The sequence below is a fragment of the Bufo gargarizans genome, chromosome 1 (genome assembly GCF_014858855.1).
Source record: "Bufo gargarizans isolate SCDJY-AF-19 chromosome 1, ASM1485885v1, whole genome shotgun sequence".
Taxonomy (NCBI): domain Eukaryota; kingdom Metazoa; phylum Chordata; class Amphibia; order Anura; family Bufonidae; genus Bufo; species Bufo gargarizans.
Genome location: NC_058080.1, coordinates 592,951,115 through 593,023,203, shown reverse-complemented (window position 1 = coordinate 593,023,203; position 72,089 = coordinate 592,951,115). Strand labels below are relative to the sequence as shown.

General features: G+C 44.5%; 2 protein-coding genes across 2 annotated transcripts; one reads left to right on the top strand and one right to left on the bottom strand.

Annotated features, from left to right (window-relative positions):
- Window positions 1-25,045: 25,045 nt before the first annotated feature.
- HINT1 (histidine triad nucleotide binding protein 1) lies at window positions 25,046-36,170 on the bottom strand. The gene is made up of 3 exons (XM_044275856.1): window positions 36,015-36,170; window positions 26,693-26,797; window positions 25,046-25,349 (listed from the first exon to the last, which is right to left on the bottom strand). The coding sequence occupies exons 1-3, from the start codon at window positions 36,123-36,125 to the stop codon at window positions 25,185-25,187; spliced, it is 381 nt and encodes a 126-aa protein (XP_044131791.1). The 5' UTR covers window positions 36,126-36,170; the 3' UTR covers window positions 25,046-25,184.
- Window positions 36,171-36,328: 158 nt separating this feature from the next.
- LYRM7 (LYR motif containing 7) lies at window positions 36,329-68,554 on the top strand. Its single transcript, XM_044275855.1, has 5 exons — window positions 36,329-36,416; window positions 43,490-43,562; window positions 44,594-44,664; window positions 67,892-67,973; window positions 68,235-68,554. Exons 1-5 carry the CDS (start codon window positions 36,399-36,401, stop codon window positions 68,297-68,299), a joined length of 309 nt encoding a protein of 102 aa, XP_044131790.1. The 5' UTR covers window positions 36,329-36,398; the 3' UTR covers window positions 68,300-68,554.
- The last annotated feature ends 3,535 nt before the right edge of the window (window positions 68,555-72,089 follow it).

Below are 72,089 nucleotides of genomic sequence, written 5' to 3'. Positions count from 1 at the left end.
TTTAGCATTGACCTCCATAGCGGCCTGCCCCCTTAACAGTAACATCCACAGCGCCCTCCCCTCTTAACGGTGACCTCCACAGAGCTCCGTTCCCTTAAAATGTGACCTCCACAACACCCCGCCCCTTAACACTGACCTCCATAGCAGACCGTCCCCTTAACTGTGACTTCTACCGTTTCCTGCCCCCTTAACACAGACCTCCACAGCACCCGCCCCTTTAACAGTGATCTCCACAGCATCCTGTCCCGTTAACAGTAACCTCCACAGCGACCCTCCCCTTTAACATTGACCTTCACAGCGGCTGCCCCATTATTAGTGACCTTCACAGTACCCCATCTCCTTAACAGTGATTTCCACAACACCCTGCCCCCTTAACAGTGGCCTCTACAGCAATCTGTCTCTTAACACTGACCTCCACAGCAGCCTGCCCCTAGGGTGACCAGAGGTCCGGTTTTAGGCAGGACAGTCCAGCTTTCAGACTTCCTGTCCTCCGTCCGGCGCAGGGCCTGGATGGACACAGGGATGTCCTTTTGAACAGCTCACTCTCAGACAGCAGCACTGTGCTGTCTGAGCGTGAGCTGCAGGGAGAAAGTCACCCTCCCTCCCCTGCAGCTGATAGAAGTTGATTTGTACCTTCATTTTTCATTTCAATCCCCGTCAGCTGCAGGGTGGGAGGGGCGTGACCAAACCTGGGGTTAGGCGGATTGTTAGTAATCCAGATACCCTGACAACAAGGTTAGAGGACTAATACATTTCTAGAGAGGGGTTACCCTCAGGAGGCTAAATCGACAAAATCAGTACGGATTCCATTGGTGGTTAAATATCACCCTTGGATCCAAAGGGTTAAAAGTATTTTCAATAATCATTGGCAGATAGTTTCTAGATCGTATCCTCAAATTGACGAATTCCAGAGACCTTCGATGATGTGCTTTAAAAGAGCAGACAATCTGCGTGATAAGATAATCAGAGCAGATATAGGCAGCAACAGAATCAGCCCCAGACAAACTACATTATCCACCCCGAAATAAGGCACATTCCCATGCTTAAATTGTGTGAATTGTTCGAGTGTCATCAAGGGTAGCTATTTTTCACATCCGCATTCTGGTGAACAAATCCCAATCAGGGGATTTTTTACCTGTGATAGTCGATTTGTAATTTACATTCTCAAATGCCCCTGCGGTTTATTGTATGTGGGGGAAACTTCGATGAGAATTAAAGATCAATTAAGCAAGCATAAATCGACAATTAGAAAAGAGAATCTGTTACTCCCACTACCGTATCATTTCCACCAAAAGGGGCATACTATATCACATCGACGCTATCAGGTCATAGAAAGTGTTTCATTACCTCGGCGCGGTGGTGAGGGAAACAAATTGCTCTTAAAAAGAGAGGCATATTGGATCCATTGATTACAAACCATAGGTCCGAAAGGCCTAAGTCGAGATTACAATGTTAGTGGCTTCATATGATGCGATTATCTGTAACCATGTGTCCCTTTAGTTTTTTCTATAGCGAAACTAGATGTTTCGGAAAATACACTTCACCTGTGGGATTGTGTTGATTTACGTATACTCCGTAGAAATTCAGCTGCGGGAGGAGTCTAAATAATGTGATGTCATTTCCTTTGTATTTACTTTTTATATATCAGAGCTAGTGGTAGGATGTATACACACAGTCTGATGAAAGCACTTAGTTGCTGAAACACGTCACTATGATGTAATATGTGACTTAATAAATTCGCAAGATTATTCATCAGTGCGAGTGTTGGTCTTGTTCTTCACAAATTATCCACTGGGATTCCTGCCCGCAGACACGTGCACCGCCAAACTACTCGAGCAGTGCCAACCTTTTTTGGATATACGCTAACCTGGTTGGGGGCGTGGCTTAGTGGGAACTTGGGGCAGGGTTTTTAAGTCTGTCTTTTGAGGGGGGCCTGCCCCCCTGAACTGTGACCTCCACAGCACCATGTAACAGTGTCATCCACAGCGCCATGCCCCTTTAAAGGAAATCTGTCAACAGTATTATTATTATTGAAGTAAAGCCATGGCCTAACAGCACTTAGTACCTTATTTCTAGATGTCCCTTTGTTTTAGCAATAGGGGTTTTCTATCTTCTGAAAATCCAGTTTATTTGGTATGCAAATGAGCCAGAGGGGCATCACTCTTGCAGGAAGGAGCCCAGGCACGCCTCCTGCTAGTGCCCAAGACCACCCTCATGCTGGGAGCAGGGAAAGGGGGGGGCAGAGTTATGGCTTGAATGTGATGTAGGAGGGGTGGGTGGACACATTGTGGCAGGAGGCGTGCCTGGGATCCTTCCTGCAAGAGTGATGCCCCTCTGGCTCATTTGCATACCAAATAAACAGGATTTTCAGAGGATAAAAAACATCTATTACTGGAACAAAGGCACATCTGAAAATAAGGTACTAAGTGCTATTAGGCCATGGCTTTACTTCAATAGCAATTATCCTGGTGAGAGATTTCCTTTAAAGGGACACTGACAGGCCCAATAAGCATAATTAGCTGTATATATGTATGCACAGGTCTTCTATTGTGTAATAAAAACATATGTCTAACCCCTGTCCACCTTATGAAGACTGTAAAATGATGTTTTATAACCTGATAGAATTGCTCGTCTTTCTGCCCAAGGGGCGGCGTTTCAGCTTTACTTCTGTCCAGACAGCCTCCCCCCAACCGCCCAGCTCATCAATATTCACTTCGCTGGGCGGCTTCTGCTGTCCCCGACGTTCCAAGATCCGGCGCATGCTCAATACAGAGCTATGGGCATCGGACTCCATTTGAGCTTCAGCGCATGCGCCCTGCACCCTCACTGGCCGGGATCACATCGCGCCTGCGTCCCCTCTGCTTCTTTAAGGCCACTTCAGCCTCTGCGTTCTGCGCCGGGCACTTTTCTCAGCAGCGCAGAAGCCGCCCAGCGAAGTGAATATTGATGAACTGGGCGGCGCTTCAAAACGGCGGTTGGGGGGGCGGCTGCCTGGGCAGAAGTAAAGCTGAAACGCCGCCCCTTGGGCAGAATTTACAGTCTTCATAAGGTGGACAGGGGTTAGACTTATATGTTTTTAATACACAATAGAAGACCTGTGCATACATATATACAGCTAATTATGCTTATTCGGCCTGTCAGTGTCCCTTTAACCACCTCCGGACCGCCTAACGCAGATGTGCGGTCCGGAGGTGGCAGCGCTGCGCAGAGTCACGCATATACGCGTCATCTCGCGAGACGCGAGATGACGCGAGTATGCGCCCGCGCGTGCGCACTTCGCGCCGGCATTTCGTTAAGGACCATTTCGTCAGCAACCTGCCAGCCAATGATCGTGGCTGGCAGGTTGCTGATTTTTAAAAAATCCAATCAAAGTGCCAGATAGCAGATCATATTTGTAAATATGATCTGTTATATGGCTGCCTGCTCCTCTGCTGGTTCTTTTCGTCGGTTGGATCCAGCAGAGGAGCAGGCTTCACAGTGAGTACACCAAACATCACACTTAGCCCCAGATCACCCCCCTGAACCCCAATTAACCCTTTGATCACCACTTTGATCACCCCTGTCAATCACAAGTGAAAAGAAAAAAGTGATCAGTGCAAACTGTCACTTTTTTTTTCACTGTTATTGACCGTTAGGTTTTAGGTATAGTTTAGGTCCCTTGGTTAGGTAGTTAGCGATCAGTTAGCGCCCAGCCCACCGCACCGCAGTCCGTTATTCGCTGATTAGCGTATCGCTAATCAGCATTTGTACTTTTATAGTATCTGGAAGTGATCAAAACTGATCACGGTCAGATCTATAATAGTACTAGTGTCACTTTAGCTCGCCCTCCACCCAAAACGCAGTGTTTGCCCGATCAGGCCTGATCGGTCGCCCACACGTGCGTTCGCCCACACCCGCCCCACCGCAGTGACAAAAAAAACATTTTTTTTTGATCGCTGCACATTCAATTTACACGCACTGCGGCGATAAAAAAATCAGTTTTGATATTTTTTATCAACCGCAGCGGCCTCCGGTACTTCGCTAGGCTCCCCTTTGTAAGACAGGCTTGCTTTTTTTTTCTTGGGTAGTCTCAGGGAATACCCCTAAATTTAGTTGCCCACATGTCTAACAGGGGGTATTCTTCTGAAGAGGCCTACAGGCTTCTGACCCAGTCGGATGAGGAGTGGGAACCCTCATCTGATGAATCCAGCGGGTCAGAATACGAACCTGTAGAAAGCAGTGGCTCTCTGACCCAAAGTTCGGACGAGGAGGCTGAGGTCCCTGATAGAACCAGGCGTACCCGGCCCCGTGTCGCTAGACCGCAGGTTGCGCAGGATCCGCTTCAAGAGCAGCAGAGTGGGGCTGGTGCTGTCGGATTACGTGGTGAGGCATACACCAGCAGCCCAGCCCTTCCTGGACCTAGTACCAGCACTGCCGTACAACCTGGTGAAGTAGCGAGCACCAGAAGGGCAGTTGAAGCTGGTACGGTGGCACGTGCAGTAGTGACCCCGTCGCAGCCACCGCAAAGACGTGCCCGTAGAGCCCCTAGAATCCCAGAGGTGCTGGCAAACCCTGATTGGCAGTCCCCAACTTCAGCCGCACCCGTAGTTTTCCCTTTCACCGCCCAGTCTGGAGTTCGGGTTGAGACGGCTCAGATCGGTTCGGCCCTGGGATTTTTTGAGCTGTTCTTGACTGCGGAGCTTTTAGACTTAGTTGTGGCAGAAACAAATCGGTATGCCACACAATTTAAAACCGCTAACCCGGGAAGCTATTATGCCCAGCCTTTCCGGTGGAAACCAGTCCAAGTTTCCGAAATTAAAACTTTTCTGGGCCTCCTCCTCAACATGGGCCTGACAAAAAAACATGAATTGCGGTCATATTGGTCCACGAACCCGATTCATCACATGCCCATGTTCTCTGCTGCTATGTCCAGGACACGATTTGAGGTCATCCTGCGTTTCCTGCACTTTAGTGACAACACCGCCTCCCGTCCCAGGGGCCACCCTGCTTTTGACCGGCTCCACAAAATTCGGCCCCTCATAGACCATTTCAACCTGAAATTTGCAGATATTTATACCCCAGAGCAAAACATCTGCATAGACGAGTCCCTAATACATTTTAACTTGGCTTCAAACAATACATCCCAAGCAAGCGCGCCCGGTATGGGGTCAAATTGTATAAGCTCTGTGAAAGGGCCACAGGCTATACCCACAAATTTCGTGTCTATGAGGGAAAAGATCAGACCCTGGAGCCGGTCGGTTGCCCTGACTACCTGGGGAGCAGTGGGAAGACAGTTTGGGACTTGGTGTCACCCTTATTCGGCAAGGGGTACCATCTTTATGTGGACAATTTTTACACAAGTGTGGCCCTCTTTAGGCATTTGTTTCTAGAACGGATTGGCGCCTGTGGTACCGCGCGAACTAGTCGCGCGGGCTTCCCCCAACGGCTCGTTAGCACCCGTCTTGCAAGGGGGCAGAGGGCCGCACTGTGTAACGAAGAACTGCTCGCGGTGAAATGGAGAGACAAGCGTGACGTTTACATGCTCTCCTCCATTCACGCAGACACGACAATACAAATTGAGCGAGCAACCCGTGTCATTGAAAAGCCCCTCTCAGTCCACGACTATAACCTCCACATGGGAGGGGTCGACTTCAATGACCAGATGTTGTCTCCGTATTTAGTTTCCCGACGCACCAGACGCTGGTATAAGAAGGTGTCTGTATATTTAATTCAATTGGCTCTGTACAATAGTTTTGTTCTCTACAGTAAGGCTGGGAGAACTGGATCCTTCCTCAAATTTCAGGAAGAGATCATCGAGAACCTCCTGTATCCAGGAGGTTCCGTGGCCCCAACCACCAGTGTAGTTAGCCGTCTACACGAGCGACATTTCCCCAATGTCGTTCCTGGTACCTCAACCCAACCGTCACCCCGAAAAAGATGTCGTGTCTGTAGCAGGAGTGGAATAAGGCGTGACACCCGCTATTTCTGTCCTGACTGTCCGGACCACCCTGCCCTATGCTTTGGAGAGTGTTTCCGGAAGTACCACTCACAGGTACACTATTAGCATAGGGATCATCTCACCAGGACAGGCACACAGGGCTATTAGGGCCCATTCACTCACTGCTGCTGCAAACGTCTTCTTTCACATGGGACAAAGTGCATAACGCACTTCGCCACATCTTTGGGCGATTTGCGCTTTGCACATTGACCCATGGGGAAGGAGAGGTTTGTTCTATAAAGGTAAAAAAACAAACAAAAAAAAAACAGGTAAGCAAACAGGTTAATGTTTAGTTCCAAAAGTTAAAGTTACATGTTCTGTTCCAAAGTTAATAAAATTATTGCGTTGTGGCCTGTTTTTTTTTTTTTTTTTTTTTTTGTCTTTTTACCTTCCAGGTGGACCAACCGATCTACTAGCTGCAGCACCGATGTGCATTCTGACAGAAGCATTGCGCTGCTGTCAGATTACACGCAAGTCGGTGTATGCGGCGCTGCAAGACGGGATTTTCTCCTCTGCAGTGACAGATACGTTTGCCGAGGCATACGAGCTGAGGAGGAGGCGGCGTTCCTATGCTTTGGCAAGCACTTTGTATGTATATATATATAAAAAAAAAAATCCCGGCAATGATTTATTCATCCACATCGATTGATGCGAATGGAGAAATCTGGTTTGCCAGGGCATACGAGCTAAGTGGGTATGGATGTAGGGCGGAGCTCCTATGTCCTGGCAGACGCCTTTCCCCTCCATTTTTTTTTTTTGGCAGAGATTTTTTCATCCACATTGATCGATGCGAATGAAGAAATCTGTGCCGTTCATTTTTTTCTTTCAGCCCAGAGGCTGAACGGAAAAAAAAATCTCATTACCTGTATGCTCAATATAAGGAGAATAGCAGAAACTCCTAATGCTGGCCATACATGTAATGATTGCGGAGACCCTCAAATGCCAGGGCAGTACAAACACCCCACAACTAACCCCATTTTGGAAAGAAGACACCCCAAGGTATTTGCTGAGGGGCATATTGAGTCCATGAAAGATTGAAATTTTTGTCCTAAGTTAGCGGAAAGTGAGACTTTGTGAGAAAAAACAAAAAAAAATCAATTTCCGCTAACTTATGCGAAAAAAAAAAATAATCTTTGAACTTGCCAGGCCCCTCATTGGATACCTTGGGGTGTCTTCTTACCAAAGTGGGGTCACATGTGGGGTATTTATACTGCCCTGGCTTTTTAGGGGCCCTAAAGCGTGAGAAGAAGTCTGGGATCCAAATGTCTAAAAATGCCCTCCTAAAAGGAATTTGGGCCCCTTTGCGCATCTAGGCTGCAAAAAAGTGTGACACATCTGGTATCGCCGTACTCAGAAGAAGTTGGGGAATGTGTTTTGGGGTGTCATTTTACATATACCCATGCTGGGTGAGAAAAATATCTTGGTCAAATGCCAACTTTGTATAAAAAAATGGGAAAAGTTGTCGTTTGCCAAGATATTTCTCTCACCCAGCATGGGTATATGTAAAATGACACCCCAAAACACATTCCCCAACTTCTCCTGAGTACGGCGATACCAGATGTGTCACACTTTTTTGATGCCAAGGTGGGCAAAGGGGCGCACATTCCAAAGTGCACCTTTCGGATTTCACCGGTCATTTTTTACAGATTTTGATTGCAAAGTACTTCTCACACATATGGGCCCCTAAATTGCCAGGGCAGTATAACTACGCCACAAGTGACCCCATTTTGGAAAGAAGACACCCCAAGGTATTCCGTGAGGGGCATGGCGAGTTCCTAGAATTTTTTATTTTTTGTCGCAAGTTAGTGGAATATGAGACTTTGTAAGGAAAAAAGAGAAAAAAAAAATCATCATTTTCTGCTAACTTGTGACAAAAAATAAAAAATTCTAGGAACTCGCAGTGCCCCTCACGGAATACCTTAGGGTGTCTTCTTTCCAAAATGGGGTCACTTGTGGCGTAGTTATACTGCCCTGGCAATTTAGGGGCCCAAATGTGTGAGAAGTACCTTGCAATCAAAATGTGTAAAAAATGCCCTGCAAAATCCGAAAGGTGCACTTTGGAATATGTGCCCCTTTGCCCACCTTGGCAGCAAAAAAGTGTGACACATCTGGTATCGCCGTACTCAGGAGAAGTTGGGGAATGTGTTTTGGGGTGTCATTTTACATATACCCATACTGGGTGAGAGAAATATCTTGGCAAACGACAACTTTTCCCATTTTTTTATACAAAGTTGGCATTTGACCAAGATATTTTTCTCACCCAGCATGGGTATATGTAAAATGACACCCCAAAACACATTCCCCAACTTCTCCTGAGTACGGCGATACCAGATGTGTGACACTTTTTTGATGCCAAGGTGGGCAAAGGGGCGCATATGCCAAAGTGCACCTTTCGGATTTCACCGGTCATTTTTTACAGATTTTGATTGCAAAGTACTTCTCACACATATGGGCCCCTAAATTGCCAGGGCAGTATAACTACGCCACAAGTGACCCCATTTTGGAAAGAAGACACCCCAAGGTATTCCGTGAGGGGCATGGCGAGTTCCTAGAATTTTTTATTTTTTGTCGCAAGTTAGTGGAATATGAGACTTTGTAAGGAAAAAAGAGAAAAAAAAAAAATCATCATTTTCTGCTAACTTGTGACAAAAAATAAAAAATTCTAGGAACTCGCAGTGCCCCTCACGGAATACCTTAGGGTGTCTTCTTTCCAAAATGGGGTCACTTGTGGCATAGTTATACTGCCCTGGCAATTTAGGGGCCCAAATGTGTAAGAAGTACCTTGCAATCAAAATGTGTAAAAAATGCCCTGCAAAATCCGAAAGGTGCACTTTGGAATATGTGCCCCTTTGCCCACCTTGGCAGCAAAAAAGTGTGACACATGTGGTATCGCCGTACTCAGGAGAAGTTGGGGAATGTGTTTTGGGGTGTCATTTTACATATACCCATGCTGGGTGAGAGAAATATCTTGGCAAACGACAACTTTTCCCATTTTTTTATACAAAGTTGGCATTTGACCAAGATATTTTTCTCACCCAGCATGGGTATATGTAAAATGACACCCCAAAACACATTCCCCAACTTCTCCTGAGTACGGCGATACCACATGTGTGACACTTTTTTGCTGCCAAGGTGGGCAAAGGGGCGCATATTCCAAAGTGCACCTTTCGGATTTCACCGGTCATTTCTTACACATTTTGATTGCAAAGTTCTTCTCACACATTTGGGCCCCTAAATTGCCAGGGCAGTATAACTACGCCACAAGTGACCCCATTTTGGAAAGAAGACACCCCAAGGTATTCTGTGAGGGGCATGGTGAGTTCCTAGAATTTTTTATTTTTTGTCGCAAGTTAGTGGAATATGAGACTTTGTAAGAAAAAAAAAAAAATAAAAAATCATCATCATTTTCCGCTAACTTGTGACAAAAAATAAAAAGTTCTATGAACTCACTATGCCCATCAGCGAATACCTTAGGGTGTCTACTTTCCGAAATGGGGTCATTTGTGGGTTTTTTCTACTGTCTGGGCATTGTAGAACCTCAGGAAACATGACAGGTGCTCAGAAAATCAGAGCCGTTTCAAAAAGCGGAAATTCACATTTTTGTACCATAGTTTGTAAATGCTATAACTTTTACCCAAACCATTTTTTTTTTTTGCCCAAACATTTTTTTTTTATCAAAGACATGTAGAACTATAAATTTAGCGAAAAATTTATATATGGATGTCGTTTTTTTTGCAAAATTTCACAGCTGAAAGTGAAAAATGTCATTTATTTGCAAAAAAATCGTTACATTTTGATTAATAACAAAAAAAGTAAAAATGTCAGCAGCAATAAAATACCACCAAATGAAAGCTCCATTAGTGAGAAGAAAAGGAGGTAAAATTCATTTGGGTGGTAAGTTGCATGACCGAGCGATAAACGGTGAAAGGAGTGTAGTGCCGAAGTGTAAAAAGTGGCCTGGTCATGAAGGGGGTTTCACCTAGCGGGGCTGAAGTGGTTAAAGTTGACCTACAGCAATGAAGAAAAATGGCTGGGTTTTTACAGAAACCTGTGTGTATATGGAGATTAAGGGCTTGCGAGCTTTTATTGGATGATATGGGTCATGTGACCAGGCTTCTATTGGCTAATGCATTTTTTGGGAATAACTCAGGAACGGTAAGTCCTAGAGAGATGAGACCTGCTCTTAAACCTTCCCGGACACCTCAGCAGAAGCCGATTTCAGGTGCACATAGGCATTTTATCTGACGGATCACCTAAATTGACCAGGTCTTCAAATGGGAGAGCAGATTTCTTTGCAATGTTTGCCACTGGTGCGTCCACTGTCGGGGCTTTATCCCACACAGACGCTACAGACTCCTCAAAAGGATACTTTCCGCCGTACGAATAAAGATTTTCTATCTGGATTTTTCCACTCTTAATTAAAGATTCCATGTTATGTACTGAGAAAACCCTAACCCTTCAAAGACCTGGTCTGCAATAGCCTTAGGTTGTTTAATATCCTCCAGTTGCATGTTACTTTGATAGCAGTTAACAAAAATTCCATATCCTCAGCTGAAAAAAGTGCCTTTCCCACTGTGCCCTCATCTGAGGAGTTTAAATCCGACTCCTTACCATGGTTGGCCCCCTCTGATGCTTGTGGCAGATTGCTTCAAGAATTTGAGTGATCACCTTAATACTTTTGGATATACTGTGCGATTCTTCAAAAACCAATTAATCCATGCAAGAGTGACAAATTGGCCTAACAAAAGATAGTGGAAATACTGCCCTACATCCACCACACTCCTTATGTTTAGTTTTGCACGTTGCTTTCTTAGGTGTTTTTGCTACCCACAACACATAAGCAAATAACACCTCAAGATTAATACATTATATATATATATATATATATATATATATACACAGTGGATATAAAAAGTCTACACACCCCTGTTAAAATGTCAGGTTTCTGTGATGTAAAACAAAAAAAAAAAGAGACAAAGATAAATCATTTCAGAACTTTTTCCACCTTTAATGTGACCTATAAACTGTACCACTCAATTGAAAAACAAACTGAAATCTTTTAGGTGGAGAGAAGAAAACAAAAAGAATAATAATAATGTGGTTGCATAAGTTTGCACACCCTCTTATAACTGGGGATGTAGCTGTGTTCAGAATTAAGCAATCACAATCAAAATCATATTAAATTGGAGTCAGCATACACCTGCCATCATTTAAAGTGCCTCTGATTAGCCCCCAAAAAAGTTCAGATGCTCTAGTTGGTCTTTCCTGAAATTTTCTTAGTCGCATCCCACAGCAAAAGCCATGGTCCACAGAGAGCTTCCAAAGCATCAGAGGGATCTCATTGTTAAAAGGTATCAGTCAGGAGAAGGGTACAAAATAATTTCCAAGGCATTAGATATACCATGGAACACAGTGAAGACAGTCATCATCAAGTGGAGAAAATATGGCACAACAGTGACATTACCAAGAACTGGATGTCCCTCCAAAATTGATGAAAAGACGAGAAGAAAATTGGTCTGGGAGGCTACCAAGAGGCCTACAGCAACATTAAAGGAGCTGCAGGAATATCTGGCAAGTACTGGCTGTGTGGTACATGTGACAACAATCTCCCAGATTATTCATATGTGTGGGCTATGGGGTAGAGTGGCAAGATGAAAGCCTTTTCTTATGAAGAAAAACATCTAAGTCAGGCTACATTTTGCAAAAACACATCTGAAGTCTCCCAAAAGCATGTGGGAAAAGATGTTATGGTCTGATGAAACCAAGGTTGAACTTTTTGGCCATAATTCCAAAAGATATGTTTGGTGCAAAAACAACACTGCACATCACCAAAAGAACACCATACCCACAGTGAAGCATAGTGGTGGCAGCATCATGCTTTCGGGCTGTTTTTCTTCAGCTGGGGCCTTAGTTAAGCTAGAGGGAATTATGAACAGTTCCAAATACCTGTCAATATTGGCACAAAACCTTCAGGCTTCTGCTAGAAAGCTGAACATGAAGAGGAACTTCGACTTTCAGCATGACAACGACTCAAAGCATACATCCAAATGAACAAAGGAATGGCTTGACCATAAGAAGATTTAAGTTTTGGAATGGCCCAGCCAGAGCCCAGACCTGAATCCAATTGAAAATCTGTGGGGTGATGTGAAGAGGGCTGTGCACAGGAGATGCCCTCGCATTCTGACAGATTTGTTGTATTTTTGCCAAGAAGAGTGGGCAAATCTTGTCATGTCAAAATGTGCCATGCTGATAGACTCATACCCAAAAAGACTGAGTGCTGTAATAAAATCAAAAGGTGCTTCAACAAAGTATTAGTTTAAGGCCTCATGCACACGATCGTTGTTGTGTTCCGTTCCGCAAAATGGGGTTCCGTTGTTCCGTGATCCGTTTCCGTGTGTCTTCCTTTATTTTTGGAAGACCACCAGACATAAAGGAAGGTAAAAAAAAAGTCTAAGACAGGTTTGCCATGCAAATTATAGGAATAAAATGAACGCGGATGACAATCTTGTGTGCCTCCGCGTTTTTTAGCGGTCCCATTGACATGAATGGGTCCGCGAACCGTTTTCCGCGGACAAGAATATGACAGGTTATATTTTTTTGACAGACTGGAACCACGGATTACGGACGCGCATAGCAAACGGTGCACTATCTGCATTTTCAACGGCTCCATAGAAATTAATGGGTCCGCACCTGAAACGCTAAAATCGGCGGAACAGACGCGGAAGCACTTATGCAACCATATTATTTTATTTTTCTATTTTTTTCATCCCTCTACCTAATAGATTTCAGTTTGTTTTTCAATTGAGTTTATAGGTCACATTAAAGGTGGTAAAAGTTCTGAAATGATTTATCTTTGTCTCATTTTTTTACATCACAGAAACCTGACATTTTAATAGGGGTGTGTAGACTTTTTATATCCACTATATGTATATATAGTGGATATATATATATAGGAATTATCTCACCCATATGCACTCCTCAGGCCCAGTACCGGACTAGCAGGCGTCAAAGGCAGGGCCAGCTCCAGGTTTATGTGGGCCCTTGGGCGATAAATCCCAGTGGGCCCCCTTGAGGCATTTTTTTACATTTACATGTCCTCCTGTGGCTCCCACATGGTATAATGACCCCTACTGGCCCCTATACAGTATAATGACCACTAGTGGCCCTTCACACAGTATAATGACCCCCCCCCACACACAGTATAATGACCCCCAGTGGCCCCACACACAGTATAATGACCCCACAGTGGCTCTCTATTCAGAATAATGACCCCCAGTCATCGCCCATTCAGAATAATGACCCCCAGTGGGCACTAGGGGTTATTATACTGTATGGTGGTGACCAGGGGTCATTATATTGAATAGGGGCTCTGGGGGTCATTATACTGAATGGAGGGTCATTGGGGATCATTATACTAAATGGGGGGCACGGGGGATCATTATACTGTGTAAGGGGCCCTCATAGTGTAATGACCCCCCACTGGCCCCCTCACATACCTATCATTGCTGGAGCACAGGGGGTTCACATCACGTTTTTGTATGCTGAAGAGTCTAGTAAAAAAAATCATACGTTAACGTATATGTTTTTTTTTTTTTTACAATGGAACTGTACGGCATCAGTCTGAGGCATCTGTTATTAATGTATAAATTTTTGGTATACATTAACCCCTTCTTCACTGGGCCAGTTTTCGCTCTTCTGCCCAGGCCATTTTTTGCAAATCTGACATGTGTCACTTTATGTGGTACTAGCTTTGGAACACTTTTACTTATCCAAGCCATTCTGAGATTGTTTTCTTATGGCACATTGTACTTCATGATATTTTAGTCAATATATTTCACCTTTATTTGTGAAAAAATCCCAAATTTACCAAAAATGTTGAAAAATTCCCTAATTTTTTTATTTCTATTTCTCTATTTTTATAATAGATAGTGATACCTAATATAATCGTTATTACTTTACATTTCCCATATGTCTACTTCATGTTTGGATCATTTTGAAAATGACATTTTATTTTTTGGGGACGTTAGAAGGCTTAGAAGCAAATCTTGAAATTTTTCAGAAACTTTTTAAGGACCAGCTCAGGTCTGAAGTCACTTTGTGAGGCTTACATAATAGAATCCACCCAAAAATTACCCTATTTTAGAAACTACACCCCTCAAGGTATTCAAAACTGATTTTACAAACTTTGTTAACCCTTTAGGTGTTCCACAAGAATTAATGGAAAATGGAGATGAAATTTCTGAATTTCACTTTTTTGGCACATTTTACATTTTAATCTATTTTTTCCAGTAACAAAGCAAGGGTTAACAGCCAAACAAAACTCAATTTATTACCCTAATTCTGCAGTTTACAGAAACGCCCCACATGTGGTTGTAAACTGCTGTATGGCCACACGGCAGGGTGCAGAAGGAAAGGAACACCATATGGTTTTTGGAAGGCAGATTTAGCTGAACTAGTTTTTAGATGCCATGTCCCATTTGAAGCCCCCCTGATGCACCCTTACAGTAGAAACTCAAAAAAGGGACCACATTTTGGAAACTACGGGATAAGGTGCCAGTTTTGTTGGTACTACTTTGGGGTACATGATTGTTAATTGCTCTATATTAAGTTTTTTGTGATGCAAGGTAACCAAAAATCTTTGGTTTTTGCACTGTTTTTAGTTTTTACAACATTCATCTGACAGGGTAGATCATGTGCTATTTAAATAGAGCAGGTTGTTACGGACGCAATGATATTAAATATGTCTACTTTCTATGTTTGTTTGTTTCAGTTTTACATAATAAAGCATTTTTGAAAAAAATAATGTTTTTGTGTCTCCATTTTCTAAACGCCCTATTTTTTTATTTTTCTGCCGATCGACTTGTGCAGGGGCTCGTTTTTTGCAGGAAGAGTTGACGTTTTTATTGGTATCATTTTTGGGTACATATGATTTTTTGATCATTCATCATTACACTTTATGGGGCAAGGTGACCCAAAATGTGGTTGTTTTGGCGTAGTTTTTATTTATTTATTTTTACAGCGTTTACCTGAGGGATTAGGTCATGTGACTTTTTTATAGAGCAGATCGTTACGGACATGGCAATACCTAATATGTTTACTTTTTATTTATTTAAGTTTTACACAATATTAGCATTTTTGAAACTGAAATAATGATGTTTTAGTGTCTGAGAGCCATATCTTTTTTATTTTCTGACCAATTGTCTTAGGTAGGGTATAATTTTTTTGTGGATGAGGTGACGGTTTTATTGATACCATTTTGTGGGACATACGCCTTTTTGATCGCTTGGTGTTGCACTTTTTGTGATGTAAGGCGAGAAAAATAGCTTTTTTTTACACCGTTTTTATTTTTTTATGGTATTTATCGGACAGGGTGGATCATGTGATATATTTAAAAGTGCCGGTCATTACTGACACGGCGATACCTAATATGAGTGGGTTAGTTAGTTTTTCTTTATAAAATAAGGGGAAAGGTGTGGTTTTTTTCCTTTTTTTTTACTTAAAAACTTTATTAATTTTATTTAAAACTTTTTCTTTACTTTATTTCTGACGTTCACTATTGGGGGTCTGATCCCCTCTGCAATGTATTACAATACATCTGTATTATAATGCATTTCCTGTTTGTGTACTGCAGTCAGTAGTATACTAACAGGCTGCCTAGAAGACCCAGTCTGAGGCTGGATCTCCTGGGCACATGTAGAAGGCAGGTTCTGATGCCGTGCAAGGCATTGGGCAGCCTCTGCATGGCATTGGGCTGCCTTCTGACACATCGAGTCCTTGCCACAGCAGCATGGGGACTCGATGCGCTCCCTTACCAGACACAAACCCCTTCTATGTCGCGGTCAGCGATGCCGGTGGATACGGCTGCTCCGATGCCCGCCCGATCACCATGACAAACTATTACGTCAATTGCGGGAATATTTTGTATCTCTAGGACTGTAATGAGTTAACTTTTTCTTCTTCAAGTGCCTCCCACCCCCCTCTTTGTTTCAAGACTGGATAAGAGAGGGGGGGCAAAGAGCTGTGCTGTGGGAAGGGTCTGTTTTCTCATCTTTGTACAGGTGTCCCAAGGGAGGTGTATAGATTGTGGAGGAATGCATAAGACAATCATATGACTTGATGATATATACATATTATTCACTGCCTATAGAGAAGCACCTCCTTGAAGTGTCACATATGACGTATGCAGTATTATTGTTAGAATAGACACCATTACAAGATGGCGGACACTTAGATGTTTACATTAGTTCACATTCCAAAGTGATACACAGTGCGCAGATGTTAGGATGTTATCTCTGTTTCTCTTATCTCTTCTTCCTTTTGAGCCAATGAAATAATGCCTGGGCATCAGAAAGTACTGCCCTTTTCTGAAGATACACATACTGCTTACTTTCTGTAATAAATAAGAGATTGCTTTGACCAGCATCTGTGTCAGTGTCCAGTCTCTCAACCACGCCTGAATATTAACCCCCTGGGGGTACATTGATTTGGAGCACCAGAGTGCATCTCAAATGCTCTAATTTAGGGATACTTTATCAGATGGCACCCCAGATGGGACCCCAAGGCGAAGGGAGCATCAACAGCCGACACACAAGAGGCCCCAGGACTTGACGAACGGCAGAGAGGAGATGGCCGGCTTTAATAGAACGGTAAGAATACTCTTACCCATCTTTCTGCCATTTAGTTCTTCACTTCATGTTGGCTTAGTCTGCTGTGAGGTGGTACCCATGTAAGTATAGTAGTCGGCTAATATGCAGAAAGCCTGGGGTCCATAGAACCATAATCTGAATTGATAGCTCACTCTGGTGTGTGTATATATGTTTATGTGTCAGTATAGTGAATTGAGCATGGACAGTAAGACCACAAACAAAGGGAGGGGACAGTAACCTCCTGGTTTGGAAGGGGGTGCTGTAGTGCCGAGGTTTGGGACAAAGTAAACTCCGGGTGACCTGGCCAGGAAGACGTGTGGAGCCGTATGATCCTTAGAAAGGGAAGACTGCGGAGATATTCTCCACCTGACCTGACCCCCAGGAAGATGCGTGCGGAGCCCGCCTGACCCCTGGAGAGGGGAAGACGTGCGGGGATTCCCAGCTGACTAGTCAGACTTGAGGCAACCAGAGGGGAGGGTGAATCCTTTGTCTGTGGAGGAAAGGGTTAAAGGTGCCTCTTTACTCCTCTGTTTTGTGTGTGTCAGTCTGAAATACTGCTGTTGAAATGGGTCAGTCCCAGTATTATGAAGAAGGAGAAAATACAGCCCCTAGCTAGTAGCGAGGGAAGAGGGAGATTATAGGATGTGATCTTATTGGAGAATTGAAAGTTAAAATGTGAAAAAGAATGTTACAGAGCAGTGTCAGGATGTTAATTGACGGCACTAGCAAGAAAGTGCCCCAGTGTCTGCAATCAAAGGCGCTTGTGTTAAATGTTCTGAAATGAACTGGTTAAGTTTTGTTACCCTAATAATATGTGTGTTTAAATAGGGAAATAGGGAAGACCCATAGCCTGGTCAGTTAATGGATAAGTATTGTATCTAGTGTGAGCTACAGAGATTCACTTTCCCCTGCCTTCACACAGAAACATTCCTGAGATAAGAGAAAAGGGGGGAGGGAATCATGCAGAGTAAGTGATGTGTAATATATATTATACAAGACGAAGAATTGTTCAATAATTTTCTTTCTTCTTTCCCAAGCAGTGTAATGTGGGAATCCAGCTTTTAACAAAATGACTGTATGATTATAACATGTATATTGTCTTCTTATAAGAGTTGATTAATCACAGAGTGAAGACCAGAAGACATTGGAAAACACAGCACAACAGCGACATAGAACATCAGAAATTCTGGGTGTGGCTATCTGTTTCCAGGAAAGCTGTGTTTGTTTCATCCCAAAACTTGCAGCACAGACAAAGAAAACTGTGTGGCTGGGTTGGAAGACATAAATGATTCAGTGGAATGTGAATGGGTGTGGCTTTGAGTTGTAGTTGAGTCGAAAATGTGTGAAGACTGATGGATGTTTTTAGCAGAGCTCTGAATGCAATTCATATTTTATGTATACGGGCGTGGTTATGAGCTGTTTGTGAAAATGAGTACATGAAAAATGTGAATGCGTATGGAGTACGATATTTGTTTTTAAATAATATGCGCATTGAGAATTTTATTTTATTTTTCTTGGAAGATTTTAGTTTTTTTATTGGTGCCAACAATGTTGATTGAGCTGTACATTAAATTGAAGTCAATGAAAAGTTTCTTATGGGCACTTTGTGTGTTCATGTCTGTATTGTCAGATCTGTTTGTTTCAATGTTTGAAGTTACGTGTTACATGTTAAGTGTTGTGCTTTAACATCAGAGCTCTGTTCTTATGGATAGCTGGGACACGAACGAACAGAAGGAGGACCACAGCGTCCGACTGAAAGGGGTGGACTTAGATGACTCAGAGCGGAGGGAGGAGGATAGGGGTGGACGCTACAGACAACGACAGCCCTTGTGCCCATCCCCTAGTTATAAGACACTCCCATGGAACATGAGAAGTCCAGTTTTCCAGTCTATTAATTCCGCAATAGGAAAAGTTGGATACTTCTGTAAGCCAAAATGCAGAGTAACATCAAGCAGCATTGGGTAGTTCAGTGGTGCCAATAGGTAGTGTTCCTTTGGCATTGCTTCAGCCCTCATGTCAAACGCCTCATTGAAGTGAGGAAAAAGTAAGTCTGCCACCCTATAATGGTCCTGGGAGATGGGCCTGCAGAGTCTGGGGACCCAGATCCCAGAAGAGAGAGTGTTGTGCTGTGTGTGGTACTCCTCGTCCACACCACACGAGAGAATAGTATTCTATGTTGACCATGCCCGGATCACTGTCCCTCCCCACAGACACCCCCACAGACACCCATGTCCCTCCCCACAGACACCCATGTTTTATTGTCATAAGGAGAACACAAAGAAAGACAGGTGAGGGGGGGGGGGGTTAGATCAAGATTAGGAAACAGGAAATCCAGTATCGGCTCTACTTTTAAACATTTTTAGCAGATTCAGTCTGGCCCAATGATATCCCTCATTCTGGGTGATAAAAGAAGTAGTCCCGTTTTTGATTGATACTGGAGCCACCAAGACAGTTGTGCACAGCAAACATGGCCTCCCCTGATTTACTCTCCAAGGACATCAGTCTTTGGGTAGAAGTGGATAGGAAAGTAGTACGCTCCCTTTTCAACAGCAACTATCCATATTAGATTTGCCCCTAACCAAGATGCGCTTGCCCGTTTGCTGGTCAGAGGTAACGCCCCTTGTTGCCTCCTGGGTGCAGAATTGCTTGCAAAAGTACATGCTAGTATCTCATATCAGGAGGACGGCACTGTGAAGCTTACAGGTGCCCTCAACGACCAGGAATAAAATTCCCTGGTCCATGTTTGTATCAATACTCCCAGAAGCTGACCTACATGCCGATAATGAAGCCACAGTTTCTAACACCCACATCGTGCCCAATACACACACACCTTGTCGGCTCAGGTTCCCATTACCCCTACTCACTCCACTGTGATTGATTTGTCCTTTAGTCCCTACCGCCTCACAGATGAGGTTGTAGATGCTTTTTATGCCTAGAACTGGCAATTTTGTGTTCCCCCACACTGAGCCTATCAGATTATTACATTTAGATTGTATTGTTATGAAGTGAGTGGCCATGACTGCATGGCCAGCAATAACGCCCCGTAGCATATTATTCAGTCATACTTGATCCCATGGCCAGAGGTGCCCCTTTCTGCATCAAAGCTGTAGTAGTTGTACTAGCTATGCTTGATGAAAGCTCTGAGATAGTTCTGAACCACAAAGTGATGGTGATATTACATCTATCCTCATGAACGTACAATCCAAATGATTGTTTTGTTGCCCATTATTTGAGAATGCAGTGTTCCATTTTGTTGCCTGACAATGTTGCTCTCCAAAGGTGTAATACTTTGGACCCAGCCACCCTGTTGCCTCTGGACCAAGGGGGGAGGGAAGAGTTAGGGCAGCGCACTTTAAACTTTTCTTCCAGATTCAAAGGAAGAGGCTCCTGACTGTTTGCAGATGATGTCACAAGAGGTAGTGGGATTTGGTAAATCAGCCATTAGGTAATCTAGATCATGTGCTCTTTGTGGATGGATCGAGGTATGGCCTCGTGAACTACCACACATGTCTGCTCAAGAAGGGGAGCTAAAAGACTCTGGAGATGGCTTGCAGATATGCAGATGGAAAAACAGCCAACATTTACACTAATTCCAGGTGTGCTTTTGGGATAGCCCATGACTATGGGCCCATATGGAAAGCCAGAGACTCCTTGATCGCTTCAGGTAAACCCATCGAAAATGGGGAAGCAGTGAGGTCTCTGATGGAAGCCCTCTTGTCACTAACATGAGGGGTGATGATAGCAACAAAAGGCCACTGTAAACAGATGCAGAGGAGGCAAAGGGGAAAGCCACGGCAGATCGGGTGGCAAAAATGGCTGCCAAATTACCTAAGCAGACCCCTGTCTTAAGTGGCCACAGTTCAGGTCCCTGAAATAACTCCTCCTGTCTCCCGAAAGTTCTTAAGACCTTAAAGAACCAAATGGGGAAGGAGGAAAGAGAGTGGTGGATGTAAAAGGGGGGACTACAAATAAGAAGGGAAACTTTGCCTTCCCAGGTCCCTCTACTCCACGATGCCACAGGCAACCCATGGAGTGATGCACCAGACAAAAACTGCTATGTGTGATTTAGTACATAACATATGGTACGCCCAAGGGTTCAGCACTGTAACAGTCAGACATGCTCAAGGATGAAATGATTTGTGCCCAGAACGTGGGCAAGGTGGTTAAGGTACCCAAGAAACACGTCTTGCTTTTTGTATCTGTTTCAACATTTGCAGACTACCTTCATCTACCCAAGGTGGGCATGTATTGATATGTGATTACTTGTTTTCAGGATGGCCAAAACCGTACCCAAAGAAGTAAAGAAGATTATGGCCGAAGTTGTGTGCAGGTATGGGGTACCTTAGATCATTGAAAGTGACACAGGTGTTCACTTCACAGGTGAAGTGATGCAGGAGATGATGAAGGTTTTGGGTGTAGGACAGGCCTTACATGCTTCGTACCATCCACAAAGCAGCAGTAGAGTAGGGAAAAGGAACTGAACGGGACACTAAAGATTCAAAAGCCTTAATTAAGTGCCTGCTGGTAGCCCTCTTTTAGTAAGGTAGACGCCTAACCGTGAGACAGGCCTTTGTCCCTATAAGGTCCTTTTTGGGTCAGATGAAACATGGTTGTCTGACAGATTATGTGTTCAGTTTTGTACAAGCATTTGACTAAAGTACATTTTCGAGTTTTTGCTTCACTTCCAGGTTTTGATAAAGTGCCAGGAACCCACCCACTTGTGTGTGAAGATTGGGTGGTAGTAAAAGACACGTTAGGAAAGTCCTAAACCCCTGGTTTGATGGTCCATTCCGAGTGTTGTTGACCACAAGCACAGTGAAGCTCAAAGAAAAGCATAATTGGATTGATTTCAAGGAAGTGTTGAGACTGGTTTTCCCTTGTGTGACTGTTGATCATGACTCAAAAGAATATGGAAAAATTGTATGAAAACTTCGGTCCAGTCAAATCAGAAGCACTGATGACCTCCAGTCCCCCCCCCCCCCCCATGTGATGTCAACGCAATTAGGGAAAGATCATCTCACTTCCCCGTGCTCAAATCCAGTGTCATGGGAGGCTGTTCACTAGGAATGGCTTGTCATGGAAGCTGGTGAAGAGGAGGCGGAGCATTGGGACAGATGTTTAGGGAGAGAATTAAAATTCAAGGGGGGACTGTTAAAGATGTGTGAATTTTATTCTATATTTTGTATCTCTAGGACTGTAATGAGTTAACTTTTTCTTCTTCAAGTGCCTCCCACCCCCCTCTTTGTTTCAAGACTGGAGAAGAGAGGGGGGGGGCAAAGTGCTCTGCTGTGGGAAGGGTCTGTTTTCTCATCTTTGTACAGGTGTCCCAAGGGAGGTGTATAGATTGTGGAGGAATGCACAAGACAATCATATGACTTGATGATATATACATATTATTCACTATCTACAGAGAAGCACCTCCTTGAAGTGTCACATATGACGTATGCAGTATTATTGTTAGAATAGACGCCATTACAAGAAGGCGGACACTTAGATGTTTACATTAGTTCATATTCCAAAGTGATACACAGTGCGCAGATGTTAGGATGTTATCTCTGTTTCTCTTATCTCTTCTTCCTTTTGAGCCAATTAAATAATGCCTGGGCATCAGAAAGTACTGCCCTTTTCTGAAGATACATATACCGCTTACTTTCTGTAATAAATAAGAAATTGCTTTGACCAGCTTCTGTGTCAGTGTCCAGTCTCTCAACCACGCGTGGATATTAACCCCCTTGGGGTACATTGATTTGGAGCACCAGAGTGCTTCTCAAATGCTCTAATTTAGGGCTACTTTATCAATACCACCGCCATACAGTGACCAGATACCACCGCCACACATTGACCGGATACCACCACCATACAGTGATCGGCTAAAAGGGTATAAGGGGGCACAGTAGAGGGAATGACTAGGGGCACTGTACATTGTGTGGTAAGAGGGCACAATACAGGGTATAAGGGGGCACAGTACGGTGTGAGGAGCACAGTCACATGACTCTGTTACGTTAGGTCCTTATGGTGAATGCGGTTCAGACGCCACGATAATGAGAGGCAGAGGAGTGAGACAGGGACCCGGGGCCCTGGATGAACAGATGGGGTGGACACAGCAAGTAGGTGAAAGGGGCTCTAAGGGGGATTCATACAAGAAGTAGGGGCAGGAGGTCTGTGCAGGGCAGCAATAGGAGATAGGAGGGTGGAACAGGAGCTCTGGATACATTAGGGAGGAAAGGAGACAGCAGGGGCTCCATGAGGATGAGATAAGACAGGATATGAAGGGGGGGCAGGTATCATGGAGGCAAACTGCTTAATGAGGCAGTAAAACAACCAAATAGCATGAAGCGGTTTGTATACAGCATCCAGCAGCAACTCGAAGAGTTCAGCCTGCCCACCCTCCTGTCCCACAGAGAAGAGACAGTCACAGTCTGTGTTCACACTTCTGCTCCAGCCCTGCGGTCTCTGTCTTCAGGCAGCACATCTTGTGTAGAGGGGGAGTGTATGAAGCTCTGCAGCAGCCGGCCTCATGTGACTATCAGAGGGCCCACCAGAGGGGTACTGTGTAAATGAAATAACAGCAGTGTCATTGATGGAAGTGCTCATAGCAGCTCAGTGGGCGCCCCCCCCCCTCCCCCTCCCAGGAGCAGGGGGTCCCGGAACTTGCCCAGGTATGCTGGGTGCTGACGCCGGCCCTGCTCAAAGGCTCACTCTGCTCCAACATTATTCCAAGGAGCACTGTGCCAAAGATGAATTGGCTGCCTTCTCCTGTGCAGATTTGCACGCACCTGGCCTCCTTTTAACCCAATAGACCAAAGGGTTCCCTAATCCAACTGGCATGGGCCTGCACTGGAAGTCGCGTTACGTCAGGGGTGATGTCATTCCCACATGCCCAGGAGCATTGCGATGCCTCCAGCAGCCATCTTAGAATCTGTAATGCTGCAATGGCCTTACTGGCTGGACCGGTGCCACCCTGACACGTCCACAGCGAATCCCACCAAGGCGAGGGACTGGGAGGAGACAGGAGAAAAGCAGCTCCATAAAGAGACTTACACCATCTGGGATAGGCCCCTCATAGTATGTAGACCCGGACCTCCCACAGCCCTTAAGTGTAAACCCAAAGCTAGTAGCAAGAACTCCCTAGGTACCTCCTATCCAAAGGACAGGAGATCTGAACTGAGGTGTGGTAGGGGTGTGAACAATTTTATCTCTTCAGGTTTCCTGTCCAGGATGGGAGGTCCTACTCGCATGGGTGCTGTCATGGGTGAGGGGAAAAAAAGCCAAATCAAAAAATATTTCAATAGTCACTAAATAAAAGACCTAAAGCAAATCTGGTCCATTACAAAATGTGAGCCGCATAAAGCTTGATACAGCCAATGTAAAATACAGAACTCACTGCAAACCGCAGTCATCTGTAAAATGATTTTACTAATTATCTCACAAGCAAAAACTGCTGCTGGAATCACAGACACTAGAATTACATCTAGTATAAATCTTAGGGAGGGAGCTAAGGAGAAAATGTCCATATACCTTGTGCCTTCAAAGCTCCTAAAGACACGATTCTGAATGACTGAACAAATAGGTGAAACTCAAAATTTTTTAATATCGTGCAAAGTTCATTTATTTCAGTAATGCAACTTGAAAGGTGAAACTAATATATGAGTCTATAATTACATGCAAAGCGAGAGATATTTCAAGCCTTTATTTGTTATAATTTGGATGATTATGGCTTACAGCTTATGAAACCCCAAAGTCACAATTTTGAGGTACCCTTTGCTCAGGGGGTTTGGATTAATTAGCTGACTACAGTGTGACACTTTGAGCCTAGAATATTGAGCCTTTTCATAAAATTCCTTTTAAAGGGGTTATCCCATCTTAGACAATGAGGGCATATCGCAAGGATATGCCCCCATTGTCTGATAGGTGCGGGTCCCACCTCTGGGACCCGCACCTACAACGAGAACGGAGCCGGGGAGAGTTGTGGCTGGAGGACCCCGGGTTTCCCAGGGTCCGACCACCACCAGACGCAGCTCCCCGCCTCTCCCATTGAAGTGAATGGGAGCGCACCGCACATGCGCGGCCAACGCTCCCATTCATTTCTATGGGGCCGACGGAAATAGCCGAGCCAGCGCTCGGCTATTTTCGGCGGCTCCATAGAAATGAACGGAGGGCGGCTGCGCATGCGCCGTGCGCCCTCCTCCACTTTCTCTGCTCCGTTCTCCTTATAGGTGCGGGTCCCAGCAGTGGGACCCGCACCTATCAGACAATGGGGGCATATCCTTGCGATATGCCCCCATTGTCTAAGATGGGATAACCCCTTTAATTTGCATTACTGAAATAAATGGACTTTTCCACGATATTCAAATTTTTTGAGTTTCAACTGTATAGATGTGAAGACCAGCCCCACCCACACTGAAGAAACGAGGTCAATGTATTCATTCCATGTCCAGTTTATTCGTTGCATGCCTTGTCTACACAAATTACTACTTATTGGAGCCGACATTAAGAGAATGCATATCATCGGACTGGACAGACTGAGACCGCTCTGTTTGTGTGTCGTACACAAATGGCCATTAGCCTGGAGGCCAGCCCAGCTGACGTCCTCCAAGAACATGCAGGTGAAGGTGGTACACAGACTGGCCGCCATCTGGTCCCTCATTTACAACAAGGCGGTAGCCATTTGTTAGGCCCAGATCAATTGCACATTTTTTGCCAACGATCATCAGATGTCCTAGAAGCTGAAAGAAGAAGAGGAAAAAAGTGTTAAATTTGGCTGCATTGTATTGTTCGACTAGTATTACATTTTTCCCAATACGACATAATAGGCTAATGTCAGAGACTCTACCATATGGACAGAACACTGGTCTAGGGAACCTGAAGGTCAATTCCACCAAGCAAGCAGAGGCGACCTAATCCACTCTGGGTCAGTGATACAATGAATAGTAAAACCAGACAGAAGCCAAAGCTTCACAAGACATGACAATTCCCTTCTATCATGTTATACACAATGACCAGTGGAAATAATACTTCCATCATGTTCACCATGGTTCCTCATATAGCCTACAGGTCACCCTTAGACGATATGAAACATATGCAAATTAACCTGAGATGAGTCCTGTCCCTGACTCACCTCACGTACAGGATTAATCTCAGGTTAATTTGCATATGTATCAAATTGGTTTTTTTTTTACACGATAAAAGCACACAGAGCTATGGGGACTGGGTATTGCGGATGTGCTAGCTGTCATCTAGCAACCGATGTCCTCAGCTCTATACACAAAATCCCTGTGACAGGTTCTCTTTAACAGACAGGGCCAGGTTCCTGCATAGTCATCTCACCTGGCCCTGTCAGACAAGGAAAGGGAGAGGCTGGCAGAGGAAGCAAGGGTGCACAGAGGCCGCCAGTTGTTCCCCAGTGTGGTGCAGTATCTACTACCAAACTATCTTAAAGGGGCTCTACACTTTAGGCCTTTTGCACACGAACGTTGTGCATCCGTTCCGTGCATTGGGGACCACAATTTGCGGGCTTGTTGAGGGGTTGTGATGCTGGCCATTACTGTTTTTGGGCCTTTACTTAATTTAGTTGTAAGTAACCTGTGCTTATTATACATAAAGAGAATACGGCAGAATTAATTTGCTTTTTTGTGCTTGACGTTTGTAACCAACACTTATCGGTCTAATAAATCCCATTTCTCCTCCTCTCCAGCAAACCCCCAGTAGGACTTATACTCCAGTGTGCCACCTTCCTAGCTGTGGGTTTCTGGTCTGCTCCTGGTTTAAGCAGAAGACATCACAGTAAGGGTACATTCACAAGACCGCATGTAACCCTTTTCTATTTTGCGGTCTGCAAATAACGGAACCGTGTGTCTGGAAACACAGATGCGGGCAACATACTGAATATTGTCCCTACATTCTATTCACCCATAGGAATGAATAGATCCACATCTATTCCGCAAAATGTTATACGGTCGTGTGAATGTAAACTAAATCGGTCCCTGTTTTCCGTACGGCTGGAGGCAACGCATCCTCAATGGGTTAAAAGAAGCCAGTTATTAATCAACATGGACACAATTTCACTTACAGCTTCATCAGCAGCATTCGCTTCTGAAAGGCGGCTAATGGCCTTCTTGGGCACCACTAGGAAATGCGTTGGCGCTTGTGGCGAGATATCGTGGAAAGCGATACACTACAAAAGAAGAAAATCAAGATACATTAAACAGAGATAATAAACCTCGGGGCTAATATAATACAGGGAATGAAGGCTCTGGATGGACCAAGAAATGAGGAGAGATCAGGTAGACAGTGGAATCAGCATATACCAGTGATGGTGAACCTTTTAGAGACAGAGTGCCCAAACTGCAACCCAAAACCCACTTATTTATCACAAAGTGCCAACACGGCAATTTAACCTAAATACCAATATAGTAAATCTTCTATGTACTTATCATTTAGCCTGAATTCAGTGCGCTGCCTGTGCTGTTGATAGTGCGCCCTGTGCTGATTAATGGCAGGAATAGTCTAATACATATTGGTACACCTTAGACTTTTTCCAGGGTGCGGGTGCCCAGAGAGAGGGCTCTGAGTGCCACCTCTGGCACCGATGCCATAGGTTCGCCACCCCTGGCATATACCAAGTCTATGATGGTCAGTCTCTTGGACCAAGGGTTAGGACCTATGCATTACACTGATCACCAAGGTTAAAGGGGTATTCCGGTTGCTTCAAATTATCCCCCATCGAATCGAAAGGGGATAACTATTAGATAATGGGGGTTCTACCGCTGGGACCCCCACCAATCATGAGAACGAGGGCCCCATACACTCATTCATTTCAGGAGGGCTGCAGGAGCAACTGGTCGCACATACGAGTGGCTGCTCCATTCATTTCTATGGCAGTTCTGGAGGCGAGTACAGCGCCATACCTCTCTACTTTCTAAATGAACAAAGAGAAAACAAATTTTTTCAGTACTAGGCCACGCCTCTAACTATACCCAAAACATAACTATGCACCTAATTCTAACCAGTCCTCTTAATGCCCCCACATAGTAATTATTCCACCTTTATTTATGCCTAGCTATGCTCCCAGTAATATGTCCTGTTTTGTGCCCCCAGTAATATACTCAGTTACGTGCCCCCAGCAGTATGCCCAGTTATCTGCCCCTCACAGATAGTAAAAAAATAAAAATAAACACCATAAACACAGCCGCTGACGTTACCCATGGGGCAAGGGGGGCTGGCAGTGGTTGCCGAGCAGGGTTCCGTAGTGACGAGGGTGCCTGGGAGCGGGGTAAGTACTGTATGATTTATAGGAGGGGCCGGGGCATTGTGGGGAGCATTATTAGAATTAGATAACCCCCTTTAATGGGAGAATGAGTATTTAGAAAAATAACTTAAATAAAGTGGCTTAAATGGGAGGAAATGCTCAAAAACCCCAAACACTGTAGCATGTAGCATGTGATCCGTTGCTAGCGGCAAAAAACGCATACAATAGAGGATGTTGGCAGCGGACCACATGCACCACAAAGGCATCCTACACAAGATGGGATAATGTGTGGATGCAAATATAAAAATCGAAAATCACTGTGAAAGGTGCACCACAATGAAATGTGTAGGTAGGTAGTCTAGTGGTAGGACCCATGCCACGCTGAGATACCTTGACGGTGGTGCAAAAGGGCTCCGTCGTGTTCCTGACAGGAATACATGTACATCGGCTAAAGTCGCAGTTGCATATCCTTGTGGTACATAACTGTCGTTTTCTTCACTGTACTATCTGTTTTTTCAGATACGACTGCGTGCACGGAGGGCGGCCGGAGAATATTCCTGATACATAGCAGAAGAACACTGTCCTCTTGCCACAGGCTGTAAATGTTTTACACCAAGAAACAAGGAGAGGAAACCCTGGACTTTGGATGTGTTCACCTCGCTGCTCATAAAGGCAGAGACAGAGCACATCTGATGTCTAAAATGTAACCAAAGTGCAAGAAAGTTGTAAGAACGGAACATCTGCAGTATAGTACAGCACAGTGACAGCGAATGTCACATACTGAGGAAAAGAACCTGTGCAGATTTCCCGCCATTTCTTTCCAACAGATTTCGTAAACTGCATTTTGAGTGGTGCAATATGTCTGAACATTCACATGTTAAAGGGATTCTGTCATCAGATTTAACCCCTGTAACCTAAACATATGCTCATGTCCAGACTAAGAAGAATCCTAAGCTGGCCTTATTAAACCTCACTGTGGCTCGGGCCGGCGCATGTGCACTTTGCTCAACGAAAGCGCTGCACGGGCGCATCAGGCTGTGGCGCGGGATCTGGCAGAGGGACGGGGAGGATTGCGGAGGCAGCGCTGAGCTGTAGAAGGCGCCGCTAAAGACAGGGAAGGCGGCGCTGGGCACCGGACGGCGAGGGGTGCGGCCGGGCACCCTGTATTAAACGGACCTCCCCTTGGGCACCTTAAGTGATTGACAGGTTATAAAAACCCGTTTTTTGGGGCAAATAGAGCCACAGTGAGGTTTAATAAGGCCAGCTTAGGATTCTTCTTATTAGTCTGGACATGAGCATATGTTTAGGTTAGAGGGGTTAAATCTGATGACAGACTCCCTTTAAGACTTTTTTATTTAATTTATAGCAAGCCTGGTAAAATAAAATAATAATAATAAAAAAATTAAAAAAAAACCTTACCATACCCTCCTGCACTCCCTCAGTCCTCTTCCCCAGGCTGTGACATTCCATGCCCTCCTGCACTCCCTCAGTCCTCCTCCCCAGGCTGTGACGTTCCATACCCTGCTGAACTCCCTCAGTCCTCTTCCCCAGGCTGTGACGTTCCATGCCCTCCCTCAGTCCTGCTCCCCAGGATGTGACGTTCCATACCCTTCTGCACTCCCTCAGTCCTCCTCCCCAGGCTGTGACATTCCATACCCTCCTGCACTCCCTCAGTCCTGCTCCCCAGGCTGTGACGTTCCATACCCTTCTGCACTCCCTCAGTCCTCCTCCCCAGGCTGTGACGTTCCATACCCTGCTGCACTCCCTCAGTCCTCTTCCCCAGGCTGTGACGTTCCATACCCTCCTGCACTCCCTCAGTCCTCCTCCCCAGGCTGTGACGTTCCATACCCTGCTGCACTCCCTCAGTCCTCTTCCCCAGGCTGTGACGTTCCATACCCTCCTGCACTCCCTCAGTACTCCTCCTCAGGCTGTGACGTTCCATACCCTCCTGCACTCCCTCAGTCCTCCTCCTCAGGCTCTGTGACGTTCCATGCACTCCCTCAGTCCTCCTCCCCAGGCTGTGACGTTCCATACCCTCCTGCACTCCCTCAGTCCTCCTCCTCAGGCTGTGACGTTCCATGCCTTCCTGCACTCCCTCAGTCCTCCTCCTCAGGCTGTGACGTTCCATGCACTCCCTCAGTCCTCCTCCCCAGGCTGTGACGTTCCATATACTGCAGCAGCCAATCACTGGCTACATCACCGCTACAGCCAAATGATATGTCACTGGTTGTACTCATGAGAGAGGAGAGAGCGGCAACACTAGATCAGAGCGGGCACAGGACGGTGAGTTTTTTTTTTTTTTTTTTTATTACTTTACCAGTCTCTAAGCACTTTAGTAAAAAAAAAATTATATATATATATATATATATAAAACTTAAGACAACCCCTTTAAAGGGATTCTGTCACCTCCCCTAAGCCAAAAAACGATTTTAAAGCAGCCATGAAGCACAGCTTACCTGGATTAGGCTGTGCTCTTTTATCTTGAAATCCGTCCAGCAGTTACTGCAAAAAACGACTTTGATTGATATGTAAATGTGTCCTGAAGGTGCCCAGAGGGGCGTTTTTTTCCTCTTAGAGAGCCCAGTACCGCCCCTCTTTCAGTGCCCAGCCCGCCTTCCTTGTACTGTCTAACCGCCGCCCCCAGCCTGCCACAGCCTCTCCTCCCTCTCCCTCACGCCGAACGAACTCTTGCACAGGCGCAGTACCCACTGAGGGCTGCGCCTGTGCGATCAGCAGGAGACTGTGGGCAGGAGCTTCATCCTCGTCACTGGGCATGCGCCGAGCCCAGTGACGTCCGATGCTCGCTCTTCCCTGCTGACTGAGGGAGGGGGAGGAGAGGCTGTGGCAGGCTGGGGGCGGCGGTTAGACAGTACAAGGAAGGCGGGCTGGGCACTGAAAGAGGGGCGGTACTGGGCTCTCTAAGAGGAAAAAAACGCCCCTCTGGGCACCTTCAGGACACATTTACATATCAATCAAAGTCGTTTTTTGCAGTAACTGCTGGACGGATTTCAAGATAAAAGAGCACAGCCTAATCCAGGTAAGCTGTGCTTCATGGCTGCTTTAAAATCGTTTTTTGGCTTAGGGGAGGTGACAGAATCCCTTTAAGGGTAGATCCACGCTGGGCTACTTTGCTGCACAATTTCAGGCAGGGAAACTTGGCTATGTAGTTCTCTGAAAACCATAGTTGCAAAAAACATCCAAAATGGGCTGTTTTCTGGGGCGACCCTGCTGCAGAACAGTGCGGGTCTTCTGCTGTTTTCAACCACTTAAAGCCGCAACACAAACGGACACGCTGAAGACTGAAAACCTGCAGCGCAATTCAGTTTAAGCTATGGGTTTCTGTAAATTCCTAGAAATCTCATTCACCTTGCACGGATGCTGTGGATTCTTCACCGGCAATTCTGCTACAGAGAATCTGCAGCATCCGTGATTAACCGACGTCTAAAAAAGCCCATATGTTGTGAATTTCATTCTTTTCAATATAGAGGGTGAAATCGGAGGCAAACCTGCAACTTTTCTGCAATGAATTCCTCGCCCATTTGGTGCAGACCATCTGCAGTGTACCCGCTACGGGTGGTTGCGGATATCTGCCTCAGATTGGTGGAACCTGCAGCTATTGCGCAGTGCGGCACTTTCACAACAACATCTGGAAGATTGGTGTGCACTTCACTGCTGCAGAAAATCTGAACTGGACTCTCTACAAAGGAACATACCCTAAAAATCACACGCACTTCATTAAACTATTTTAGAAACCCGATTACTAGACGCGGGGCAGGCTTTAGACGGTTCTATTTCAGATGACTGCGTCTGTTTGGCAGGGACCCATGGTCCGGGCCGAGAACTCAGCAGCATGTCCTATTTTGGACCGTGTCTTGCACACGGAGATACAGACATCACTTCATATTAAAATTGCCTGTATGTTGTGGCTGCAACGAGGGCAAAGGAATAAACTATAAGCGACTATTCCGTCTAGGTGCGGTTGTTTTTTTTATCCATCCACTTTAATGGGTCGGTGCACGGTTTCTCAGTGACCATCTCGTGACATCCCCTACTTTCAGTTTTTCATGCAGGACTGGTTTATTTAAATCAATGGGTCAGTGAATAAAAATGATAGCACATGGAGTCCATTTTTCACCGATTGCTGCCAGGAGATGATGAGAGTTATCCTTCACACACACACATGAAAAACGGATGTAAAATTGATGCACACCTGACGGAAAAAACTGCTGAACATAATCGCAGACAAAAAAATTCCACTTGCATGTAGAACCACTTGACACATTCATATCGCTGCGAAAGAGGCCCGAGGATGTAGTCACAAGGTGTTTGCAGTGTCGTAAGTGTATGCACTGGGAAAGCACACGTCTAGCACATAAGGACGTGAAAAGAGCGGCCTTTTGGCGTCTGCTGCGCTGGTATAACAGAACGTTATAGCGCTACCTGCTCTGCTATTCCATACAAATACCTGGACTACATGGCATATGTTTATTTAACATGGGAAGCTATGGGTGACGTGTGCTACATGTCTACACAGTGGCATCGTCCCTGTGTATACCTCCAATCTGTCCCACTGTGGACTATATTGCCCATAGGTTCACTACCCCAAAAGAAGTTTTTAAAAAAATGTATACCTCACTACATTTTTTTACTGTATATCTTTGCAGTACACTGCATCGTCTACTATGCTATTCCATAGCTTTCTTTGCAGTATAAAAGTCCAATGCAGGTGAAATGGCCTCCAGTGCCCCATGGACGCTCTTTTGCATTACCCTGGGTTCACACCTGAGCGTTCTGAAAGGAGCGCTCTGTATGCGCGATTGTACCGGCGTTTGCAATCGCGCATACAGAGACAAGCGAACGCCCATTGTCGCGCATTCCAGAAAGTCTATGTACGGGAACGCGCGACGAGACGCCCCAAAGAAGCTCATGTACTTCTTGGGGCGTCGGGCGTTTTACAGCGCGATCGTACGCGCTGTAAAACGCCCAGGTGAGAACCATTCCCATAGGGAATCATTGGTTTCTCCTTGTTGAGTGTTTTACAGAGCGTAGGAACGCGCTGTAAAACGCTCAGATGTGAACCCAGTCTTAGCTGGATGTCCATGCTGAGGCCAACAGGAATTGCAAGTTTTTTTTTCACGGCGTTTAACGCATAGGAGATATTTTTTAATGGTTCGCACTTTTTTTCGGGAATGGCGATATGTAATATTTTTTATTGTTTATATATTTTATATGTAAAATTGGGCAAGGGGGTGATTTAAACTTAATATTTTGGTGTTTGTTTGTTTTTTTAATACCTATTTCCCCCCTTAGGGGCCAGAACCTGGGATCTTTTATCCATTGTCCTATTCACCCTGATAGAGCTTTATCAGGGTGAATAGGATCTTACACTCTCCCTGCTGCGGCACCTGAGGGGGTTAATAGCGGCGGATCGCAGCGCGCAGTCATAGAGGCACCCGCAGCCTGCATTTGTATTAAGCGTAAACAATATTCATTGGTGGCGCAGTGGCCATAGCCCCTCCCCTCCTCCTCCCTGCTATCAGCCCATTGGTGGCAGCGGTGCAGGGGGAGGGACCGCCTCCTTCTCCCCTGTGCTGTTGAGAAGAACATGGCACGCACTGACAGCAGCGCGTGCCATGTCAGTTTAATGTGAAAGTGGCAGAGCAGCGGCTGGTCTAGGCGCAAATGGCGACAAGACTACAAAGTCTTGTCGCCATTTAGCAATTTTAGGTCGCATTTGCGAACCATTTTGGTCGCCATCTGGAGCCCTGTGTAGGACCCTCACAGATCGAATATTAAAGAGGACCTTTCACCAGAATAAAGTATCTAAACTAACTATACCGACGTGTAGAGCGGCGCCCAGGGATCTCCCTGCACTAACTGTTATCCCCGGGCGCCGCTCTGTTCTCCGGTTATAGCCTCCGGTACGTTCACCAGGGGAACCTGCCGCGGTCTCCTTCTCCTATGCTGTAGAGCTGGGCAATCGCAGCACTCAGCTCATAGCCAGGCTTATTTTTTACTTTTTTTTTTAACCCCTCCAGCGCTATTTTACTATGCATTCTGTATTCCGAATGCTATTATTTTCACTTATAACCATGTTATAAGGGAAAATAATAATGATCGGGTCTCCATCTCGATCGTCTCCTAGCAACCGTGCGTGAAAAATCACAACGCATCCGCACTTGCTTGCGATTTTCACGCAACCCCATCCACTTCTATGGGGTCTGCGTCGTGAAAAACGCACAAAATAGAGCATGCTGCGATTTTCACGCAACACATAAGTGATGCGTGAAAATCACTGCTCATGTGAACAGCCCCATAGAAATGAATGGGTCAGGATTTAGTGCGGGTGCAATGCGTTCAACCCGCGCGGAATACTCGCCCGTGTGAAAGGGGCCATAGAAGTGAATGGATCTTCAGTGAAAAACGCATTGCATCCAGAAGCAAGTGCGGATGCAATGCATTTTTTACTGATGGTTGCTAAGAGATGTTGTTTGTAAACATTCAGTTTTTTTATCAGGCGTGTAAAAAAAGGCATCAAAACGCATTGCACCCGCACGGAAATAACTGAACGCAATCGCAAACGAAACTGACTGAATTTGCTTACAAAATGGTGCGAGTTTCACTGAACGCATCCGGAGCCAATCCGTCACACTCATGTGAAAGAGGCCTTAGGCTACTTTCACACTAGTGGCAGGACGGATCCGACAGGCTGTTCACCCTGTCGAATCCGTCCTGCCGCCGCTCCGTCCCCAATGACTATAATGGGAAGGGGGGGGCGGAGCGACAGCGCAGCACGGCAGTGCGCGGCGAGAGGCTGCCAGACTAAGGCCTCATGCATCCGTGGCCATTGGGCCGTTTTCCGTTTTTTTTCGCGGACCCATTGACTTTCAATCTGAAAATGCACCGTTTGGCAGCCGCATCCGTGATCCGTTTTTCCTGGCCGTGAAAAAAATAGGACCTGTCCTATTTTTTTCACGGCCAACGGTTCACGGACCCATTCAAGTCAATGGGTCAGTGAAAAATCACGGATGCACACAAGATTGTCATCCGTGTCCGTGATCCGTGTCAGTGATCCGTGTCTGTTTTTTCCTATCATTTCAATGGCAAACTTGACTTAGATATTTTTTTCATTTTTCATGTCCGTGGATCCGCCAAAAAACAAGGAAGACCCACGGACGAAAAAACGGTCACGGATCACGGACCTACGGACCCCGTTTTTGCGGACCTTAAAAAAAACGGTCGTGTGCATGAGGCCTAAAAGTACTGCATGCCAAACTTTTTAGTCCGTTGGCCTCTCACTGTGCCGGAGCTCCGCCCACATCCTCATTATAGTCAATGGGGAAGAAGCGGCGGTCCGGCGGCACGACGAAATAGCGGCAGGACAGATCCGACAGGGTGAACAGCCTGTCGGATCCATCCTGCCGCTAGTGTGAAAGTAGCCTTAGGCTATGTTCAGAGAAGCATTCTGAATTCTGGCAGAGGAACGGCCTGCCCAAGTTCACCGGATCCGACACGATCGGGCACCGTGAAAGTTGCCTTACTCACCTTTGAAAGGGAATCTGTCGCCTGTGACCTCCCTATCCAGCTGTTTCCATAGACACGTAGCCGTGGTTCACCTTTTTATTTTTGTTGTGGTTGATCTGAGGCTCGGGTCCCAAATTCTGTTTTTTCTTAATATGCAAATTAGCCATGAACTGGGCGTTACCGGTCCTGTAGTTGCACCCAAGCTCCCCTCATTTACGTGTCCAGCCCTTTCCTCGCTGTTTTGCCACTACCTGGCCTGTCAATTAATACAACACCATCCAATAACCTAACCCAGTAGGGCTCTCGGGTCTATAGACACATGGGGGAGATTTATCAAAACTCAAGCAAAGGAAAATTTGTTTAGTTGTCCACAGCAACCAATCAGATTCTAGCTTTCATTTTCAAAAGGAGCTGTGAAAAATGAAAGGTGCAATCTGATAGGAGCAATTGGTTGCTATGGGCAAATAAACTAGTTTTCCTTTCCACCAGTTTTGATAAATCTCCCCCCAATCATCCACAGCCAGCCGCCTCTCAGTGTGACAGTCCCATCCCCCTTCCCCCAGGCTGACCACGTGTAACGGTCAGGACCCCGCAGGACTTCTCCGGCTCCGCCACGTACTTGATCATCCTCATAGAAGACGTTGGCCGGGATTTCCTTACGAATTATTTTAGCGAATATGGTTTCCCCGCCAGGACTGGCTGCCTGCGCTTTGCTGATCTCATCCGCCATGGCTGCAACCCGAGAGCTGACAGAACACGGGGCGGGGCTTGTAGTGTGGTAGGCGGCTCATAAACCTGCTCCAGCCAGTCTCGTCGGCCATTATGGAAAAGGGAAAGCCTGGAACACAGAAATAATAGTCTTATGCGTTTCCCGTTTCAAAAATGTCGTCCGACGAGTCACGTACGCGACGCAACAGGGGGCGTGGCCGTTAGCTACGTTCTGCGGATTGGTCAGAAAGTAGCAGAGCTGGGGTTTTATGACCTGGTGGAGGATGTGAGGGGCATGGATGCCAGGATGAAGGTGAGTGCTGCTGAGGGATCAGGTTATTGGACTTCTGTGTTCCAGGCAAGCACTGTAGTATATAGTGATTAACCACTTCAGTGCTGTCTCGCTCTGCTCTATTACAGTATATCTCTGCTGTGTAAACATGGCAATACTGTAAGGGCCAGTTCACACGGTTTTTGGAGTGTTCTTGCCTCAAAATAAGCTCCAAAAACGCCTCAATGAATTTCAATGGTAAGCAGCATGCCCTGTCTTGGGGCAGAATCAGCGCTGAATCTCTTGAAATGAATAGGAAGCAAAAAAAATATCCCCGTGTAAGTCCATGCGTTTTGTTTTTTTGAGTTTTCTGCACTTTTTTGGCACAGATCTGCTTCAAAGACCTGAAGCTGAAAATTCAGCTTTGTATTGAATTAAACACCCATTGGTTAAAAAAAAGACCCATAAAAAAAAAAACTTTTTTTTCACGCAGAATTTTTAAGCGTTTTTTTCAAAATCGGTTGTGTGAACTGGCCCTTAGTGTAGAATTGTGCTAGAATAACAACTTGCATTGGGGCCCCTTGTGTGATGTGATGTGATACATGAATAGCTTTAGTTGGACCCGTACAGGGCTTACATTTTGGGGTGGCCCTTGTTTTCTCCTTGGGTGTTGGGTGGCTTGTCTGCATCCTGCTGGGACCTGCAGTTTTAGCCTTCCCTAGGGAGCATAGTCTTTTCCAGTGAAATGTCATTCTGCTTTTGATGTTAGTGCAGTTTATTTTTAGGAGAATGAGGACCCTTGATGTGTAAGTCACCAAACACCTCATGTGTATTATTTCTGCAGGATACAGCCAGGGCTTGTGATGTTGGGGGATACTGGGGTGTCAGTACATTGTGGGCGCTTAAAAGGGTTATCGTGAAAATTATATTGATGATGAATCCACAGGATAGGTTATCAATATCACAACGGCAGGGGTTTGGGCAGCGGCACCCCTACGGATCAACTGGTTCGAGAAGCCTCAGCTCTCACCGGAGTTCTGCTAAATGCAGTGGCCCCCTGGAGGGTCACCAACAGGGGCGGATTAAGTGCATGATAGGCCCGGGGCTGTCTACCCAACTTGGGGCCCCCCCCCCCCTCCATTTTAGTTTAGTTGTTTGTTTTTTTTGTATGAAGAGGCTGCGGTGCTTTATGAGCGCCACAGTCTCTTCTTAGGCCATATGACATCTTCAGGCAAAAAAAAAAATACCCCAAATTGGGTCCTAAACTGAAAAATTTGGTCGTCAAATTTAAAATACATATAATTGTAATAAAAAAGACATGGAGGAGAATACAGCACCACATACCTGTTACATCCAGTGACATCTCCTGTCATGTAGACCTTCTATTTCCTCTTCTCCTCCATTTGACTCAGACCACCATGGCAAATTCTTTTAGCCGCATCTCGTCTCTACAGTTTGTAACAGACACGTTAGATTTCTCTATTTTTCCATCAACCTCCTCATCCTGGTGTCCCCACAGTGTCATCCTGCCACCCCCAATACTGTGCCCGTTGTGCTCCCCAATTCCCCAGGAACTATACTGCTGAAAAAATAGTGACCCTGAAAGATATAATTGGGGTAATTTATCAAACTGGTGTAAAGTAGAACTGGATTTCCAAAAGAGCTGTCAAATATGAAAGGTGGAATCTGATTGATTGCTATGGGCAACTAAGCCAGTTCTGCATTACACCAGTTTGATAAATTACCCCAAATGTCCCTATAGTGTCCACAGCAGCTATAATGTCCCCTAGAGACCCCCAGTAATAATACCACCCTCTATGGTGCTCCAGGCAATAATCCCTGTATAGTGTCCCCAGAAATAATAGAATTGCCCCTATAGTGCCTCCCCAATAGCAACACCCCCATATAGTAATTTCCACCACACTGCCCCCACATAGTAATCCCCCCATAGTAATTTGCCCCCACACAGTAATTTCCCCCAAACTGTCCCCACACAGTAATTTGCCCCCACACAGTAATTTGCCCCACACTGCCCCCACATAGTAATTTCCTCCACACTGCCCCCACATAGTAATTTCCTCCACACTGCCCCACATAGTAATTTCCTCCACACTGCCCCCACATAGTAATTTCCTCCACACTGCCCCCACATAGTAATTTGCCCCACACTGCCCCCACATAGTAATTTGCCCCACACTGCCCCCACATAGTAATTTGCCCCACACTGCCCCCACATAGTAATTTGCCCCACACTGCCCCCACATAGTAATTTCCTCCACACTGCCCCCACATAGTAATTTGCCCCACACTGCCCCCACATAGTAATTTGCCCCACACTGCCCCCACATAGTAATTTGCCCCACACTGCCCCCACATAGTAATTTGCCCCACACTGCCCCCACATAGTAATTTGCCCCACACTGCCCCCACATAGTAATTTCCACCACACTGCCCCCACATAGTAATTTCCACCACACTGCCCCCACATAGTAATTTCCACCACACTGCCCCCACATAGTAATTTCCACCACACTGCCCCCACATAGTAATTTCCACCACACTGCCCCCACATAGTAATTTCCACCACACTGCCCCCACATAGTAATTTCCACCACACTGCCCCCACATAGTATTTTGCCCCCACATAGCAATTTTCCCACATAGCAATTACCCCACACTGTCCCCACATAGAAATTACCCCACACTGTCCCCACATAGAAATTACCCCACACTGTCCCCACATAGAAATTACCCCACACAGAAATTACCCCACACTGTCCCCACATTGCAATTTTCCCCACACAATAGTTTCCCCCACATAGTAATTTGCCCCCACACTGCCCCATATAGTAATTTGTCCCCAGATAGCAATTTCCCCACACAGCAATTTGCCCCCACACTGCCCCATCTAGTAACTTGCCCCCACACTGCCCCATCTAGTAATTTGCCCCCACATAGTAGTCCCTCTCATAATAATTTTCCCCCACATAGTAATTTGTCCCCACATAGTATTCCCTCTCATAATAATTTGCCCCCACACAATAGTTTTCCCCACATAGTAATTTGCCCCCACATAGTAAATTGCCCCCACATAGTAAATTGCCCCCACATAGTAAATTGCCCCCACATAGTAAATTGCCCCCACATAGTAAATTGCCCCCACATAGTAAATTGCCCCCACATAGTAAATTGCCCCCACATAGTAAATTGCCCCCACATAGTAAATTGCCCCCACATAGTAAATTGCCCCCACATAGTAAATTGCCCCCACATAGTAAATTGCCCCCACATAGTAAATTGCCCCCACATAGTAAATTGCCCCCACATAGTAAATTGCCCCCACATAGTAAATTGCCCCCACATAGTAAATTGCCCCCACATAGAAATTACCCCACACTGTCCCCACATAGAAATTACCCCACACTGTCCCCACATAGAAATTACCCCACACTGTCCCCACATAGAAATTACCCCACACTGTCCCCACATAGAAATTACCCCACACTGTCCCCACATAGAAATTACCCCACACTGTCCCCACATAGAAATTACCCCACACTGTCCCCACATAGAAATTACCCCACACTGTCCCCACATAGAAATTACCCCACACTGTCCCCACATAGAAATTACCCCACACTGTCCCCACATAGAAATTACCCCACACTGTCCCCACATGGCAATTTCCCCCACACTGCCCTCACACAATAGTTTCCCCCACATAGTAATTTGCCCCCACATAGTCCCCACATAGCAATTACCCCCACACAATAGTTTCCCCCACACTACCCCCAGATAGAAATTTGCCCCCACATAGTAGTCCCTCCCATAATAATTTGCCACCACACAGCAATTTGCCCCCACACAATAGTTTCCCCCACACTGCCCCATCTAGTAATTTGCCCCCACATAGTAGTCCCTCCCATAATAATTTGCCCCCACATAGTAATTTGCCCCCACATAGTATTCCCTCATAATAATTTGCCCCCACACTGCCCCATCTAGTAATTTGTCCCCACATAGTATTCCCTCTCATAATAATTTGCCCCCACACAATAGTTTCCCCCACACTGCCCCATCTAGTAATTTGCCCCCACATAGTAGTCCCTCTCATAATAATTTGCCCCCACATAGTAATTTGCCCCCACATAGTATTCCCTCATAATAATTTGCCCCCACACTGCCCCATCTAGTAATTTGCCCCCACATAGTATTCCCTCCCATAATAATTTGGCCCCATACAGCCCCCACATTCCCCCCCATGTAATCGATTTATCTTCCCTAATAGGTCCTCCTGTGTCCTCCCCCAAGTAGGCAAATGAAATAAAAAAATGAACAAAAAATGAAAAAATAAATACTCACCTATGTCCAGGGCCAGGCACTTGCTCGCAGAGGAAGGCGGGCGGGATGAGTCAGGCGCGTCACAGTGCTGCGTCCCGGCACAGGTGCGCGATGACGTCATCACGCACGCCAGCGGAGGATTTCACTAGTGTTGAGCGCGAATATTCGAATTACGAATTTTTTTCTCGAATATCGCAATTTCGAGATTTCGCGAATATTTAGAATATCGTTCTATATATTCGCAAATTCGAATATTCGTATTTTTTTTTTTATTATAATATTTTTTTTCTTTCCCACTTCTCTAAAGTTGTTCTTACCTGTCCTTTGGATTCCTGGCTTCCTGGCTGCTCCAGTCAGTGGCGTTTTCAACTTACTGCTATATTCCATATTAGCTAAATTACAATCTAATCTATATGTGTATTTTACGAAATTTCGCAAGTTGCGATGCGAGTAATATAATACGAAATAATCGCATGAAGATTTTAACTTAGCACTGCTATATTCCATATTCTAGCCTAATATGGAATATAGCTGTGCTAAGTTAGCACTGCTGTATTCCACACTAGGCTAGAATATGGAATATAGCAGTGCTAAGTTGAAATCTTCATGCGATTATTTCGTGTTGTATTACTCGCATCGCAACTTGCGAAATTTGCAAATGTTCTTAATATTGCTCTAACTTCGTCTTTTAGAATATTACGAATATTCTAAAAGACGAAGTTAGAGCAATATTACGAAATTTCGTAAAATACACATATAGATTGTAATTTAGCTTATATAGTGCTATAATCCCTTTTTTTTTCCTCTAATTTTTTTTGCCTCTTCTGAACTTAAGTTTTGTAAAATATGTACACTGTTAAAAAATATTACTATAGCAGTATATTAGCTTAAATACAATCTATGTGTATTTTACGAAATTTCGTAATATTGCTCTAACTTCGTCTTTTAGAAATTTCGTAATATTGCTCTAACTTCGTCTTTTAGAATATTCGTAATATTCTAAAAGACGAAGTTAGAGCAATATTAAGAACATTTGCAAATTTCGCAAGTTGCGATGCGAGTAATATAACACGAAATAATCGCATGAAGATTTCAACTTAGCACTGCTATATTCCATATTCTAGCCTAGTGTGGAATAGAGCAGTGCTAACTTAGCACAGCTATATTCCATATTAGGCTAGAATATGGAATATAGCAGTGCTAAGTTGAAATCTTCATGCGATTATTTCGTATTATATTACTCGCATCGCAATTTCGGCTTTTGCAAATGTTCTTAATATTGCTCTAACTTCGTCTTTTAGAATATTACGAATATTCTAAAAGACGAAGTTAGAGCAATATTACGAAATTTCGTAAAATACACATAGATTGTATTTAAGCTAATATACTGCTATAGTATTATTTTTTAATAGTGTACATATTTTACAAAACTTAAGTTCAGAAGAGGCAAAAAAAAAATTAGAGGCAAAAAAAGGGATTATAGCAGTATATTAGCTAAATTACAATCTATATGTGTATTTTACGAAATTTCGTAATATTGCTCTAACTTCGTCTTTTAGAATATTCGTAATATTCTAAGAGACGAAGTTAGAGCAAATCACGAAATTTCGTAAAATACACATATTAGCCTAGCCATAGTCAATTAGCATAGGAACGTTGCCTTATACTATCAAGATAAATAATCGCAATACGCGAAAAAAAAAAATCGTATATTATTCGCGATAATTGGAATAATTACGAATATTCGATTTCGACGAATATTCATTCGAATATTCGCGAAATATCGCGAAATCGAATATGGCACCTCCCGCTCATCACTAGATTTCACTACCGCATAGGCCTCAGGCCTACAAGGCCTGAGGCCTATGTGGTGAATGCCGGTGATCGGCGACGGGACAGGGAGCTATGCGCTCCCGTGCCCCGCCGCAGTATGTGGGCGTTCGGGTCAGCGTTGGGCCCCCCAGCGGTGCTGGGCCCGGGGCTGCCGACCCGAACGTCCCTATTGTAATCCGCCACTGGTCACCAAGCACAGCGCCGTAATCGACTTGAATAGGGCTGAACTACAACTAGACCACGTGACCGATGTACGGTGGCATCATTGCCTAGGAAGATGCTGCTGCTCTCATAGTGTCCAGCCTCTTCTAACAGCTATTCGTCCCAGCTATCCGACCACCACAGATGTGATATCCTGACGATAGGTCATCTATATTAATTCCAGGATACCCTATTTTAAAATGTACTGGGCAGCCTGCCTGATCTTGTAAGTTGTTAGCCATCGTGGTGCACCACAGGTACCTGCATGACCGACATCTTAGAGAAGTGTTATTTGTGTGCAGCCATTTGGCATCAGGAGAGGTGGAATACACAGTGGGCTCAGCATGCATGTGGATCCTGCGTCCCCTGAACAAAATGGAGGCCAGTAAGGCACCAAAGAGGTGCAATGTAGTGTGGGTTCAGCATGCCTGTGGATCCTGCGTCCCCTGAATGTAATGGAGGCCGATATGGCACCAGTAAATGTGGTATTTAGTGTTAGGTTCCCGTCTTATCGCCTTGACGCCAGCAGATGGGCACAAATTAATTTTGTACAAAATGTATTTGCTAAGAATCTCACTTTTATAACACAGCATTAGCATTAGTACATTTTCTATAGTGAGTATGGCACTATTGTATTACTTTATTATTTGTGTTTGCAGAGTGCTGTGCATTGTTTGTTTTTCATTTCTCCTTAGAATTTTGGCTGAATAAATTTATGTTCTTTTCTGCTGGTTTACTAGGTTCTGAAGCTTTTCAAATCCCTGCACAGAACAAGACAGCACGTCTTCCAGAATGACTCGCGGGCGTTAGAAGGTCAGTGGGAATTGCTCAGTATTCTACATCCTTGTAAAATATTCACTGTGATGGCCCTTCTAGTAAAGAGGCAGCTGTGCCAGGTCCCAGTTGTAGACTGGATAGATGGGACATCCTCTGCGTCTGGAGGAAAGAAGGTTTGTACACAAACATAGAAGAGGATTCTTTACGGTAAGAGCAGTGAGACTATGAAACTCTCTGCCTGAGGAGGTGGTGATGGTGAGTTCACAAAAAGAGTTCAATAGGGGCCTGGATGTATTTCTGGAGTGTAATAATATTACAGGCTATAGCTATTAGAGAGGGGTCGTTGATCCAGGGAGTTATTCTGATTGACTAAATGGCGTCGGGAAGGAATTTTCTCCCCTAAAACTAGGAAAATTGGCTTTTACTTCATAATGGTTTTTTGCCTTCCTCAACTTGCAGGATAACAAGCTGAACTGGATGGAAGGATGTCCTTTTTTTTTTTTTTTTTTTTTTTTTTCCTTATAAATTATGTTAGTAATGGGTCAATGTCCCTGTGGCCTCAGCAATCCCATCAATAAGCCTGGACAGTCATTCCTGCATGCTCCATAATGGGCCACGTCTTACATAGGCTGGGAATACAGCATTTCTCTCCATAGTGCACTTGCATGCAGTCTGCTAGAATTATCTTCTGTATGGAAGGGTGAGATTTGTGCTTATATCCACAGATATTCCATTTATCTTATTAGCAATGGTCTCAGCTTTGGCTGATCGAGGGGCGTCCTAAATAGGGGAACCTTCTTTAATTTCCGTATGTCCTAACTGATAATTGAGATGACACCCTTAAAGGAGTAGTCCAGCTTTCTAACCTTTTCGGGAAGGACCTGTGGAGGGAAGCATACTTTTGCTCCACACCGCTTGGCTCTGGCCTCTTTGATTCACTGCTTTACCTACTTCTGGAGTGGACTGGGGCCAGTCATTGGCAGCTGTGGCACACATGACCACTCCCCCCATCCCCCCCATGACTTTTATACTTCTTGAGTTTATAGATTTGCTGTCTTACATTTTAGCTGGCAGACAGAAAATCAATGAAGAATTTCAGAAACATAAAAATGAAAGCACTCCTGAAAAAATATCGGAGGTAAGCACCCTTTGTCTTAACATTAATGAGACTCTTCATATGGCAGATTTTCCAATATCAATGTGGGGACATGAAAGAAATAAGATACTCTGAAGGGTGTATTTTTCACATAAGTCTTTCTGCATATATTATGTATCCTCTGTCTTCTGACCCTGCTACACCAAGCCTCTGTGCATGTCTAGTGGTCAGTACAAAGATAGAAGACTTCTTTAACTTGTAGGATACCAGCACCGTACATGTACCGCGCAGAAATGCGGGACACAAATGCCAGCGCCGTACATGTACGGAGCTCTGATCGGGCAGGTGCAGGAACTGCGCCCGCCCGATCAGCTGCAGGGGTCCGGCAGTCACTGATAGTCGGACCCCTGCTGTATGCGCCGGCATCGGTGAAAACACTGATGCCGGCACATTTACCCTTGCGCGGCCACGGTCAGCGCTGACCGCGGTATCCTGCCGGGTGCGGGTGGCCATCGGGTCCCCGCGCTGCTGTGACAGGGACTCTATGACGGAGAAGGCAACCCAATGCCTTCCTTAGGCATCATGGCAGCCTTCCGTGACAGCTTGTGAGATCCAGCCCCCTGGATCTCACAGGCAAGCAGGCTGAAGTGTATTACACAGTGTAATACACTTACAGCCACTGCATCCCAATACAGAAGTATTGTGATGCATTGTAAAGAGGATCAGACCTCCAAAAGTTGAAGTTCCAGAGTGGGACAAAAAATACAGTGGGGAAAAAAAAAATTAAATAAAGTTTAAAAAAAAAAAATTAGTTTCAAGTAAAAAAAAAACACAAAACATCCTTTTCCCCAAATAAAGTAAAAACAAATTGTAAAAAATAGGGAAAACAAAAGTAGACCTATTAGTTATTGCCGTGTCAGTATCGACCGGCTCTATAAAAATATCACATGACTTAACCCCTCAGGTGAACATCGTCAAAAAACCTTACATAACTAAAAGTGCAACACCAAGTGATCAAAAAGGCGTATGCCCCCCCAAAATAGTACCAATCTAACAGTCACCTCATGCCGCAAAAAATGAGACCCTACCTAAGGCAATCGCCCAAAAAATAAAAAAAAATATGGCTCTCAGACTATGGAGACCCTAAAACATTATATTATTATTTTTTTTGTTTTAAAAATGCTTTTATTAAAGTAGACCTATTGGGTATCGCCGCGTCTGTAACAACCTGCTCCTCAGTTAAAAAACGTAAAAAAATATATATATATTTCCCGGCACTAAGCAGGAGGTTACCCCGCCTCCCAGGGACCGGAAACAACGTGGAGAACAAAGATTTAAAAGTTTCCTCCCCTTTACCTTCTCCAGTTGTTTCCTGATTGATTAAAGAGGAGGTCAGCTCGGCCATTGAATCTAAGATGGCTGCCATGCCACAAAAACGATCTACATCCAGATCAAATCCGGAATCTCATATGGATTTGGATTTAGATTTGGATGAAGACAATAATTCTTCAGATTCTGATTCCACCTCTTCTGAAGATGAAGCGGGTAGCCCCCTATGTTCCATCTAGGAGACAGATTCACTCCTTAAAGCCATTAGAGCCACCATGAACCTTGAAGAATCAAAGTGAGCCCAAACAATTCAAGATCAAATGTTTAAAGGGCTAGGAGATAGGAAAAAACGAGTATTCCCAGTCCATGATAACATCAAAAAGCTTATCTCGGATGAATGGAGAGACCCAAAAAAGAGATCAGGAACTTCTAAAGTATTTAAAAGGAAGTATCCCTTTTGCGAAGCTGACTCGGCCCACTGGAACAAAACCCCGAGAGTGGATGCTCCCATAGCCAGGATATCCTAAAAAATCATCCTTGCCTTTTGAGAACGTAGGAAATGCAATGGATAAAAAGTGTGAATCTGTTCTTAAAGGGATTCTGTCACCTCCCCTCAGCCAAAAAACGATTTAAAAGCAGCCATGCAGCACAGCTTACCTGGATTAAGCTGTGCTGTTTAATCTTGAAATCCGTCCAGCAGTTACTTTAAAAAACTACTTTGATCAATAAGGAAATGCGTCCTGAAGGTGCCCAGAGGGGCGTTTTTTTCTTCCTAGTGAGCCCAGTACCGCCCCTCTTTCAGTGCCCAGCCCGCCTTCCTTGTATTTTCTAACTGCCGCCCCCAGCCTGCCACAGCCTCTCCTGCCTCTCCTCCCCCTCCCTCACGCCGAACGAAGTCTCGCACAGGCGCAGTACCCATTGAGGGCTGCGCCTGTGCGATCATCAGGAGACTGAGGGCGGCAGCTTCATCTTCGTCACTGGGCATGCGCCGAGCCCAGTGACGTCCGATGCTCTCTCTTCCCTGCTGACTGAGGGAAGAGCGAGCATCGGACGTCACTGGGCTCGGCGCATGCCCAGTGACGAAGATGAAGCTGCCGCCCTCAGTCTCCTGATGATCGCACAGGCGCAGCCCTCAGTGGGTACTGCGCCTGTGCGAGACTTCGTTCGGCGTGAGGGAGGGGGAGGAGAGGCAGGAGAGGCTGTGGCAGGCTGGGGGCGGCAGTTAGAAAATACAAGGAAGGCGGGCTGGGCACTGAAAGAGGGGCGGTACTGGGCTCACTAGGAAGAAAAAAACGCCCCTCTGGGCACCTTCAGGACGCATTTCCTTATTGATCAAAGTCGTTTTTTAAAGTAACTGCTGGACGGATTTCAAGATTAAACAGCACAGCTTAATCCAGGTAAGCTGTGCTGCATGGCTGCTTTTAAATCGTTTTTTGGCTGAGGGGAGGTGACAGAATCCCTTTAAGAGATCTTAGGAGATAAATACCTCTATGTTGAGACTTAGTATAGCAGCCAGGACCCTATCCCTATGGTTGTCCCAGTTGTAAGAACATTTGGTTTCAGGCACCCCTATAGAACATATTTTATCTTCCCTGCCGAAACAAGCCTCAAAATTTTTGGCTGATGCTTCCGCGGACCTAGTCAAGTTGTCTGCTAGATCTGCGGCTATTTGAAATACTGCCAGAAGGTCTGTTTGGTTAAGATCCAGTTCGGACTATACCACTTCCAAGAGAAGACTTTGTGGTATCCTTTGTGAAGGAGACAGACTCTTTCTTTGGTTCGGTATTGGATGAGATTTTGGAAAAAGCTTCCAACCGAAAAAAGGGGTTCCCTTCTGAAACCAAGTTCTTTCAGCAGCGACGTTCCTTTCGTGGTCAGAAAAGGGGCAGGTCGGATCAAAAGAAAAGATAGTTCGGACTCTTTGCAGTCCTCTAGAGGTAGGGGGTTCCTCTTTAACCAAGATAAATCCTCAAAGCAGTCCAGTTTATGACGCCAGAGATCCTGTGGGGGAGAAGGTTTAAAAGGGTTTATCACAGCCTGGGAAGGAATAACAGATTCTCCTTGGATCCTGGATATAATTCAGCAAGGATACAGGCTATAGTTCTCTTCCCCACCTTCCCCAGAAAGATTTCTAATAAACAATCTGAAACCTCTCAACAAATTCATCCAATACACGAAATTCAAGATGGAGACAGTAAAATCAACCAACTTGTTGACCCAGGATTGCTACATGGTAACCCTAGATCTAGCAGATGCATCCGATCATGTGCCCATTTACCCTGATCACCAAAAGTATCTTCGGTTCACAATCTTTTTGGAAAACCAACTTGTTCATCTCCAGTTCCAGGTCTTGCCCTTCGGCCTCTCGTCAGCCCCGAGGATTTTTACCAAGTTGGTGGCAGAAATCTCAAGTGTCTTTCATCAAAAAGAGATAATATTTATTCTTTACCTGGACAATTTTCTCATCTGTGTCATTAGAGATTCTACTACTAGATCAACTACAGGTAGTGCTGGGCTTGAAGCTAAATCTGGACAAATCAGAGCTGGAGAAAAAACTTTCTGGGAATTCAGTTGTCCTCCCATCAGATGACATCCATCCTTCCGCAACAAAAGAAGGATGTTGTAGCAAGAATTTCATCATTTTCGTCTGTTCAGAAAGGTATCCTTTTGAAAAATCATGGAAATTCTAGTGTTGATGACTTTGATACCAACAGTCAAGTGGGCTCAATTCCACGGAAGTATTCTTCAAAACTTCCTCCTGAAGTTCTGGAACTGAAGTGCTTTCTCACTAGACAAGACTTTTCCCTCTTGAGTAAAGAACTCTCTATGGTGGTGGTTAAACCCACAGAATCTGAACCAGGGGGTACCATGGCGGTCACCAGACCAAGTTATCACAACAGACGCAAGCAGTTCCGGTTGGGGAGCCCACCGCAAGAATCAGCTAGTACAGGGAGTTTGGGATCCAGATCCCCTCCCTCTATCCTCAAATTCAAAAGAGTTGCTAGCAGTGCTTCTGGCACTGAAAGCCCTTTCCCCAACTATCCACTCGCAAAATGTCAAAATCCTGTCCGACAACAGGACTACAGTAGCATATCTAAACAAGCAAGGGGGCACAAAGAGCAAAAACCTCTGGCAGATTGTGTTTCAGATCTTCTCCTGGGGAAAGATACACATAAGATCAATCTCTGCAGTCCATGAAGAAAACATCTCTAGCGGATTTTTTGAGCAGAGAAAAACTGAAGGGGAGTGGAGTCTCAAGTCGATCTTTCTGGAAATTTGCAGGAGATTGGGTCCTCCAAGCCTAGATCTCTGCTTCCAAGAAAATCAAATAGATCAATTTTATTCCCTCGTTCAAAAACAATACAACATTTTTGGGTCCCTGGCCAGTGGGACTTCTATACACTTTCCCTCCAATCCAACTGATCCCAAGGGTCCTGAGGAAGGTAGCAGAAGAGGGCTCTCGTGTGATTCTAATAGCCCCATATTGGCCAAGGAGAGCGTAGTTTTCCCTGCTTCTACGTCTACTCAAAGGGGATTTCTGGGACCTTCCTCAGATCCTGGACCACGTCTTACACGTCTTACACGGTCCCACCCAGCACCCAAAGATCAACCATTTGATTCTTACTGCCTGGAATTTGAACGGTCTATTCTGAAATCAAAGGGGTTATCTGATGCTGTCATAAACACCCTTTTATCCAGCAGAAAACCAGTCACGTCTAAGATCTATCTTAGAACTTGGAAGACTTTCCTTCAGTTTGTCGGGAATTCTTGGAATCCCACCTTGCCACCTGACGTCAAGGTAATTTTAGACTTTTTGCAAAAAGGTCTGAATAAGGGGTTAAGAGTGAGTACCCTTAAAGTCCAAATAGCAGCACTCCGTACCTTCATGGAAGTCAGGTTAGCAGAGTTTGATTTAATCAAAAGGTTTTTTAAAGGGTCTTGTAGATTGCATCCTACTGTCAGGTCTACAGTCTCAACTTAGTCCTCTCAGCCCTTATGGATCCTCCTTTTGAACCGCTTGATGAAATCACTCTCAGGCTGTTATCCATAAAAACTGCTTTTAGCTATCACCTCGGTTAGAAGAATAGGAGAAATACAAGCATTGTCCTATAGACCTCCTTATCTTAAAGGGGTTCAGCAATTTGTTTAAACGGATGATCTATCCTCTGGATAGATCATCAGCATCTGATCAGCTGTTTAGAAGGCAGCAGCGCTGCGGCCTTCTCACGGTTTACTGCTGGCTCAGTGATGTCACGACTAGTATCAACTGGCCTGGGTAGGGCTAAGCTCCATTCAAGTTAACTGTGCTTAGCCGCGCCCAGGCCAGTTATACTAGTCATGATGTCACTGGGCCAGCGGTAAACAGTGAGAAGGCCACTGTGCTCCTGGAGCGCCGCTGCCTTCTCAAACAGCTGATCAGATGCTGATGATCTGTCCAGAGGATAGATCATCAGTTTAAACAAACTGCAGAACCCCTTTAATATTCTGGATGATAGAATACTGAAACATGAGCCCTCTTTCTTACTAAAGGTATTCTCAATATTTCACTGCCAGCAAGAAATATCATTGCCCACCTTTTGCCCTCAGGCTAAATCTGCTGCCGAAAAGAAGTTTCACCACTTGGATGTCCAGAGATGTGTCCTGGCTTATCTGGAGGCCATAAAAAATCTGAGGAAGTCTGATCGTCTTCGAGTCCAATACGCAGGGCAAACTAAGGGTCAAGGGGCCTCAAAGTACCATCTCTCACAGGATAAAAATGACAATTTCTATGGCCTATAAAGGAAAAGGGCTCTCTCCACTTTCAAGTTTGAAAGCACATTCAACTAGAGCAATCTCAACTTCATGGGCAGAAAATGCCTCAGCATCATTGTCCCAGATCTGCCAGGCGGCTACCTGGTCCAGTCCATCAACTTTCTTTAATCATTAAATCTGGCCCCTAGTCTATATCATTACTCGAACAGCTCACTCCACTTTCACATATGGCTAAAGTCAGTTTTAGCCAAGTCAGATTTATGATTGGCCCTTTAAGACTGTAATAAATGTGGTTTGACGGTAGCAGTTTATCCGTCAGTAAGCAGCTTTACAAAAGTCTCACGTCTTTACGAAAAAGTCGCATGTTTTATTAAAAAGTCTCATAAGATAAGCATGGTCCTCACTGGAGTGAAATTGCGCTTTTTTTTTATTTTTTTTTATTTTTTTTGTGACTTTTTAAATAGTCGCAATAGTAAATCTGTCTAGAGATTCATTTACATAAGAAAACACGCCCACTTTCAGAAAACTGGCGAGCATAGTGCAGAGCAGAAAAAAAAAATTTGCGCAGTTTTTAGCGATTGCGCAAAAATTTGCGACTTTTTCACTCCATTATTCTGACTTGAGCTAATGATAAATCGGACCCTAGATGTTTTGGCTAACAGGGACTTGTCCTTCAGACGAAAAGTCTTGTCTGCAGAAGTCCCTCCCTAGTCTTGTTCCTTTAATACTGCTGCTTAGTGTCGTTGGGGAGGCGTATGGAAAAGATAATTACTCTAACCGGTAATTGTATTTTCTGTCTAGCCTCTATAAGGCCTCTTTCACACGAGCGTCTTATTTTTGGCCCGGATAAGAGGTGGTTGAGTTGCGGGAAAATGTGCGATTTTTTTTTTTTTTTTTTTTTTTTTTTTTTTTTTTTATTTATTTATTTATTTATTTCTCCGCGCGAGTGCAAAACATTGTAATGCGTTTTGCACTCGCGTGAAAAAAATAGCGCATGTTTGGTACCCAAACGTCTTCACAGAAGTTCGTGCTTGGGATTGATGTTCTGAAGATTGTATTATTTTCCCTTAACATGGTTATAAGGGAAAATAATAGCATTCTGACTACAGAATGCATAGTATAATAGTGCTGGAGGGGTTAAAAAAAATAAAGTTAACTCACCTTCTCCTCTTGATCGCGTAGTTCCCGGTCTCTTCTTTACTTCCTGAATGATGAGCTGTGGGCTAAATGACCTGTGGTGATGTCAGATCACATGCTCCAATCACATGGTCCATCACCGTGGTGATGGAGCATGTGATCTGACGTCACCACAGGTCCTTTAGCCCACAGCTCATCATTAAAGAAGTAAAGAGACCGGGAACTCGATGTAGCAGGGGAGGATGACGTGATGACGTAGTGGACGTCGCGCTCCCGGCTTTCCCCGCTGCTCAGCTACACCGCTGCCGCCTCGATTATGCTGGCGTCTCTGTGCCGAATCCTCCATCCACCCTCTCTGTGACTGGGAACGGGTGATCAGCGTTGTTGAACCGCGGCGCTGTTATCGACTGCTGGTTCGGATGTGGGGGCTGCCTCCGGTTCCTGCTCTTTGTCCAAGCCTGCATGCTGCTGCTTGTTGATTCTGCCATTCCCGATTCTGCGCTCCTGCCTCCTTTATCGCCCACCATGTCGCTGTGAACAGTTTCTTGTCTGGAGGTTCTTTTTTCCTTTACCCCCGTGGACTGTGCCTCCGGCTCCTGCCTGAACTGCTACCCCCCCTTTGGTGCCGTGAGTAACCTCTGTGTTCCCCCCCTATTTGTGTTCCCCCCACCTAATGGATTGTTGGAGAAGATGATAAGCTGATAAGCTTCTCTTCTTTAGTGACTAACCTCCTCACGATTGCTGACTCCAACTAACCTTGAACGGAGTTTGACATAATTGCACATGACTGCACATGATTACAAGAAAGTGAACTCTAAAGTTTAAAGTATAAGGTGGAGAGGGAAAAAAAAATAAAAAATAATAATAAGAGGGGAAAGAGTATAAAGAAGAGCGGACACAAAAAAAAAAAGAAGAGAAGAGAAACAGAATTAAGAAGAAGGCACTATAAAAAAAAAAAAGGGAAAGGGGGATAAGGAAAAAGGAAAAAGGAAAAAAAAAAAGAAAAAGTAAAGTAAAAAAAAAAAAAAGAGAAAGAAGGAGAGCAAAGAAGAAAAGATATATATTTAAAGGAGAGAAGGAGGTGGAATAAGGGGGAAAAAAAAAAAAAAAAAAAATACTCCAAAAAAAAATAAAAAAAATAAATAAATATTTAAAAAAAAGGGATAAAGAGGAATAAGCTATGGGCCCAAAAGCCTTTAGGCGTTCGACTGATCTATCAGGTCAGAAACATGGGTCCAAAACTGCTGAACCAACAAAATTGGACCAGTTTCTGAAGTCCCCAAGGGTCAATACGAGGGGTGGACAAAAGGAGTTTTTGGAAAAAAAAAATTATGAATCAGAGGTAACAGACCTAGAAATACAAAAAGGCGCTAGATACCCTGAAGAGGAAGATGGAATAATGGGGGAAGCAATCCCTAATGATAACTCTTCACCGCTGGAAGAAATACTCCTAGCGGTTAAACAGAACGGGGACCTAATACAGGTGGTTACAACCCAACTTGGATTTATTCAAGTTGATGTGGGACTAATAAAAGATGAATTGTCCAAAATGCGAGACAGAGTCAACACCCTTGAAAGTTCTGTCACCCTAATACAGAAGGAATCCAAAAAAATAAATACGGAAGTTTCTACACTTAAAGTGGAATATAATCTCTTGAAGAAAAAGGCAGTGGACCTGGAGGATAGGTCACGAAGATACAATGTGAGAATAATAGGGATCCCAGAGGGTGAGGAAGAAAAAAATCCAACCGAATTTGTACAGAAATTAATTCTTGAGAACTTTGGTAAAGAGTCATTCTCTCCTCTTTTTATGATTGAAAGAGCCCATCGGGTCCCAGGAGGAAAACCAATTCTAGGGAGACAACCTCGGTCAATCCTTGCTAAGCTACTGACTACAGGGGACAGAGATGTCCTCCTGAGAAGGGCGAGGGAATCCTCACCGGTTCTGTATAACGGGATTAGACTGGCCTTTTTTCCTGATTTTTCGAAAGAAATACAAGAAAAGAGACGTATATTTATGACTGTTAAAAAGAAGCTAAGAGAAAGGGATATTAAATATTCTCTTATATTCCCGGCCAAATTGCGGATTGTTTTTGAAGATAAAATCTTTTTTTTTGATACCTCAGAAGAAGCCACGGATTGGCTAGAGCGAAACAATCGATGACTCAATTGGGTTACGATCGGGCGGGAATAATTAGTATTATAAGGGGCTTATACCCCCAAAAAAATAGTTTTCTTTGCTTCTTAATCGCGGTGTGGGGGTGGCTGAGTGGGGGGAGGGTCGAGGGTTGGTCATAGGAAAGAAATCTACTACAATATGTGGTGGATTGCATGTGTGAGGGGGGGGTGGGGTTGGGTTGTGGTGCGTCAAAGTGGGCATGGTTCCCCTTTTCTCAGTTTGCTATTTTCTTTTTTTTTTCCTTCTCTTGTTTTTTCCTTTTTCCCTCTCTCCTGATCCTCCACTTAACCATTGTAGATGACGATGATTAGAATTTTTTCTTGGAATGTACGTGGTTTGGGGGAAAGAGGTAAGAGACAAGCGGTTTTTGACCTGACTCAGGCCCATTTACCAGCAATAGTATGCCTGCTAGAGACCCATCTTACTGAAGAGACCACTAGGGTGGTCGACAGGGGATGGGCTGTGCACACGTATCATTCTACCCTCTCCAACTACTCGAGAGGTGTTACGGTTTTGATACATAGACTTATTGATTTCGTTTGTGAGGCATCCTCTGTCGACCAACAGGGGAGATTTATTTTTCTATATTGCAGGTTAGGGGGAGAGTTATGCATTCTGGCCTTTGTTTATATCCCTCCGCCATTTTCTCTTTTGGTTCTTAATTCCCTTCTATTATTTATGGATAGATGGCCAGAATGTCCAACATTGATTATTGGCGATTTTAACTGTGTCATCGATCCTTTACGTGACAGGGTTTCTATGAGTGCCGGGAGAGACAGTCCGGTCCAGGGGTCTCCCCTCGCACGGTTTTGCCTGGAGGCTGGATTTGAGGACGCTTGGGAGTTTCTGGGACAGGGGAAAAGGGTTTTTTCATGCTTTAGTAAAGCAGGCAAATCACTGTCCAGAATAGACCTGGTACTGATAAATAGCAAATATGTGAAATTGATAAAACAAATGAAATATGAAACAAGGTCAATATCTGATCACTCCCCGTTAGTATTTGAACTATGCTTGTCTCAGGAAAGATATACACCAAAACCTCCCTTTAGACTAAACCCTTACTGGCTATCAGTCATAAAGACACATGAAAAAATTCGAAATGAAATAGGCCGATTCTGGGATATTAATTATGGCTCAGCAAAAATTCAAGTGGTATGGGATACCTTTAAGGCGTACATGAGGGGATTGATGGTTTTTTTTTTTTTTTTTTTTTTTATTTGTATTTTTATTTTACAGACAATATAAAAGCAAATTTCCAATCAGATATACTATAATAGCGCACATTAGACAGTGTATCGTCTCCATGCCATATATCGGACACATACAACAAAACAATCTGTGACCAGAGGAGTCAGCTCTAATACCAGTACATAGGCATGGGATCCACAACCCAAAAAAAAAACCACACAAGAATAAAAAAAAAAAAAACATAAACCCAACCCCCCTCCGCCCCGCCCCCTCACCCCCCACCCGTTTCCACCCGGCTTGGTGCGGCCGCCGCGAGGGGCGGCGGAGTATTCCTGCCCCCCTCATAAGGATTTTCATTAGAGCCTTTACAATTTCACACGTATTCTGGCGTGGGCTGTGTTGATAGAGTTTATCTAGGAATATATAATGGTTTGTTGGGGTATATCAGTGGTCTCCCCAGTTACTAGCCATCAATTCTGCTCTGGGGTATTACGGCTGGCTATTTCCCTTCTCTATGGGCCCATTCCGGTAGCGTCGTTTAATCCACGTCGTTTCATGCCCTCAAAATGTGTTATTCGCGTCATTAGACTTTGCCAATCATTGATTGTTGGGGGTCTATCTTTCACCCACTGTCTCAAGATTATCACTTTGGCCAAAAGAAACCCCTTTAACCAGTATACCTGTTCATTTTTAGTGGTTTTGTTTTTATACTCAGGAGGAAGCAATCCAAGAACTGCTACTTGAATAGTCATGGGAGGACTGTTCCTGCTGTTTGCCACCATTGTCTGAAATATGCAGCCCCAGAAAGTCCTAATAGCTGGACAGTCCCACAGCATATGTACAAGCCCTGCGGCTACACAAGAACATTTAAGGCAGCTAAATTCTTGACCCTTGTTAGTGTACATTTTAGTCAACAGGCTCGGAGTAACATATAAGCGATGTATTATTTTGAATTGTATCAATCGGTGTTGTCGTGAAAGAGAGGCCTTCTTTATATTTTGATATATTTCCTGCCATTGTGAGGGGTTACATTCCCCAATATCTGTCTTCCATTTATCCACACTTTTAAATTTAGTGATAGTGCTTATTTCCTCGATGAATCTCCTATATATTAGTGAAATCTTAACTTTATTCCCTACTATGTTATAACAAAAGGATAAGAACCCCGGAGTAACTTTTATCAAGGGTGTTTTTTTGAGAGTGTATGATAGTGCATGTTGTAGTTGACAATATCTATAGTGCTCTAGTGCAGTTATTGGTGCTTGTTTTATCAATTCCCGTATTGATTTACTATTCCCTTTTGTGTATATATGTGAAAATAATGAAATACCTTTTCGAGTCCAGAATTCGTTTTCGTTAAGTGTCAAAAATTCAGTTAGGGCAGGGTTGTCCCATAAGGGGGAGAAATCCAGAATTTGAGGGGCATGGATCAATATCTTAATTTTATTCCAAACTTTCTGTAGCGCGGCTCCGATGGGGCAAAAGTAATCTGTACGTTGAAACATTCCGGATTCCAATATACTAAAAATGTTATTGGAGTGTAGTGGGCGTTGACCTAGGATATGTGATATTAATACACCATCCCCGACATTGACGCACCATTGTAATTGTGCACAGAGATAATAGATTTGAAAATGGGGCAGGCCTAGGCCCCCGTTACTTACGGCCATTCGCAGGTATTGTAGTTTGATGCGGACCCTTTTTCTGCCCCATATCAGATCATTTATCAAGCGGTCAATCAGATTGAAGACGCTATCCTCAATCCAAGTGGGGCAGGAGCTGACCGTATACAATATCCAGGGTAACAAAACCATTTTAATCAACGCAATCCTATTGATCTGCGAAAGTGGGAGTTTCTGCCACACTCTTATTTTGTCTTTTATTCTCCCCACTAAAGGGGAAATATTTAACTGATTATATTCCCTGATATTATTGCTGATTTTTATCCCGAGATAATCTAAATGATCTGTCGGGGGAATAATTCTGATCCTAAGATCGTTAGGGGGGGGCATCCGGTTCAGGGGGAAGAGTACAGACTTAGACCAGTTTATCTCATACCCAGCAATTCTGCCGAATTCCTCTGTTATCCGCATAACATTGGGGACGCTTCTCCAACCGTCATTCAGGTAGAGTAAGACGTCATCTGCATATAAGCAAATCTTATCGTCTGTCCCTCTCCCCCCGAAGCCGGATATGCCAGGTTCAGTCCGTATCCTGCAGGCAAGGGGTTCCATAAAGATTGCGAAGAGGAGAGGAGAAAGGGGGCAGCCCTGACGTGTTCCCCGCTTTAGGGAAACAGCAGGGGTAAGCACCTCATTGACTTTAATTCTAGCAGTTGTTTCACTATATAGCAGTTTAACCCATCCAATAAATTCCTGGCCCAGATTCATCCTATACATAACACGCCAGAGGAAGGGCCACTCGACACGATCGAACGCTTTAGCGGCGTCCAATGATAGTATCGAGCGGTCCTCCCCTCCGCCAATCTGGATATTAAGAAAGGTCCGCCGTATATTGGTCTGTATCTGTCGCCCAGGAATGAACCCTGTCTGGTCCACATGTATCAGGCGCGCTATTACTTTTTTTAAGCGATTGGAAAGGACTTTTGCAATTATTTTATAATCTGCATTGAGCAGTGATATTGGGCGATAGTCCTCAACTTTATTTCCCAGTTTCCCCTTTTTAAGGATCAATGTAACCGTTGCTTCGGCCAGAGACGGGGGCAGCTTTCCGCGTTTACTAGACTCATTTAGAACAAGCAACAGTCCGGGCAAGAGTATCTCCGCATGGCGCTTATAGATGCCAAATGGAAGTCCATCCGGACCCGGCGCAGAAGAACCCCGAGTCCCCTGCAGGGCCGTTTGTAATTCCTCCAATAAGATGGGGGCACACAAAGAGGCGGAATCGGAGACCGAGAGCGCCGGGATCCTGACTTGTTCCAAAAAGGCATCTATTTCGGTCACTATATCTACCGCCTCAGATCGATATAAATTATCAAAGTGATTAAAAAACTCTGCTACCATCTCCATTCCTCTTTCCAATCTACGCCCATCCCCCGTCAGTATCTGTCTAATTCTTTGGGGGGGTTTTTGATTTGCTATAATAGAAACCAATAGCTTACTCGGGGTACCCGCCTCGCAGAAATCTTTATAGCCCATGAAAAATAGTTGATTCTGTGCTTTTTCCTTCATAAAGGTAATGTAATGATCTTTGGCAGATTTTAGCTTAGTACGCGTATTCATATCATTTCGTACTCGGATACAGCCCTCCAGATATGCAATATTTGCCTCCAGCTTTTTTTGTTCGGCAGAGAAATCATTTTTTTTCGTTTTTATTCTAGAAAAATACAGCCCACGCATAAATGCCTTCATGGCATCCCAAACAAAATGAATGTGAGCTGTACCGATATTCTCTTGCCAAAATTGTGAGAGTTCTTTATCTATCCCAGCGGAATCATTTAATATAGTTAGCCAGTGTTCGTTCAATCTGAACGATCTGCTGATCCCGGTTTTTTGTCCGGTCTTCATCACCAGTAAGATCGGTGAATGGTCGGATATGCCATGGGTCTCGTATGTCATTTTTGAGATAGATTCAAGCATCTGCTCATTGGCCAAGGCCATATCGATCCTAGACATAGCGCTATACGCTTTGCTAAAGCAGGAGAACACCTGTTTGTTGCCGTAAAGCCATCGCCAGACGTCGGTTAAACCCATCTCCTCACAGAACCCGCGAAGTAGAACATGTTTATCCTGCGCACTTTTCCGGGCGGTTGAAAATCTATCCAGCGCCGGGTCGAGCACGCAGTTAAAGTCACCACATATTAATATCGGAGAGCGCTCTCTATTATGTATAAAGAGTGCCAGCTGCTTTAAAACTGTCATTGTGAACGGTGGGGGAATATACAAGAAAGCAAGGACGCACCTACTACCATTCCATTGGGCGAAGAGGAAGATATATCTCCCATCTCTATCAATCGACTGGTCTAGCAGGATAAAGTCGATGCTATGGTGTATATACACACTGATCCCTCGGGAATATGCCGAGAGACCAGAGTGAAATTGATGTCCAGCCCATCTCTTTATTAAATACTCAGGGATATTCGGTGTGGCATGCGTTTCTAATAAAGCAACTATTGCGGGGAGGTGTCGAGTAATTAAATCAAAGACCACTACCCTTTTCATTCTATCAGCCAGTCCACGCACATTCCATATCATGACTCTATTACTAGTCATCATGAATTATGGAGGAGGCGTCCGTCACCCCCCAAAGGCAGCCGCAACCAAGCCGGGGTCCCCCCCCACCCATTATCCACCCACACCCATTGATACCCACCCCCCATCAACCCCCTTACTGGTTCACTGATGCGAAGCATCGTTGTCAACCTCTTACATTTCGCCCATCCGTCCATGGGCCGCCCACCGCTATTACCCCACCCCTAGGTTGAGGGGCGTTGCTGCCACATCAACCGAGGTCCGGCGTCTAAACCCTGACAGAGTCAAGCCATTCAACGGTTTCTCTGGGGGAGTGAAAAAACATTACGGTGTCTCTATACACCACTCTTAACTTAGCGGGGTAAAGCATTGAATATTTAATATTCCCCTCACGTAATCTTTTCTTAATGTCAAAATATTCCCTACGCTTGCTTTGGGTGTCCCTAGAAAAGTCGGGGTATATCTGTATCGAATGTCCGTCAAGTGTAGTGTCAGCTAGATCTCTCTTCCGTCGGAGCACCCAGTCTCTATCACTAGAGGAGAGTATCCTAATTAGGATGGCTCGGGGGGGGCTACCCGGCGGCATCTTTTTTACAGGGATTCTATGGGCTCTCTCCACACATAGTGCGGGAGTATCTCCACCAGAACCAAGCATTTCAATTAACCATTTTTGAATAAACGCCACGGGGTTGCCCCCCTCTACCCCCTCAGGGAGGCCGACTATTCTCAGATTGTTACGTCGTGCCCTGTCCTCCATATCAGTTAGTCTTGCATTAATACGTTTATTTTCCTTATCCAATTCTACAATTTTTTTTCCCATCTGTAACTGTTCTGTTTGAACCTTAGTTAACCCGGTTTCAACAAGTGCGATGCTGGCCCTAATTTGGTTCATATCTTCTCTAATAAGAGTAAGATCCGTCTGCAGTGTCTGTACGGTGATGGAGACATCTAAAACTGATTGATTGGTGGTCTGTACCACCGATAATATATCCGTTAATTTGTTCTCGATATTATCAAATCTCGTGTGTTGCTCAGTCTGAATAGATGGATCTATCTGTGTTTCAGCCAGTTCAGGTGTTTTCTTTCCCCCCCTCTGTCTCGGTGGGGGCGATTTCAAGTATTTATCCATTCTCGTCTGTGGACTACTACTGCCACCTGCCCTGGGAGATCCCGTACCCCCGGATCTCCTGTTATATTTAGCAGGCATGTTTTCGAAGTCTATCAAACGAAAGTACAATATACAAGGTTCCAAACCCAGATGCTGTCACAACGCCACCCAATGGTGAAGATATCCCAGCGCTACCACAGCATCTGGCGCTACAACACGACAATATTGACAAAATGAAGTTTGTATACAAACTTGACGTTATAGCTATATGGGGAGAAGTGTAACTACATGAACATATACGTACATAATGGAACGTCAGTTGTTTACGTAGCAAGGAAAAAAGGAAAAAGAAAATCAACAAAATATCAAGACCTTAAACGATATCAAGCTATAATGGCGAATATCAAACATAAGTCAAAAGCACTATTAAGATTGGTGGTGCAGACAAATTCAATAGTGATCAATAATAATGTGGAGGTAGTCCATCCAATCCGACCAAACTCGACACAATCACCTCTATTGATTTTTTTTTTTTTTCCCCTTCCTTTTCCTTTCTTTTTTTTTTTTTTTTATGTGTGTTTTCTCCTTCCCCCGCTTCTTTTTTTTAACGGAAAGTATCAACTATAGGCCCCCATAGATCGTTATACGTTCCTTGTGGTGTAGGAATGCTCAATACTTATTCAGTATTGTTCAGCACGATACTGATTCAGTGTTAAACCATCATAGGGGAAACTGTGGGGGCTATTGCCGCCAAGGGATTAAATGACCAACGACAGGAGCTTGCAGGGGAACCACGTGTCAACCAGCCATGCAGTTAGCAAGTCCCCACATATCAAATGGAGTGTCGTCCCCGCCGTCACGAATTTCCTGAGGGGTTATGACAGGGCATCCCGCATCCCACACACCGTTCCAGAAAATATATGCAGGGATCCTACACCTAACTAACCCAATAACTGGTAGTTAGCAGATAGGCCGAAAATTGTACCATTCAGCCGGCGGCTATCCTTGCGCCCGTAGTTAATGTAAACAACCTGGGTTAGTAAGGGGGGTTGACAATAGGCGACTTGGCGCACGCAACACAGAGGTGATCTCACCGGTCTTCGGCAGCGGCCAACAGCCAGCATCCAGTCATCAAGTGCATCAGTGTGCACATAGCCCTTTAGACCGCAGCCATCCACCGTCGGCGATCCCAGCGTCGGCAATCCCGGCATACAGCATACAAGAAACTGCGCCCGACGACGCCTCTAGACACCTCCAGATCCACCGCCAACAAAGTCAGGTGAGTCAGGTGAGCGCCGGCACCGATCCTCAAGCCTCAGCCCGATCTTCACCTCAGTCCACGATACCAGGACGTAGCAGCAAGCAGCAAGATACGGCAGGGCACAGCAAGGCAGCAGGGCAAGCATCCGGCCATTCAGCGTCTCAACATTTTCCTGCCACGGTCAGATCTCGGCAGGGGGACGCAGAGCAGCAGCGAGGGCCAGGGCGCCGAGACGCCGAGACGAGGCGAGGAGGTGGGCGGTACCCATGCGGACGCGCGGCACGCCTACGCAGCTGCTCCGCTACGTCATACCGCTTGGCCTCCCACCTGCGAAAGGGGATTGATGGTTAGTAATATTACGAATCTTAGAAGAGAATATGGAAAAAAACAGAAAAATTTAGAAAAACATGTAATGTCAGCGACAGAATCCTTCCATATAAATAAGACGGAGAATAATAGGGAAAATATGCAAAAAGCCACACAAATATATGCTAATTTTTTACTGGATAAAGCTCAACAGAATCTCTTCTTTAAAGGGCAAAAATACTTTACAGAGTCTGGGCGACCCGGTAAGCTCCTCTCTAGAGTAATCTCCAATCAACAACCCAAAAAACATATAGACAAGGTTCGAGTGAGGGATGGTAGGATAGTTACTGGACAGGGTCCGGTGGAGAAGGCCTTTTTTGATTATTTTCTTGATCTGTATAAGGCTGATTCTAATATTACAGACGATAAGATAGATTTATATCTAGATAGGATCAACTTCTCAACTATCACTGAGACGCAAAAGAAAGCATTAGAATTGGAGGTCTCAATTCAGGAACTTGAGGGAGCTATTAAATTATGTTCAGCCAATTCTACTCCTGGTTCAGACGGCCTTCCATATGAACTTTATAGTAAATATGGGGACTGTATTTTTCCTAGATTACTGGAGGTTTTTACTGAATCAATGGAGGATGGGATGTTGCCAGATTCAATGATGGAGGCTACAGTGATACTAATTCCAAAAAAAGGCAAGGACCCTCTAGATTTAGAATCTTATAGACCAATCTCACTGCTTAATGCAGATGTAAAGCTTTTGGCGAGGGTCCTTGCTACAAGGCTTTCTGGGGTTATCTCCTCCATAGTCCATCCGGATCAGAGCGGTTTTATTAAAAACAAGGGTACACATCATAATTTACATCGGCTATTTTCTAATATCCAGGCCCCTGGGGGGACCGCCCGCTCCATCCTGTCATTGGATGCCTCTAAGGCCTTTGACAGGGTGGAGTGGCGTTTTCTCTGGAAGGTTCTTGTTAGGATGGGCTTTGGAGAGAGGTTTATACGCACTCTTAGGTTGTTGTATGGATCTCCAAGGGCTAAATTGAGTCTTAATGGAATCTTGAGTGGTAGTATCGAGCTAAACAGAGGCACCCGTCAGGGTTGCCCATTATCTCCCTTATTATTTGATATATATATCGAACCCCTTGCGATGGCCATCAGGCAGGACGATAAGGTCAAAGGATTTGGTACGTTAGGAACACAAGACCGTATCTCATTATATGCAGATGATATTCTGTTTTTTATAGATCATACGGAAACCACTCTCCCTAGGATTATTCAAATGGTTAAATTATTTGGTGAGGTGTCTGGTCTTCTTATAAACTGGGCTAAGACCAGCTTGCTCCCAATAGACCCCCTGCCACAGAAAGAGGTTCCTGCTACACGGTTGGATATTGTTGATACTTTTCAATATTTGGGTTTGACTATATCGCCTCGGGTCGAAAATTTTGTAGAACTCAATCTGATCCCCATAATGGTAAAGATCAGAGCTAAAATAGGAATCTGGTTGAAACTTCCCTTATCTAGAGCTGATCGAGTTTCACTAGTTAAAATGGTGATACTACCACAATTTCTTTATGTGCTCAGGAATACACCTATTTGGATACAAGATAAACATTTTAAACTTATGGAGAGACTAATTAATGATCTAATATGGGGAAGAAAGCGAGTTCGAATTAAGCTGGAGTACCTGTATAGATCAGTGGAGTGCGGGGGTTTAAATCTCCCCTATTTTAAGGGGTACTTTATTGCAGCCCAGCTACTGAGATGCTACGAATCAGAGCATAGCGCACTTCTGGGGAAGTTGGTAACTAGTCACGCTCATAATAATATTTTTTCCTTGTTGGAATCTGGGCTATTGAAGAGTTATGAGCAAGGCTATAGAGAGACTATAAAACTACTCCTTAAGGTGTGGGCTACAACTAGGACATGGTTGAAGGTTAAGGGTTCACTCACATTTACGCCTCTTTGGCATAATTTGTATTTACAAAGGCTGGATGAAATTGCAGCCGACACATTTTGGCAGAAAAATAAAATTTTATATATTTCACAGGTAGTTAAAGATAGAGAAATTAAACCCTATACAGAAATGACACAAAATATAAAAAATTTTTCATGGTTTAGGTATTTCCAATTGCGTTCTGTATTATCAAGTTTGGATGATAAGCGGATGTTGGATATAGATAATTTATCCTTTTTGAATGATTGGGTAGGGGGTACACTTTCTAGAATAAAAATTTCAAATATATATAAGTTATTACTTAAGGTACGGTTTAGTGATATACACTCACCAGGACAAAAATTGTGGGAGGTGGATTGTCCGAATTTACAAATAGAAGGGTGGGAGAATATTTTTGGGAATTTAACTTCACTATCCCAGAACTTTAACCATGTTCTAATACAATTTTATATCTGCCACAGATTATATATTACTCCATTGTGGATGAACAAATGTGGGTTAAGAGACACGTCCAACTGTCCCAAATGTGATACTGTTGGAGCAGATTTCCTCCATATGATATGGACCTGTCCAGAATTTATAAACTACTGGAATGGTATCAATAACTGTATTATGTGTAAACTAAAAATTCGAATTCCTTTTGAACCACAAGTATTTGTTCTTAATGATCTCTCCAAACTAAAAAATCATAACCATCAAAAGATTTTTTTGAGCAGAATATTGATGCTGGCTAGAGTTTTGATCAGCCGGACCTGGTTTGCCCGATCCACTCCAGACATAAACACATGGATAAATTTAATTGATAAAGTAAAGAACTATGAAAAAATTCTATATAGACGGAGGGAAAACGAATACCAATGGAGTAGGATATGGGGTGGTTGGAGGTTTGGTTAGCTGAGATCAGGTTGTTTCATATATAGGGGTCCTACTTTGACGCACCACAAATTGGGAGGGAGGGAGGGGAGGGTTTTCTTTTCTTTTCTATAAATACTATGAAAAGATGAGCGGAATATATTTATATATAACTATTTGGGTCACTAAGAATTGAGAGATTGTAAAAAAATTCTTTTTTTATTGTAAATGTTTTGTAGTTTTCCCAATAAAAAAAAAATAAAAAAAATAAAAAAATAAAAAAAGAGACCGGGAACTATGCGATCAAGAGGCGAAGGTGTTAACTTTTTTATTTTATTTTTAACCCCTCCAGCACTATTATACTATGCATTCTGTATTCAGAATGCTATTATTTTCCCTTATAACCATGTTATAAGGGAAAATAATACAGTGAATAGACTGTCACCTAGCAACCATGCATGAAAATCGCACCACATCCGCACTTGCTTGCGGATGCTACGCAATTTTCACGCAACCCCATTCAGTTCTATAGGGCCAGCGTTACGTGAAAAACGCAGAATATAGAACATGCTGCGATTTTCACTCAACGCACAAGTGATGCGTGAAAATCACCGCTCATGTGCACAGCCCCATAGAAATAAATGGGTCAGAATTCAGTGCGGGTGCAATACGTTCACCTCACGCATCGCACCCGCACGGTAAACTCGCCCGTGTGAAAAGGGCCTAACTGCACTGGGATTTCCCACCCTAATTATCTTAACTGTATCTTTTCTGATTTAAATTTCGTTCATGTATTTGTTTTCTCCCAAATTTAAAATTCTTTCAGCATTATCCGAGGTTCTTGGATATTTACTGGAGAAGGTTAAGGGGAGGAGGCTTTTAAATCTTTGTTCTCCACATTTGCTTCCTGTCCCTGGGAGGCGGGTAATTATCATCTTGCATCACAAAAAGTGTAATGGCAAGCGATCAAAAAGTCATATGCACCCAAAAATAGTGCCAATCAAACCGTCCTCTCATCCAGCAAAAATAATATCCTACCTAAGACAATCGCCCAAAAAATAAACAAAAATAGGGCTCTCAGAAAATGGCAACACAAAAACAAGATTTTATTCTGTTGAAAAAGGATTTTGTTGTGTAAAACTTACCTAATGTCTATAATTTTTATTTTTGTTATCGCTGAGTCTGTAACAACCTGCTCTATAAAAATATCACATAATATGCCCCCTCAGGTGAATGCTGTAAAAAAAAAATAAACTAACAAAAACTATGCCAAAACAGCAATTTTTTTTTTTTTCACCTTGCCTCACAAAATGTTTAATACCAAGCGATCAAAAAGTCTTATGTAGACCAAAATGCTACCAGTCACCTCATCCCGCAAAAAATGAGCCCCCACATAAGACAATCACTTAAAAAATAAAAACAAATGGCACCCCTAAACCTATCCATCAAAATCTGCGCTGCAAAAGCCATATGGCGCTCCTTCCTTTCTGAGTCCTGCCATGTGCCCCCACAGTAGTTCACCACCACATACGGGGTGTTGCTGTATTCAGGAGAACATGGGTATTAAATTATGGGGTGCTTTTTCTCCTGTTACCCCTTGTGCAAATTTTAAATTTGGGAAGAATATTGGAAGAAACAAAAGTTTGCATTTTTACAGCCAAGTGTTTCCAAATTCTGTTAAACCGCTTAGGGGGTCAACGTGCTCAGTACCCCCCCCCCCCCTTCCCCCCTTAATATAATCTTTAAGGGGTATAGTTTTCAAAATGGGGTCCCTTTTTTGAGGGTTTCCACTAGGGGTGGGCGATATAGACTATATGCGATTATAAACGATATAAATTTGGCCAACTATATTGCCATATCGCGGTAGAACATGGCATGCACCGCTCTCGGCACGCACCATGTTCTCATGAGCCAGCACAGTGGAGAAGAAGGGAGTCCCTTCCTCCCCCACTGTGTGCGGCTTCCGCTGACCACCAATGAGAACAGACTAGAAGGAGGGGAGGGACTGTGGCCACTGCTCCACCAATGAATATAGTTAATATGCCTGAATACAAACGTAGCCTGCATGTGCCTGCCATATCCCATACCTGGCCTCTATTACTGCGTACCGTGATCTGCCGCAATTAACCCCTGAGGTCTGATATATATCGCACATGCTTAAAATTATATTGCAATATAGATTTTAGGCCATATCGCCCACCCCTAGTTTCCACTGTAGGGGTACGCCAGGGTCTCTTTTCAAATTACAAAATGGTGCCTAAAAACCATTCTAGAGAAATCTGCCTCCAAAATCCATATGGTACTCCTTTCCTTCTGACCACTGCCACGTGCCCATAGAGCAGTTTACGGCCAGATATGGGGTATTTCTGTAAACTGCAGAATCAGAGTAATATAATATGAAGCTGCTCAGTTGTCACCTGGCCATGTCCAGCACATGCTTAGAACAGCCTTTCCCCATAAAAGTACCCCCAAGGCTAGATATAGATAGAGAGAGATATATATATATATATATATATATATCTATATCTATATCTATATCTATATCTAGCCTTGGGGGGTACTTTTATGGAGAAAGGCTGTTCTAAGCATGTGCTGGACATGGCCAGGTGACAACTGAGCAGCTTCATCTTGAGTTTGTTTGTGGTGGTATGTCTGTGGATTGCCAAGTGACTTGCTTAAAGGCTATGTACGCCTTTGGGGACAATTTTACTCATTTGGGGCTAAAAATCATTTTTTCATTTGGTCTTTATTAAAACTATTGAGACATTCTGTCACAAAGTGTTAACTGTTTAACTGTCATACATGTTGGATTTCTCCTATTCAAGACACTTGCACGCTCCAACGAGCGGAGCAAGCATGTGTATGTGGGATCAGAAGAGACAGTGTGTTTGAAAATGCTAAATTACCGTTTTTAAGGTCTTCAATAACTTTTTTTTTTTCTTTTTTTTTTCTTTTTTCTCCCTCAATAAAGCTGCTAAAAATTGGGCAAGATGTTGAGCTTTTGCTCAGGACAACTGTTATCCAAGGTATTCACACCGATTCGAAGACAATAGGTAAGAGTTCCTTTGCAATTCTACAGCCTACATTGCGTATTTTATGCAGAATACACTACAAAGTAATGTGCAATGTAACTAAATGGGGTTGTAACAATGCTGTACACATACAGTACAAATCTGCAGTAGATTTCTGGCAGACTGCGGATTCTCGGGTCAATAGGTTCTGTCTTGAGGTTCTGTGTATTACAGCAGAAGCGAAATTAGATTTTCTGGCCAAAAAGACATAACTAACTTTATCTGGTTTCCATTTTGATCCAGTTCTACAGCCAAGGGAAGAGGTCCTCCTAGACAATATTCCGTATTGTGATGCACCAAAGAAGTGACACTACCTCTATTGGGTTTTAACCATTTTATCACCAGTTTTTTGTTTGACCTCCATTCATATGGGAAAGATCTTGTTTTGTAACACAGAAAGGAAAAAATGGTACATTTGATTTGGTAAGAAAAATAACTTTTATTAGCTTTTATGTGCATGTAATGCTCACGTGTTAAGAACAAACTTTTTTAATTTTTTTTTTATCACCAAAAACATTCAGTAAATTATTGTATTGTGAATAAAGTATTTTACTTCAGACCTGTTTTTCATTAATTTTGTACTGTTACCTGTTCTTCTATCGTGAGAAACCAAGCATGATCTGATCTTGTGAAGGTTGGCATTTACGTGATATGCCAGACTATTGGTGCATTGCAAAGGCTCAGGAGCTTAGCTCATGCCATCGGCAGCAGATGTGAGCTGTAACATAAAGCTGACACCCTGGGACGTTTACTCCCATAGATGCCCCCGTCAGTAGTGACTGCAGCAAGACTTAATAGGAGTCCTTTTTGACTTGGGCTGACTAAAAGAAAACAGTGAAAAAAATAATAATCACATCACTTCTTTCCGATTTTAAAGTTATTCATCATGTAAAAAAAATGACATATTTGGTATCACTGCATCTGTACCGACCCATACTATAAACAGTGGCGTACCTACCATATAGTCAGACCACACAGCTGCTATGGGGCCCGTGAGGAGGGGGGGCCCGCAGTGAAGGAGAGTCCCCGCCCCGTCTATCTTCCTAACTGTCTCCTGTCTGCTAGCTCTGCCTGTTAGCTCCATCACGCCTGATTCCTCTGGATTGCCACAACCCCACCAGTAATGAAGTAAGTGACCACTTATAGGTGAGGACAGTGCAGAGGTGTGTGTGTGTGTGTGTGGAGGGGGGGGGGGGGGGTCACTCAGCTTTCCCAGGCTATTCCTCTGCACATATGCCATTCAGAATAGGAGGAAAGCTGGGTGCTATTATGTAATGTGACTCAGCTTTGCCTGATGTCCTGCATGGCACAAGTGCAGGAGGCATGAGAAGATATGAGGGTAGGTGGGAGTTGTTACTCCGCTTTTTCAGACTATTCTTATGTCTATCCACATGTGCCATGCAGGACAGCAGAAAAGCTGGGTGCTATTACATCATGCATTGTCACACAGATTTCCTGCAAGGCATAAATGCAGATAATAAGAACATGGAAAGGCAGGGGGGAGAGGGTCACTCAGCTTTCCCAGAGACTCCTGTCTCTGCACATGTGTCATGCAGGATAGCAAGTAATGTCAGTGTCTCCCAGCTGTCCTGCATGACACAGAGGATGGGGGAAGGGGGGCACTCACTTCCTCAAACTTTTCTTATGTGCATATGCCATGCTGGATAGCAGGAAGCTTGGGTGGTATTACATCATGTAATGCCCCAGATTCTTGTCAATATATGCTGAACACCGCTAGGAACCTACCAGATCACATTCACTATAATGGGTTTGTTGGGTTCCAGCATGAGTACTGCTATTTTGTAGAACAAAAAACTGCTGCACGAGGTGGGGCAGGGGAGAAGTTAGGGAGGGTAGTGAGAGGGACTAGGAACTGGCATGGGGGCCCAATTATTTCTGTGTACGCCCCTGACTATAAAACAAATTATTTATCCTGCACAGTAAGCAAAGTAATAAAATTAAAAAGCTATGCCAGTATTGTTTTTGTTTACCATGTCTCTAAAAAATGGAATAAGACCTCATCACCACGACGGCCACTAGGAGATTGACCCCTGACCTCTGTAGGGGCAGGAACAGAGAGAGGGTTTAAATCCCAAAACCCCCGCCCTCCTCCCAGCATCAGTGTTTCCTGTCCCTACAGAGGACAGAGAGAGAGAGAGAGAGAGAGTCTCCCTGTGGGGAGATGAAAGTGATGGACGCCAAACACCTTACCTGGTGTTTCCCCTGCGGTCTGCGTACTAATGCTGGGCAGGGGTGAAGGAGGGAGGCTTCGCTCCATTATTATATGTGAGCCTGCTCCCGGGCCGCGGTCTCCCGCCGGGTGCGTGCCTAAGCGCTTCAGGTAAAGCGGCAGACGTCACTTCCGGTGGACGAAGGAAGTGACGTCTTTTAGGATGTGTCTCCTTTTTTTAATACACTGTACCAGGTTGCTTGTTTCCTCCTCCTCCACCTCTCTGGCTTGGGGCTGACATGCTCTATATCCCTGTGTATGTTAAGCATAGATGATTGGGGTTATTCTTCCCAGGTCCCTAAGGAGGCTCAGAAAAAGGTCAGGAAGCCGGCTAACTGTGTCCTGTCTTAAATGACTTCCGGATGACTACCGCAAGAGATTATGCAAAAACTGTATCTCTAGCGTTATTTGTGAAGAACAGCCCTCTTTTTTTGACGAGTTGAGATCCATGATACATGAGGAAGTAAAATCCTCCTTATCCCAATTTTCCTCCTTACCCAGGGACCCACCTCCACCTAAAAAACAGAGGGGACCATCTCTTTATCAGATTCGGAGGAGATAGCGGAAAATGCTTCATCCTCCAGAGCCTGGGAGGACGAGGAGGCCTCCTCTGATATTGAAACTTCCGAATCGGACAGGAGATTTTGTTTTTCCTTGGACAAAATGCCAGACTTACTAAGGGCAGTCCGGGCCACCATGGGGGTAGAAGAAGCTCCAAAAGCCCACTCCGTACAGGTTGAGATGTTCGGGAGACTCCGGGTTAAAAAAAAAACAGGGTCTTCCCGATCATAAAAAACATACGAGATATGGTGCTTGATGAATGGTCCAATCCAGAAAAGCACTTGGGGGTGTCCAGGTCCTTCAGGAGCCGTCTATTGTTTGACCCTAACGAAGGCAAAATTTTCAATGAAACACCAAAAATTGATGTTCAAGTGGCAAAGGTCAATAAAAAGACATGCCTTGCCCTTCGAGGACTCCTCCCAGCTACGCGACCCCATGAATAGGAGGCGGATAGTCTTTTTAAAAAAAATCCTGGGAAGCCGCTATGTTTAATTTAAAAGCGAATATTGCTGCCACCTCGGTGGCAAGGTCCATGGGATTGTGGCTAAATGAATTGGAGTCTCACATTGGGGACAACACCCCCCGGGAAGAAATCTTAAGATCCCTCCCCTTACTGAAGTCCGCCACGGCATTCATGGCAGATGCCTCCAGCAGAATCTGTCAGATTTGCTGCTAAAGACACCGGCCTCTCCAACGCGGCCCTCTGGGCTCTGTGGATGAAGAGCTGGTCAGGAGACAACACTTCAAAGTTGAAGTTATGCTCCATTCCGTTCTCAGGAGAATGTCTTCGGGCCTGTCCTGGACCGTATCTTAGAGAAGGCTGCGAATAAGAAAAAGGGCTTCCCGGAGGAAAGACCCTATAAAAGGAAATATCCCTTTCGTGCCCCCACCAGCCAGAACAAATCTTATAGGGATAAAGGAAAGTCAGGACCATGGAGCTATCCGAAAGGCGGCAAGGGTAGAAGTACCCCTTCCTCCTCTCAAAACAAATCTTCAGATAAACAATGACGCCAGAGTCGGGGGGAGATTGAAGAATTTTCTGGCTCCTTGGGAGTCCATTACCCCGAACCCTTGGGTCCGGGACATCATAAGATTCGGATACCAAATCGAATTTTCTTCATCTCCCCCAGATCGCTTCATTGTTACCAACCTGAGCTCCCCCAACATACGCAAGAAGATTCTGCAGGGAATTCAGAGCCTTCTGGAAATGGATGTGATAGTTCAGGTTCCATCAACACAGCTAGGACAGGGGTTCTACTCGAATCTCTTCCTGGTAGAAAAGAAAGAAGGCTCATTCCGGACTATTA

Bases quoted from the DNA above. Each gene is read 5' to 3' on its own strand.
- HINT1 (XM_044275856.1), bottom strand. From the start codon at position 36,125: ATGGCGGATGAGATCAGCAAAGCGCAGGCAGCCAGTCCTGGCGGGGAA. The intron at 26,798-36,014 runs GTACGTGGCGGA...CTTCTTTTGTAG, and splicing joins TCTTCTATGAGGATGATCAA to TGTATCGCTTTCCACGATAT. The intron at 25,350-26,692 runs GTAAGTGAAATT...TTCTTCTTTCAG, and splicing joins CGAATGCTGCTGATGAAGCT to CTTCTAGGACATCTGATGAT.
- LYRM7 (XM_044275855.1), top strand. The intron at 43,563-44,593 runs GTCAGTGGGAAT...CTTACATTTTAG, and splicing joins TGACTCGCGGGCGTTAGAAG to CTGGCAGACAGAAAATCAAT. The intron at 44,665-67,891 runs GTAAGCACCCTT...CCCTCAATAAAG, and splicing joins CTCCTGAAAAAATATCGGAG to CTGCTAAAAATTGGGCAAGA.